The sequence below is a fragment of the Atta colombica genome, unplaced genomic scaffold (genome assembly GCF_001594045.1).
Source record: "Atta colombica isolate Treedump-2 unplaced genomic scaffold, Acol1.0 scaffold112, whole genome shotgun sequence".
Lineage (NCBI taxonomy): Eukaryota > Metazoa > Arthropoda > Insecta > Hymenoptera > Formicidae > Atta > Atta colombica.
Genome location: NW_017259198.1, coordinates 1,408,534 through 1,467,908, shown reverse-complemented (window position 1 = coordinate 1,467,908; position 59,375 = coordinate 1,408,534). Strand labels below are relative to the sequence as shown.

Here is a 59,375-nt window from a genome sequence, read left to right as displayed (position 1 = left end):
ATAATATATAATTATAATTATTATTTTATCATGCAATTATATATAATCGCAAATATCAAATTTTTTTTTTTTCAATCTAAAGTGGGAAGCAACCGAATAGAAAAAGGCAAATAACTATCCAAAAATAATATTATCGTTAACGAGAAACAGAATAATTATAAGTAGTAAATAAAGAAATTAATAATTTAATATTTTGTAACTTAAGATTTTTTCTTTATTTTTTTTCATCTTCGACGCGATACATATACTAATATTGATGCAACATCAGCGATTCACGCTCACCGATTAAAGAAAGAAATATCGCGTCATGAAGCTAATAATCTCGTCGGATAACAGCATCTTACGATATCCAAAAATGATTATTCACTGCTTCCTGATTGATGGATGTCGAAAGCTACAATTTTCTAACATCTCCGCGTATAACCATTCTGCCACCATCGGTGGCACGCGACCTCGTTGCCTTAATCTAACGTATCTTCAGTCGCACGCAGAAAAAAATGTTTGGAACATGTGATTATAATTACATAGTAAACTAATTGTGGTTAGAAGCTCCATTTTTGTGATTATTACTACTAAATAATGTTAGTAATAATAATTATATATGTAATTCTCTCATACAATATGAAAAAATTGTACTACAAATTGTAATAATTTTAAATGTTAATAAAGTAAAATATCAAGATATAAATGGTAAATAAAATAAACTTTTTTATTCAGTAAATAACAGTTGCAATTACAGTGAATACAAATTTCTTAAATTCACTTATATTTGTGGCAATAATAACTAAAAAATATGTTAAGAAAAAAATTAAAGATTTTTAAGCAATGCATGTGTGACTATTATTAATTGACTATATTAACTATATGATTAAAACAATCATAAATGTAGTTGTCCCCCAAAAATAACTATAGCTAAATATAGTAATTACAATAATTTTTTTCTCAGTGTACTTTTCTAATAATGTCCCTGATCATATGTACATGTCGCGTCTTTGTCGGCATTATCTCGAATGATTGATCTTTTCGGCGTAGGATACGATGTGTCTATTATATGTCGCGCTATTACATAACATTTTCCCCGCATTAATCTTGGTGTGTATGCGCTGCTGGTATTCTGGGTGATAAACAAGCAACGCGGAAATATGTATACAGCGACACGCAATACATATTTTACATATACTTTCTCCTTTATGATTTGAAAAAATTGATATTTAAATATATTATTTTACGCTGTTATAAACGCGCATTTTGCACATAAATATTCTCTTTTTTTTACGGTCCCCATCGGTCAAAATGACGCAGATAAAATTACGGATTTTTGTGAACGACTTTTCGAACTATTGGTCGTCGAATTTGTACTTCAAATATACAATTCCACGGGACAATCAAATTTTACGTTGTAACAAAGTATACATATACTGCCACGATATTCTCTGTAAAATTTCCCACATGTATCCCGGGATATCCCTGAGGCGTTGAATATACATCCCGCTATCTATATATTGACAGTTTCAACAGAATCAACGTGCATACGTTGTTGCTGCTGAAGATTCGCCCGTACGATCGCCGATTTCATATCCGCAAATATTGTGTCATGTTAAAAATAGCAGCTTGACTTTCCACTCCTTTACGGAGGGCAATAATCATTATATGCTCGCGACTTTCTACGTAATTCAGCACCTCTCACCGTGACTCCACCCTTCCGCCGTATCATCATTATTTCCGATCATGTTTCTGATATTCTTAATTGCTCTAGACACGTATTATGGAACTGTTTAGTATGGATTCCTATTCTGTTTCTCCTAGAAAACACAATAGAAAGGACTGGTAAATTTTGAAGCTAAGATATTAAAGATTCTAATGATCGAAGCCTCGAATGTTCGAACCTTCGAAACTTCAATGCTTCGCTCTTCAAAGAATAAAAAGTATACAATTATTAATTTAATATAGTTAATATATTTTATTAAATATATTTTTATTAAAAAAGTATAAAAATATATCACAAATATATTCTCATTTTTTTCTATTTGCGCAAATATATTTTTCGAAGATTCAAAATTTAACTTGAACTTCGAAGCTTCAAAGGATCTGAATTTCGATAGTTAATTAATTCAAAATCTTCGAAATTGTCAAATGTAACAGTTCTAATAAAAATTTAGAGAATAATCAAATAATTCGAATCGGAATCCATTCCAAATATTCCAGATAATATGTTATTTTCACTGAATGGTGCTAAATACGCGATGAATATTAATTTATCACAAACTTGTTGGAAAAAAAATTATTGGGTTGTCCGGAAAGTTCGTGCCGACTAATCTATATATAATTTAATAAATGTATACTAAAATTTAAATTTTCTGCATTTAAATTTTCCTTCAACATCGGCACGAACTTTCCGGACAATCCAATAGATACATTGTCTTGACAAAAGGTGTTTGTCTTTCACGAGATAAACGAGATTTATTGAGCGACCTACGAATAACCGTTATGGATAAATTTTTTTATCAAATTGCTTATGTACGATTCGTTATATCACAGCAATACTACTATCACAGATGATAGATGTAACGAGTTATGTGAGTAAATATGCTAATCAGCTGATAATTATGTGGTCGCAATTTTCAACCTGTATTAATCTATTACTTAATGGTTCACACTAACTTTAGCTTGCGGTCATTAAAGCGATACATTTCTTCGTGGATCGTCGGATTTGCAGCAGTACTTGCACGCGTTCATTAATTAAGTGGGAAATAAACGAGCGAGAGTCACGGATAAGATTCAGCCAACTGGTTTAAGCTTGCCCGCCTTTTCCTTTTACAAAAACGAATTACGGCAGTTCTAGTTATTTATAGGGATACTTTTCACAATCGTAAATTTTTATTGATTAAGTTTCCTCGTGTAAGTGTTCTTTTTAAATTAAATAAGGGAGAAACAATGTGTCGTGCTCAAGAGAATTCAATGTTCTCGGACATACTTTGGACGTATTTGTAATTTCAAGTGAAAAACGATAAAAGAGTACAATTATTTAATTTATGCACATAATGTAATTGGAACGTTCAGCCGGAAAAGTTTTTAAGAGCCGAGTTTTTAAGATTTTCTCATGAATGCGCGATTCGTGTATGCACTTCCTGCGTAAACGGAGTCACGTTTCCCATCACACGGATGACTTCCTGACTCGATTTTTTTTTATCACGCTCGCCTCTCAGCTCCTTATAGTTTTCTAACAATCGTTTGTATTTGTCTTCCCGTAGACAAAGGTTAATTGCAATCGGAAGGACCGTGTTAATGATGTCTTCGTGCTCGCAAGAGTTTCACCATTTGTGATAATAAAATGTAAGGCCGGGCTAATGGTGCAAAATGCATTTGAGGTAAACGAGTTTTTGATTTAATCGAGCGATGATGATCGGCCGGAAATAGAAACGCTTTAACATTTGATATAAATACCCACAACGAGAGCTTCAAATAAAAAAAATATAAAAAAGAAATTGAAAAAACACATGAAAGATATAAAAAGCATAAAATGCACATTTTAAAGCACAAAATAAAATCGCGTTACATGCGATAAAATGTAAAGCTGTGCTCACTTTACTGTGCACTCATGACGAATATTTCAAAAATAAAATTTGACATTTTTTTCTCGGTTTTCAAAGCTACCTGCGAATAATCTACAACATCGAATTAATTCTGTGTACAATCATATAACTTTTACATGAAATTTTTTATCGAGACACCACGTATTCCGCAATTCTTCAATATATGTATCTACTGTTCCGAGATGCAATATAGCAACAATAAAATTTATCTGTTGAGGAACCCGCGATTAAATGCTAGATCAAGATGCTTAAATCGTTTCAGTCCTAAGTTCGTCTTTAGGGAGCGGAGAGTACTCAGAGCAACGGAAATTGCTTTAGGGTTCACGTACAATTAATACCTATTTTCTATGGTCTAACGTAAACGCGCGATACGTAGAATCACCTATGGGGACGTGTGCGAGCGTGTGCATACGCGAATGTGTGCACGCAAACGGCAAAGGTGGCGAAGAACGCAGATTGCTAAAGGCGCTGTTCCGGTGACCTACTCCGCGATTATCACTCACTGTGGCCGATCGCCGATGCAAGTGCGTGAGCGTTAACTAGTGTTGCCAGCTACACCGTGCGCCATGGGAAAAGGAGGACGCCACGCGGGGACGTAATCGCGTAAATGTCGTCACGAGTTGTCTCGTGTCGAGCCCTTTCCTGGCGCGATCACAGCAGGTGCATTGAACCGATGTTTCTGTATGTCCGGATCGCGATTTGTTTCTATCTATGACCTTACCGTGACTTCGTGTCACAAGCTGCAATTAATTTCTTAGTTAGCACTAACGTGTGACATACATAACATGTCGTCGTGACAACTGTTATGAAAAATGAAATAAATAATATAAAGTAATCCTGTAATAAGATTAATTAATGTTGCCTAATAAAATGTTTCGAAAGTGGTAATTAATTTACTCTTTCTCTGATGATTTATCACTTTATTCTCAGTTCCATATGATGCAATAAATTATTTCAGTTTTATATTTTGAAAATCGCTTTACCTTAGAAATTTTTATCTGCAGAACAATTTTGTTGAAGTATTTATTTAGCTGGAAACAAAATTTAACTGGATACAGATCTGAAAACAATTTTGGATCATCAAAATAATTACATAGAAATTTTTGACTTTATGAACAATGCAAAAAGTGATTTTAGCAATTAGCTCGAGTGTCTTAAATAATTTTGTATTTAGCTTTTAGAGAATTTTTTCCTATCTAATTTTTAAATTTCAACAAGCGTTCTTTCCGTGTATTCACAAATAATAACATAATTTCATTAAAATATATAATTTCTTGTGTGTGAAAATATAAAGTTAATTTCGTGATATATACACAATATTTTTTAAAATCGCATTGATATCCTTTCGGCTTTCAAATATATGATAAATTTGTTGATGACAAATTTATCGAATCGTACGAATTATGGTACATTTGAATTAAGTCGACAGGAAAAAAAATCGTTGTACCTCTCGTTATATCTTTTATTTCTTGTTATTAAGCGAATGATGAATTCGGATCGCTGGTCGATAACCAGTTACCGCTGATTTCTGGCAAGTGCCCGCAGAGAAAGTATGGTTGATCGAACGATGTTGCGATCGATCCAGGCGGCGAAGCATGACCGATCCGCGAATCAAATGTATTCCTTGATCGCGAAACGTTTTTTGCTTGTCTCACATTTTAGCCTATTATCCGCGCGTTTACCGTAATCGTTGATTTCTTATTTTTTTTTCAACACAGCTGTTACAAAGTATGTGTGTTAGCTCTCTTAAACTCTCCACGCTATATTTATGTATCTTTTAACAAGCTGCATCTTAAAGCTTCAGAGACCATCAAATGTTAAGATATTAGCTGATGAATTGAAAACTCATAAATTAACTAATTCATTGTGAGAGTTTGATGACGAAACAAAAAATAACTTTGATATACCAATAATTAAATTCAGATTCTAATAAATAAATTGATAAGATAAAATGCCTTTCAGAACCGTATAAGTTATTAACATATATATATGTTAACTACTCTGTTTTGGCTCCTCCTCAGTATACAAATTATATTTCATACCATCAAAATAGTTATTTTGACTTTCTTTTAATTTGGTTCGTTTCTTGGGTTAATTATAAAAAAATTGCATAAGAAATGGATAAGAATTTGATAAGAGTTTTATTCAGTGGCTGAAGAAGTTTTCCTGGTAAAAATAATAATATGCATTAATATTCCTAATTATTGTCTAGCATATTTTTATTATTATAATTAAAAGTATAGTCCATTTATTGCCTGTTTTTGTCAATTTCAGTAAATTTTTTTTATTTATATTTTTTTTTTATTTATATTTTGCGCATCTTTCATGAGCAATAATTATAAGTAAAAGTTCATATTTTGATCCTAGTTTTACTTCTAGTAGTTTTACTTCTCATTGTCAGTTATTAAACAGAGCTAATATAACTGTTTGGTTAATTGCTCAAAAAATGCATGAAATTTCATGAACCAAGAAAATATGACATACTTTTGTCGAATTCGGCAAAGAGGACATTGTTTGGAGGCTACTTAACATATATTTTCAAGTTGTTTGCACAATCATAGTCGCGACTTTCTTATCGTGACGTCATACGTTTATCGCGAAACAGCGTGTGAGGAATTGAGCCTTCCAGTGTGTTTTGTTGCCTGCTTCCTTGTTCGCCACCCTTGCAGGTTGTGGTGTACGTTATCTTGCATAGTTTAAAGCTTGTCGTGCAGGTTTGACGTCGTCCGAGACAAGCGCATGCGGAATGATTGATCTCAACGGAGGCATAGATAGCGAAGAGACAACTCGGTACAATGATTCCTTAACGTTAGTTGCACGCGGCAAAATATACGGCGAGAAAATAGCACGGTATTTATCAAGCCAAACAAACTTGCAACAAAGCAGGCAAGGCAACCTGCAATTAACCATCTCCTCTCCAGCAGGAGAAGCAGACATGGTAGAATATACAATAGACTGCAAGGAAGTTGCCCTTCCTGTCTAAGTGGAAATTCTTATTACACATTACTTTAACTGATCTTGCTTTACTTCTCAAATAATGTACAAACTTTACGTTGTATATAAACTGCGATATTTTTTGAAAATTTCTCGTGATGCTTATCAATTGCAAAAAATCTTGGAAGTCTGTTAGAAAAGTTAAAAGAAGCTTTTTTTAAAATAAATTTAAAAGATTAATATTAAAACTGTCTTAATAGTGTCTTCCTAGAAAGTGCCAATTTTTTTTTATCGTTAAAATTGTTTATGTTTACATATTTTTAATATTCTATAACAATTATAATATAAACAAATTAAAATGCTAGTAGAACCAAAATGATACCCGTTAAACGTTTTTTGAAAAGGTAGAAATAAACGGTATTTTGTCGTTTGAAGATGTTACGAGTGTGTAAATTGTAATTCGGGTATAATGAACGTGCTAACACATGGAGACGCGGAGCCGAGGAATTCTTTACGAACGTTTGCCAAGTTGAAAAATAACCTTGACCCAGTCTTGTAAATGCCTGCCTGGTCGTCGTATCTGGAAATAGTAATTTTACGATCAGCTCGCTCTCGGGACAATTCATTTTTGCACGTTCAAACCGCAACTGATACAATAGAAACGCATCAACGCGCAAACGTAAGATGTTTAGTCACAGATTTCATTGACTGAAGCAATTGTCACGTTTTGTTTCTTACACGATATGAGGCAACAGTTAATGGTTGGGAAAACTTTAGCTTTTCAAATGAGCAGTATAAGATAGCTTACAATTGTACTTTTTTCAATATGAACAATCGATCGTAATTCTAAATTTAATGATAAAGTATCAAATTTGTATAAATATAATTATAAATCTCTGAGTAATTATGTTATTATTAAATGATGAATGATGAAATTAAACAATCTAATATTAACAATCTAATATTAAACAATCTAATATTTGTAGCATTTGTGTTTATAATAATCTATTTCGATACAGATATCGAAAGAATTAATTTTCAATTAGAATAGAAATCTGTTTAATCACTTATTAAGCTCTTAAAACGGTTATCATATTATCGTCATTTTATTATTGGTTATTAAGTTAGATTTTTTGGAAGACATTAAAAATTAAACAAGAAAATTGTAAAGCATGAAAACCGCGAAGAATATAACGTATGTTTTGAGCAAGATATTAAAGCAACTATCGAAATACCTTCTCTCGATTACACAGACGCGTTATTTATGCGGCTCATCGCTGTGGCGCAGTGCTATAATAAATAATTTCGATAAAAGGGCTCCGTTTATCACACAAATTCAATGGCAGCGCTTGCCCCGGCTCATGACCGTGGCTCCAATTTGTTTCAATTAAAATCGTAATAGAATACATTATCACCCCCGCACCGAGGCATAAATTCTCCTATATAATCCGAGATATTTGAAAATATTTCTTTCGATTACACGAGCGAGCATTTGCGACTGCAAAAGTGGCGAATATGATTTTCGATTTAAGTACCTGAATACTCAGGCTGATGTTTATTGCCATTTTACGGAGATTAAGTCGGAAGTGAAATATTCATTATAAGATAGAGTTCCTAGAGTTCAAGTTAAGTGGAAACTTTTGGGGATAAAATGTTCGAGCTTATTTACACGCAAGAGGCGCGAGGTTTACAATGAGGAACCGTTCTGTGATCGAGGCTCGGAAATTTCCGCCAAGGGAAAGTCGGCTGGACGTTCGTTAAAGAATACGCTTCTGCTACTGATTTCCACCTTTTCTGGGCCACCCTGCGAAGAATATCGAGACTGTGGAAGTCTGTCCGCATACCATACCGCCGGATGATCGCGGCGATATACGTACCGCGCGTACAAGTTCGCACGCACGTACACATACTCAGTGTGTAGGCCGGAGAAGGAACGAGACACTACAAAGTGGCGTGCCACGGGAGTATGGACCTTGCGAACGGTCAAAGTCGTGGCCTACTTCACTTCCTGGCTTCAAGAAACTTTCTCCTCGTGCCGCTCGTGCGTTCACGCGAGAACCGAGAGCGGCGGGGCTCTCGATCGGATATACCGATTGTGATTCCCTATACTCTTCGTCTCTTTAGAGTGGATGAAATCCTAAAGACGAGCGCCGGTTATATAGCACAACCTAGTTAGCACAACTGATCTATTTGAACTAGAAAAGAATTCATCTTCTTGAATTCTTTATGAATTAATTTGATCTTAAGAATTTAAAAATATATACAAATATATTTATATGCATATTTGTATATGTTACCTGTAATAAAAGTAATATTTAATTTAATTATGTAAATCAAAGTATGATTTATTCTTATAAAAAATTAAAAAATAGAAAAACAGAAAAAATTTATCGTTTGAATCCGAAAAAGAGCTTACAATTGATAAAAAAAGTGAAATCTTTTGTGACTCTCAAAAACTTTTAGAACAGAAATAGGACGAAACGAATTCATTTCGTAAATCGGGAATAAAAAAAGAATTCTTTTTGAACTATCTGGGTTTCATATTTATTAAATATGATTCGTTAATTAAAGATACTTATCTCCGAAACAAGAAGAGACATTTAATACAGAATGGATGCTTTACAAATAAATATTTTACGTAAAAGTAAATTGATTCATTAGTATAGCAGTGGGATGAGTTCAAGATATAAACTCTCATCATGTCGTATGTAATTAATTCACGCTTTATATTTTGGGTTAATATCGTCTAGAAAAATTTATGAATAAATTAAAATTTAGCTTTACCATATAGGAAAATATTTTATTTATATATTACATAAATTTTAATATTATATTCTTCATATAATATTTTATATAATATTATATGAATAAATTCATATAATTAATATAATATTTATAATTTCATATAATATTTTTATATCTATCTGGAAACTGTTTCACTTTTATTGTCCGATATTTTGGTATTTCCGACATCTTCATTTGTTCTTATTTATAAAATTAGGATCTCATCTAGTTAACACAGAAATAAATCCAAGAGATCCAATAAGTTAATCTATGAGCTGAAATAGATATATCTCGACTATTGTTTTTGGAAAATGGATCAAATCGATAGCTCCTAATTTAGTTTGGCCGATTCACCACGCGGATGGCGATGTACCACTTGGAGAATGTATCATTTGATATCCCCATCCTATCGTTATCGGTCGGCTAAAAACGGTCTCGTCCTGATTTTTGTTTAATCGGCCAACGTACAACTAAAAGTATTATTCGGAACGTTCCATTGGCCGAGTATCCGCCGTGCATCCGAGTATGGGCCACGAGCCATAAACTGTGTGTACGAAGCGTGCACCATTCGCTCGCGCCAGCTCGATAATCCGCGGGCGACCGACAATAAAATATCCCTGCGAATATACGGACGAATACTTGAAGGAATTGGTACCTGAGACTCGTAAAGGTAGTCCTCGGCTCTCTTGACGCATTATCGTCAATTGTCGAGGGACTGGAGGCCGGCGAGTTTCACCGATTATTTCGCGTAACCTTCTCACGTCGATCGCGAGATATCGTCTCGATGTCCGATTTGATGCGTCCGTTAGTTCACCTCGGAAAATTACAGTCGACTGTTGGCCGACAGGTTTCGGACTCCCGATTGTAACTTGTTCAGGGCCAGAGAACGCCGCCGATCGCTATGTTCTGATTGCTTGAGGAATCAGAGCGTCCTCTTCGTGCTGGTCGGGCTGATTCAGATTTCGCGAGTCACCATGATCTAGACGATGTACCAACAGCAACAATGGTAATTAGCTACCGCTGTACGAGATACCACCTATCTCTATTGTTTTTCTCTTGAGGAAAGTTTGATGACGCGAATTAATGTACTTGTATCTTTCGATTCATTTTTCTAATTTGTGTTAATCGATCGTTTATTGTAAAATATAGCTTTTTCCTGTGTGCGTAGTTTTAAAATAATGTTTGCACACTACCTTGATAATACAGTGTGAAATATGAAATAAAAGTTAATGAAGATGAATTATATAATGATGCAATAATTAATCATATAATAAAGAATTAATTAATTCTTGTTATAAATCCACTGTATAATTGAATGTAAAAGGCAAAATGATAAAAGGTACAATTATTACGAGCATGTATTAGGTATATATAATGCGCTAATGTGCCAGATGGGAATTTGCGAGAGAGCGATTATGGATCGCTCAAATTGATAGATATATACATAGGACGAAACGAATCTAACCGTCAGTGAGCGATATTCTGTTTGCGAACGTCGGGTGAGCGTCAATCGATTCAGGATGCACTTTGCAAAAGCTGTGGGAGTGCTAGATGCGATTCTCCCCGCAGTATCGACGCGGCTCGAATTCCATTGCGAGAAAAGCCAACTGCCATTGTTGGTGAATGTACTGCTTCGATCGCATTACGGAACTTATAGTAAGAGTGTAAAAAGAAAGAGTTGCGACACGTACAGCAGTTGAAAGGCCAATCGAGAGAAATGAAATAGCACAAAAATTAAGTAATTGCAGATCGAGCTGCAGATTATAAGATGAAATAAGCGATAATATCGTGTAATTTCTTTAGACGTCGGCGAACACCTATGATAAAGAAATATATCTTTTTTCCTTAAGAGATTAAATTTTATAAGAAAAAGAGGAAGAGATACGCGATAAGGCAAGAAACAAATTATGTTTGGAAGAAAAATTATTATGTATGGGAGACAAATTTATCAAATTTATTTTCCAAACAATTTAATTTCTAAACAATTTAGCTTTTTTCATATTTTCAATACTTTCGTTGTAATGGTAACATTTTTCTCTGTAATTGTAACGTTTTCTCTACAATTAACATTTTCAAAGAGAAGAACCGCCCGAGCGTTTCATGTTTCACAAACGACACATTTCTTTGGAGATTGTAATGGTGATGTGTAAGCGATGCGTAGAAAAAGAGCTGCTTAAGTATGCTTAATTTTTGCACCATATTAGCGATTCATAAGCTCGTTCCCGTATAATGATCGGGGAGAAAATGCCGGTAATCATTGTAGTATAATGGCAGTCGTAACAGCGTAATGCTAAGAGTTTATCCGCCGTCACGGGAAGAATATAATTATTGCTGAAAGTTTCACTGTGTTGTAAACTCGGTAATGCGAGTAGAGATATCCTCGGTCCAGCCGAGAGGTAGAGGATCTTTCTTAAAATTTGTGGAAAAAGGAGAAAATTAAGCCTGCAGGAATTGTGAGATGCAGAAATGTATGTAGATATAAGTAATTATGTTTAATATATTCCCTTTCATTATGCAATTAAATTTACGTATACTTATGATACTAAACTAAAATTGCAGAATATTATTAGCGTTAATGTTTATCTAGTACTCATTTGACAAGAAGTCGTATGTCACAGTGTGGTACGTAAAATGCGACTGCATTCGATTATTCGTGACATAAACGACAACGGCAAGATTAATAGTCCACTTCCTCGTCTAGCGCTGCTCTGTAATAAGATGACGGCACAAGATGACTGCTTGGCAACTATTCCTTTGCACCGTAATCTGAAGAGCGGTAAGTATAACGCGACTGAAAAGGCAGAAGAATTTAATAATCCGGACGCAATCTCCATTCGTTCTCGGGTATTTCTTCTTATAAAGGAGCGAGCTCCACTTAATGTGTTCCTGAATGAAAGACGTCGAAGAAGAAGAAGAAGAAGAAGCGTATCGTCTCTGTTATCCTATTTACCTGTACAATCTCGACCATTCCGGATGTGTAAGATGCAGCCGGTGAAAGTGAGTTCAGGGGCGTAGTCGAAAGCCCGTTGTCGGAGAGATTCGATCGGCTCGAAGAAAAAAAAAGCGATGCGGCGCTTCTTGATCTTGGGAGAAAAGTAACATAATTGTTGACTGACAAGCATTTCGAACACGAAGAAGATGCCAGCAGCAATTTCATCAGAGACTCACTCCGGGCTTTGCAACAAAAATTGTGAATAGAAGGTTTATTATCCGCACATTCATACATTTTTGTCACGGAATATCAGCACCAAGCAATTTAAGTTCTAAGAGCAAGAACGTTGCATAGCTTATCGATTATATTAATTCATAGTTGCGTGACGTAAATTCGACGAAGGCCTGCGTCGCGGGACTTTCGAGAAATAATTTCGTAACCATAACTTTCATTGACGTCATTCTATATCCGGACATCCGGCGGTCGCGTGTCGTCGACATGCAAGAGGCGAAGCGATAAAAGTGAAAAGTGAAAGTAAGCGAAGCTCTGCTTATAGATATTGTCATGCGAAAGACGATATGAAAATAACAATGAATTATCTTTCCTTTCACTCGTTCATGCTTGGATTAAAAATATATATCGAAAGTATTACAATGTGCCATGTATTTTACTTTGGTAAACGAGGTATTTAACATACACGATTTCTTCGTGATGAATATTCGGAGAGAATTACGGTATAGTCTTCTTTTGAATTAAAAAGAAGCAAGAAATAAAGGGTCTTTTGCTAATTAAACCTCCGAAAGAATGGGACAGACCATAAAAGGATTAACTTTGTCTCACAATAATTTTTGATGAGAAACGACATGACCTGGATTTAAGTTTCCTTGGTTTTTTAGCGTTGTTGATCTTTATGGCAAACGGGAAACGGATGATACAGGAATACGAAATGAAATATTCATCGAGCAAGAACGGGGTTGTGACGGTGAATCATTGTCACGCAAATGCGTGACGATAGGTGACCAGCAGATACAGAAACTTGACGCGTGGGTGGTGAAAGTGAGCGTGTCGACTGGCTTAACGACGTCGTCATCATTCCGATATTAGAAAAGTGAAAATGGAGCGCTTTTTAGTGACGTCAATGTAATCCGGAATGATAATCGGGCACTGAATTGTTTTTACATTTATAACCATCAGTGAATAATCCATCGCATTTCTTTGAGAGAAAGTAGAAAGTTTTTTTAGTCCACATAAAATAGTTTGAGGATTGAATGAACAATTGTCTATAATGACTAATTTTTTTTTGAGAATTTTTGGTTTCGAGCTATCGGTTGTTGCATCTACTTTCTATAGGTTAAAGCTACAACACATAAGAAAAACATAAGTAGTAAGCTGAAAGCAAATCAACGTTTTTTTCATTAAGAGAAATAAACTTATTTTCGGTCAAAGCGGACCTTAGAGTTTAAATATTTTATAATAAATTGATGAACAATTTAATAAATTTTTAATGCATTTTAGAAAGATATTAATAATTTGATGCTAATCTAAGCATCTTAAGAACTGTATATAATTTAATTTATTAATGGTTAATGAACATTTTTTATTTGTTGCTGCTTATGTTATATTGTTTCTACGGTGATTGGCCGATTTATTACGATTGGCTTATTACTTACATTTTTCTGTGTCCAAAGAAACGCATTAAAGTCAACAAAAAATCGAAATGATTTTGTTTTGATTCTTAATGTCAATAAACAGTCAAATTTTGTAACAAAGAAATCATCATTTTGATTTTCATTTTTTAAAATAAAGTCCTTTTGACTTTCTCTTGACTTGGTGTGTTCTTTGGGAAATTCATATACATCGATACGAATAGAAATAATCAATTAAGTTAATTTGAAATCACTCAGAAGTTGTTATAAGAAAAGGAGAAATCGGTGAATATTGATTGTATATCACGCTTTTTGTTACTTAAAATGAAATCGGATTCCTTGCGAAAGTCAAAGAGTCATTGCGAAAAGAAAGGGGTTTTCGATTAATACGGATTAACGGGATGACACGACGAAACGCGGCGGTATTGTGCAACCTGCGAGAATTACAATTCACGGCGCGATAAGAGTACTTCTAACATTTCACCGGCGAGCCGTGAGATGCATACGCCAGGCAGACATAGATACCTACTTTGCTAAATACCATCCTGCACCGTGGATTTGTGAACTGAGCTACGGTCTGGGTTCACTAATCCTGGGTTAGGGGCTCGCTATCCCTTTTTAAATTACAGACCTACATGCAGCGTGTCGCGGAGAGATGGAGAAAATTTAGTTAAACGGCGCTAGAGCGATACTAGTGCATCCGGTCCTTAGTCATATTACCGCGTGAATGCTGCGTGAAATGGTACCATTCCGCGGGGATGGCTAATTTTAGTGAAAAGTAGTTTAAACCGAAACGAAAGAGAGCAGCTGTTCTCGCGAGTCTCGCGCTTACTATTACTATTTTACAAGACGACGTCCACTTCTTTCAGTGTATTTTTTTCGTATTATTGCGCTATAAAATGTTCAAGTAAAGCCGGTTTATTTTACGACCGACCGAGACGATGTCTATGTGTGTTTTTCGGTTATAATACGTATCGTGAATACGATTTGGGGCAAGATTAAATTTTTATGATGTCCAGGGTGGTAAAATGACTGACGGAACGTCATGATAAATGCTTTCAGATTACCATGTTTCCATATTTATGAACCGCTTTTTTGACAACTGCTAGGACGTAGCTAATTGGATGTAATTTTTCGACACGACAACGCTCGACAGCCGACGCTGGAAGGCAAATTTTTGCCGAGTCTCTTCTACTTTCGCGATCATTTCGCGATTGCACGTTACTGCGAAGCGTACGCAACGCAGAGACGTGAATACTTATGAGACTACTTTCTACCGTCGCGCGAAGAAGAGCTTAACGTGACGTACGATCATGTATCAAGGGATTTGATGTATATCACAATTTACATACGATTTACGTACGTACATATGCGTGAGTTAGACGCGTATGATAGCGTGCATGTGCACGTTAAGCCATATTACAACGTTAAGCTTCTCATCGCCAGACGATTAGCATATAGACACACTGACACACTAAGATCCCGAATCTACGGATCGTCCCAGAAATCTATGATTCTCTTTCAAACCATAAATATTAGAAGTTAAAAATGAGTGACCATTGATAGAGTCTTATTAGCATTTCTTCGCTATTTTCATTAATGGAGATAAGAGAACGAACATTTTTACAGGAGATCGAGACAAGAGTGATAGAAATGTTCTTAAAAACAAATTAGAAACTTTCCTGCAACTTGTGCCCGAATCTACGAAAATCTTGGTGTATTTTGCCTCTCTTTCTTTTCTCTCTCTTTTACCTTTTTTTCGTAAAGTTTATTACAGAACGTAGAAACGTGCTTCCCAGAATCTTTCTGTAGTACTCAGAGTGCTGTGAGAATCTTGTATTTTATACCAATATGTGCAAACTTTTTATGCTATCCCTTTTCTTAGACAGAAATTTGACGTGAAATATTACATTTTTTTTATCATTCGTATAAATAGAGGATAATATAAGAATAATGTTTAAAAAATTAACCGTTAATTAAGTATACATAAAAAAATAAAAGTTTTTAATATTTTAATATATTTAATACAATTAATAAATTAAAGTAAATAGTATATTAATACATATTAAAAGCGAAAGAACAAATAAAATTTGATGCAAACAAATAAATTTTTAATTTCGATTAATGGCATACAAATATACTTCCATGGAACCAATTCATTTTATATTTGAAACAATATTGAAGATAGTCAGTAAATTGTCTGTTCGTGAGCGTAAAGTGAAATATCAGAATTACTTAAAAATGTTTCCTTAATAACTTTTACGCGATTTTAAGAAATTGCACAGTTTGTGCATTATTGTTCTACTTGATTAAACTTTGCTTATCCGGTAAAAGTCATCAAGTTCTTATTCTACGATCTATGAGTAAAAATTGCGTTGGGTGCACGCGTCTTGTCGTGCTATAATCGCACTCGTAACGCTTCTTGAGTGAATGTCACTCGGAGAATACGACAAAGATTTATCCCGCACTCACCGTAATTACCGGCCGGCTCTTTTCGTCAAGGCTTGGCGAATGCGACTCTACGCCGCGTGTTCCTGTTCCCTCGCGTCGTGCCCGGGCGATGAAACGACGGAAGAAAGTCAGTGATTCAGTGACCCAAAATTACAGGCGCGTATAGGTAGACACACCGAATCGGCACGCTCCGCGGTGCCTATAATAAACGCCCACGAAGCGATTGTCTTCGAGGAATCATCGAGAGATCTTCTCTCGCGCACGGATAATCACCCAGATGCACCGGATCGATGTGTGTAGTACCTATTTCCAACGATCTCTCTGCTCGTCTCGCTACACGGAGAATCCAAAACGTTCGCGTGTACTTTTCTCACACGAAAGATGTTTATCGATTTTATTAGCATACGATATCGTGTGAGATGCCGGATAAACCATTTATCTTTTGAATTGATTTACATCAGGCAATTTCTTCAATTAATCCTTCGATGCTACTCTCATTGTTAGTATGATATATTCAAATTTTCTTTTACTTTATATGTCAGCTTTTTTATTAAAGATAGATAGATAAAGCATTCATTATTAATATTCTATGGGAAGCTCTCTAAGAATGTTCAGGCAAGAAATGCGATACAACGAAAAAATAATGAATGTAAGAAAATAAAATAAAAAGTAAATAATACAAGAAAAATAGAGAGACCCAGAGAAAATACAAAAAAAGAAAAATAAAAAGCAAATAAATAATAATGAAATTGTAATAATAATAAAGAAGGAAAAAAATTTATGAAAGAATTCAGATGTACGTAAAGATTTGTTTGTTATATTACTTAATCTGGCGTTTTAATAATTTGTTATAACATGTTCCCTTTTAAACGATATTTTTACACAATACCAATGTGTTGCAAACGTGATATGTGGCATTGAAGGATCAATAAACATTTATTTTGTCAATGCTCGTCATTTTATTTCATATGAGATCCCGAGATTGAATACTTTTATATGTAAAACACTTTACGAAATTTCGTAGATCCAGCTACAAGCTACGACTTTCAATTTGTATTAATCAGTCTCTATCTCTATCATAGTCATCGCGACCTTGAGACACTCGCATCGAGAAACTCAGAATGTACCACTTTTTTAGTCGCGATTTCTAGATGGTCCACATGATCATTCATATCAATATGTGGGTTAATCTATTTTTTTGCAGAATACTGAACGTATAATGATTAATCCAAGTGCTTATTGTCTGTCGCGAATTGCGATTATTTGTGTCACCGATTTTACCTCGTCACATTGATGCATCCGACAATTTATAATGTTAATCTCGTGGGTGCGGTACGCGAAGAGCTTCACAGTCTCGTGATCCGAAAGTGTGTCACGACTAAATCTTCCGTTCGACTTAGCCAGACGGACGCGCGATTGAACAGCAATGCGATCGAAATCGATGTGGTCTGTCCTTTCGATACATCGTCGAATTCTTATGTTTTGGTGTTACCGGATAAGAAATCGGTCAAACCTGCGGCTGCATACCTGCGCGTATCTACTCCTGGCGCCTCGAAAAGTGTCAATCTACTCACGCGTTCATTATACCAATTTGCTGGCGAGATTTCTTTAATTTCCGGAGATCGCATTAATGAAGCTAGGGGAGAATATTCTTCATTGAACTCTCTGTGTAATTATTAAACAGATCCTATTTAATTCATAAGAGATGTAATCTGTTCATAATACGCTATATTGTTTGAATGAAAGTCGAAATGACTTTACTATACACTGTTAGATATCGAAGGAGAAATAGTTCTTTCGATTTTTTGAGTTAAATAATATTTTGTTATTTTTAATTTCCATATGTGTCAAAATGTAAATCAATACATTTCTTTAGATTAATTACTTTGTTTCAAAATAAATAACGTACATATTATGCATTTAATAAATGAGAAACTAAACTTGATCAACTCCATTCACTGAGAGAAAGGATTTTCTTAATTTAACAAGTCACTGTATCTTTAACAATTTGTAGTTTGTGGATATATATAACAACAAATTATACTGTTGTGATTGAAGCTAATCTGTTATTCCAATTATTAGAATAATAGAAGTAATTATGTAAAAACTAACCTATTTTTTAATAGTCTTTTATTTGCAATACTAATTATTTTAATTTGTATTGTAAATTGTGTACTATTTGTTACATTAATAACGAATAATGAGAAATTATTCGCAATAGTAACTGATCGATTCGTTTTCCTATTAAATCATCATATTTGCTATTCCTTTTTTTGTTCTTACAACAAATTCATTTCTCTCAGTGTTATTTTAGTTCAATTAACGACACGAATAGAAGCAGTAGTGACGTAACATATAGAAATAATTAAATGTTACTTAAATCAAGTACAGTTTAATGTTATGAATATAATAGATAATAAGCGCCTAACTGGAAAAAGAGTCTGGTTGTATTAATGTGATTAAAAATGGATATCAAACAAATCAGAATTTTCTGATTGAATCAATTATATTATAATTCTAGAGATAGAATTGAAATAATAATCAGATAATTCTGGTTGATCAGAATTTTCTTTTTCGTTCATTTTGAATCAGAAATTTTTCTCAGACTCATCAATTTTATTGTAAAGAAGAGAATTGCAAAAATCGTAAGCTTCTTCGTCCGCAGAAAGGATCGAGGATTTTTCGCTCGCATTCTGCTGCATGCATGTGTAACGTATTGTTCAATACGGATATAAATACATTCCTCGAACAAGAGAGATGAAAAAGAGGTAGAGATACAATTCGGGCGCAATATGCATCGGCTGCGCACATGTCTCGTAAGTCTGCGTATCCGTTTTGCGTTCCGCAGTAATTCAAAGACGAGTTTCAGCCGCGCGGGATATCCGAGAGATTAGAGCTTTAATCACAAGAGTCTAATTGCTCTCCTGAGGCTACGGTAACTGTTCCAGACTGGTACGTTGTATGCCAAGAATACCGGATCTTCGTACACACATACCATTCGCGCGCGCACAGCTCGGGAGAAAGTCCTCCGAACGTGCGATATCCAACGTTACCGTTTTGCAAAAAAAAAAAAAAACCGTTTTCCAAGTCGTATATCCGCGATGGGCAGCCGTCACGCATCGGCTACGACGGGTAATGACATTCACGCGGTAATGTTAGATTTGCATTGGAAGTTGACGTATCCACTTAAGCTTGATCGGTGGGAGCACCGTGACCAAAATAAATGTAAAATACTTTGATAAAGTATGGCCATTTCGATGCTAGACAGGATATATCTTTGGCATGCGTTTCAGTATTGGTTTACGAGATATCAGATTCTATCTAACGTATAAGCCGATCGAAACGTTCCAAGGAATTACTTTCGACACGAAGCAATTATCGAGCTAATATTTTTTCTTGGTCGATAAATTTACGACACTGCCAGCATTGTTTATGATATGATTGCTTTTAATTACACATTTTAAGCTCCAAATGCGGTGTACACTGAAAAATATACTGTAAAGATATGACATTTATAAATGAAAACTTTGGTAAATTTGTTCATTAATTGACATCCAATATTGGTGCCGCATGTGTTCAACTTCCCATACGGGTTGTTCTTTTAGTTGCAGTTTATTGATTTTCGGGCTTGGCTTATTTCTGTTTCCGAGGTCTGCAGTTAACCGCAATTTTGTCACTCTTTTTTCCGGCTGACAAAAGCTTGTGCCATTTTGCCTTGATATCAGCTACCGTAAAAGAATGTACAGAGTGTTCTAAAAACATTGGTTTTTAATTAATGAAATATTAAATATTTTATATATCTATCAAAAATTAGAAATTAATTTAATAAAATACATTTCTAACAATTTCATAAGAGACTTTATCATTTCTCAAAATTTGGAATTAGGACGTTATATATGTTAAGTGGCCTCATATTTTCCTTGAATTTACAACAAGACTTAGCTTGAAATTCTAATCCACTTTCTATTATTTATTTGATACTTTTTATACTCATTCTTCAAAAAAAACTCTTTAATCTTCAATAAATTCGCAATGAGATCAATCTCGACATTGAAATAAATGCTAAGTAGTTTTTCAGTTCAGAAGACATAATTACCCAATGTAAAAGGTAAACAGGACGAAATTTATTTGTTATCGTGATCTTTCCTTTCTTTGATCAAGCTCTTGCAATGAGTCTCTACTTATGTAGGTATCTAGACAACAAAGCAAGATCCGTGTGAAAGCTGCGCCGAGCTCTCCTGAATGGTCGCTGACGTCAGAGCGCGAGGAAAAATTGCGCAATTTCACCATTCCGGCTGACGCGGAATTTGTTCGCGCAGCTTTCTTCCGGAATTGAATCTGCTCGAGGAGACGGAACGAGAGAGAGAGAGAGAGAGAGAGAGAGAGAGAGAGAGAGAGAGAGAGAGAGAGAGAGAGAGCGGATGGAATGTCAATGATTCGTTTCATAAAACATGCGATACCTATAAGGATTTCAATTAACATATATTAGCCCATTGTTTGATCCATAACATCGTATGTCAATATATTAATTAGCATAATTACTACTGTGAGAAAATCTACATACAAGGAATACACGATATTCCATTTATAATTGTTAATTCATAAGTTTTTTTTAATAAAAAAGTCACGTGGATTCGTCGAAGAAAATAGTAATGAGTTCTGTCACTCAATACATACATAATAAAAACTGTGTATCGTCTTCTTATTGACTTACATTGACAATAACGTCAAATTTTATCGGATTATGCTAATCACAATGATCAGTGTTGGTAAATATATGTAGAATATTTAGATATCATCTTGCTATTATTGAAGACGATGCTTCTCCGCTTTCAGACGAGTAAATTAGAGAGTTTCCTTGACCCGAATAATCAGGATTCGCGTAGCTGTGCTTAACTTACTATTATAACAGCTGTTACACACGTAATTCTTCCCTGTATATGTATGAGCGCGTGAACGAATTGCAGCTGCGGATCAAGAGAAAAAAACTAAACACTTAATAATATCTGATGATCTTCACCTAGGTATCTCCACGACGATCGTTATCGACGAGTGTTACTTTTCTTCCGGTATCCGTTTCTCGGAAATATTTCTCGGATTCCTATCGTTGCCCTCGAATCCTTTTCCATCTTTATGCGAGATGAAATCTCCTAAACTCTGTTCTTTAATCCTACGCCGAAAGATAAGAATCAATTTGAAACTTTGCCCTAAGGTAACTCTTGCTCTAAATCTCATAGTTACTTTAAGAAAGAATTTGTTGAACTTCTTTATATCTCAATCTTAATTTCATTTCCATAACAATTGAAGTAAGTAGTAAGGATCATTAAAGGATTTTAGAATATTAAAGCATAGATCTCTGAAGTGCTTTGAATAAAGACCTAGGTGAAGAAATATGGTTATCTATTCGATACTCTTTTTTATGCACTTGGTGTATTTTTTCTTTTTTAAAGAGGTACAGATTTTTTTAGGTATCAAATATATTATATAAACCAATTGAAATACGTGAAAACATAGAAAAATTGTGAAGATATCCCTCATTTACTGGAACAATGACATAATTAAAAAAAACCAAGTTTTTTTTAGAATATGAGTGAATATTTTTAATCGTTAAAATTTTGTAAATATCATTTTTAAATATGAATTTATTTATAACAATTGATTGTACGGGAATAAAAGTATCGTTAATTCATTATTCAGAATATTAAATTCTTATCATTTAGAAAAACAAACATTAAAAACAACTCTCTTTGATTTATAATACTTTTGCTGTAAAAAATTCTGTTCAATTAAAAATTATTTAGTAATATAATGTTCTTATAAAAAACAAATTTAATTATTAATTATTTTATTCTATTATTTGAGATTATGTCATTATTGTAGATTTTTAACGTTGCAGAAAAAAATCAGAAAAAAAATATTTTTTGAAATGAAATAATGAAAGGATATAGAAAAAATATCAAAATAAATTATTGCAAAAAATTTTATCATAATATATTCATATGAAAAATAAATTGCACCTTATTAATGAATAATAAAAATTTATAAAAGTAGTTCATACAGTAGTACCGCATAAAAATAATATAACTTTAAAAGTATAAATTGAATTGTTTTTATGAAAGAGCTTGAATAATACAAGAATTATGAAAAATAAATTCTTAGTTCAAATAAAATAGTAAGAAAATGAATTGCAACTTATTGTATATAAATTGTATAAAAACTAAAGATATCTTTATGAATGAGCTCAAATAATATGACATAAAATATGTTTACAGTTGTAAAACGTTAAATAATTCTTCCAAAACTATAAAAACTCATAGAAACTGGAAGTAGTCATAGAAGATATAACGTTCTGTGTGAAAACGAAATAAGCTCTTTCAATATATACGACTGCTCAGCAACCAAGATAAAAAACTGTTGAATCAAAACAATTAACAAAATAATGCAATATTGATACAACTGCTCTCTCTTGTGATAAGTTTTAGCAATTCAGTTACGTCAATTTACTAGAATTAAGGACGTCAAATGATCGTTCTATTTTTGTAAACAATTAAAAAAATGACAATTTTTTAATTATGTTGTTGTTCTGGCAAATAAGCAATATGCAACAAAGGATTAATAGTAACGTTCCGAAATTTAAATTTATTCAATAACCTATCATTCATGCAAGCAAAGAAAAATCATAAAAGCTTTTTATGAATAACAAACTTAATTTAACTCATCAACATACATATCTTATTCTTGTGCAAAATTAAATCGTGATAATTAATGTTACAGAACTGTATGCATCAATATTTTAATAATTTAATTATTACAATAATAATGTCAGTAAAGTGCAAGTATAATAAAAGAGCGTTCCTGAGATCGGCCGCTGCCGTGGCCCTGAACGTGGACAACTGAGAACTTTCGCTGGCATCCGGCTTGCGCTCGACTTCCGCCGTCGCGCCGATGCAACCGAGATAGAATGGGTTGTACCGAACTCCAAGCTTATGATTCAGCCTCGGCTGTGTTGCAACTCCTTCCGATGAGGTGATGCTTAACAAAAAAGAAAGCGATGGAGTGACGCACGTAAAGGGTTTTCCAACTATTTATTCATGTCAAAACGAGACGGATTAAAGAGTGAACCGGTTTCTTTTTTTTTGTAAAAAGAATCGAGAGGGCGAAATGAATGACACATAGAATTTCGATTTTTCCACTAGGCGACCAGCACGTTGGAGCAGCTGAGATGGTTTTTGGTGAAAGCCAACGACTTCGAGAGGGGAGAGTATATAGGCCGCAGGTTGTTTCAGGTGTGCTCACAACTAACGCACTCGCCCAAGTCACCGGTGTCTTTCGACCGAATCGAGTATCTGATAATCTATACTGAATATCGACGCTCTAACCGCATAAAAAAAAAGACGAAGAAAATTTTTCCCTCGAGCGTTTCGGCCAGTCCCAAGGTGGGAGAGCCGCCAACAAAGAAGAGGAACCTCTATAAGGGAGGATACACGACAGAAAGAAGTCACAAGTGCCAAGTGTGTGTGCCAATAGGATTATATTGAGCTTCCCACTGAATCACAAAGAGGAAAAGAGGTTTGTGGTTATTTGATATGTGCTAATTGATATGTGATCAGTGATACGGTTGTCTAAACTGTGGTACGATATGCATACGTTTCGTTGGACACAACGTTTGCTGCGCCCTTTCTTGACGGTGAAAGTAAAAAGGGTACACGGATGAAAGATGAGACAGTGCCTATAATTATGTAATCATCTAAAATCAGCTGTAATATATTCCCATTCTTCCATCCCTGATAGCATACTTTATTCGGGATACAAAAATATCCTGAGGATATTTTTAGGATGTTCAAAAGATATGGACGTTCTAAGGATGTCTTCTTCTGAAGGTCTGTGCTGTCAGGTATATTGCTTTTTTTCATTATGATAAGAGAAAGAAAATATAAGGCAGTAGGTACAAATACAATAGGTATTTATTTCTACCTGCACTAAAAAAAATAATGTTATACCAACAGCATTGTTTTAATTAAAAATTTTGTTTATTCAAGCATTACTAATGAAGCAAATATGTTATGCTCTTGTTTTTATAAAACTTTATTTGTTTCATTAATACTGCTGTAAATGAACAAGATCATTTTCAATTAAAATATTGTTAGTGATATATCTTTTTTTCAATATGCCTTATATTTCCTTTTTTCTGTCGCAATGAAAAAAATTTTTCATACACAGCACATTTTATCTGAGGACACCCTTAGGATGTAGAGACGTCCTTTGGAGATCTTTAGGATATTTCTTGGAGGTCTATGTGTAGTGTCTATTAAACAATTAATTTTTTGCTGGACTTTATCGAGGATATTATATTATATTTTTTTCTTGGCTATGAAATTTGCGTTATTTAATTATTATTTAACTTTGTCACTCGAAGTTTCTGTTCGAGGTTAATTTTTTCGGAGTAAATACGTTTCGCGCCAAAAATTCTTTTTCGACATTCACGAAACGTGACGGACATCGGCGGCTTCTTCAAGAGATATATCAAGTCAAGAGAAAGTTAAAATAACTTATTTTGACATCATGAAAGTCAAATTGATGATTCTTTTTACAAAATTTGACTGCTTATTGATGTTGAGAATCAATCATTTTGATTTTTTATTGATTTTTATATGTTCTTTGGATTCTCGTCTGGAGAGAAGACCGGCAAATACCTCCTCTTCGACTATCTCCCTCTGCTCGTTTTCCCCACTCGCGCGGTTTCGTGCGAGCACACGTCGAAAAGGCAAAAGGGTATGTGGGGTAGCGAGTCAGTGTGTCAGCGTTCTGGCGTCTCTCCTCGCGGAGAGGCGCGTCCTTCCTTCTCCGGCTCTATGTCAGGAATAAGGTCGCGCGTAGGTAGAGGGAGACCATCTGCTGTACGGCGATTCGTAAAGAGGCGAGAGAAGATGAGACCGCACATCTAATTCCATGATGAGAAATATCATGGTCAAACACATCCGCGATGTGATCGTACTCAAACGAAATCGATACACACTCGATTAATCCGATAACAGTGTTAGATAGATGACGCTCACGTAATTGTTAATATTAATGAAGTTAATTAACTGAGGGAAAGGAAACAAGATAGATGATGAATTTTGAAGGATAGCATGAGGCGATTGAACTTTATTCTCTGATCCCCTTAACCGCACAGCAGTCCGTTATGCTTTCTATCAGGTTTCCAAAGTTCCTTTTGTCGCGGCATGATTTTCCGCTTTTCTGGGCATGATTATGTGATCGCAGCGGGGCTCGTTAGCCGTTGAAATTCAACATGATAGTTCCTATGCTCTTAGAAAGGCTACCGAGTGGCAATTTCATATATTCAACAAAATCTAGAAACCACTCGTTGATCAGCGTATATACGATGGAGATATCGTGAGTTTTGACAAGTTCTGTTCAAATCTAATCTGATTTTGAATGGGAGAAAGAGTAATAGGATTCTAATTATGATAAAATTATTACAAATTGTTATGATTAAGTTTAATTCATTTAATTTTTCCAATTCCATTGTTACTACATAATTATTATAAGTATAATTCTAACACAGACATTCTTAAATTACGAAAGAAATCATTCTTTTATACATAATATATTTTTTACCGTTCTCAAAAGCAAGAAGTAAAATAAATAATTGATATCTTTAAGCAAATTATTTAATTTTTTTCAATTATTGCAATTAATTATTAGAAATATATAATTCTAACACAGACATTTCTAAATTACGAAAAAGATAATTCTTTTATTATTTCAAACATAATTATATTTTTTACCATTCTCTCAGGCAAGCAATGAAATGTATAATAGATTTTCAAGCAAACTTAACGTAAATTGCAATTTACTTGTTAGGCTGAGATTATCATCACAGCAATTAGTATGCTATCCGAATTTAATCATAGTAATAAAGAAGTGAATGATGTTTCGGACGTATATTGCTTTCTCAGCTTCTCCGCAGAGATCCGAAGGAACGATTCGTGAATTATGATGTATGCAGAAAAATCTAGTACCGCTATAAATATCTCGATCGCGAGAAGCCTTCTCATTCGAGTCACTTTCACGGGAACGCTGAATTTGGCGCACGGCGGTCTCATGGTGTTCTGTGTCGCGTTACATTCTTATAGGGTTTCACCTGGCGTATATGTCCCGTGCATATAACGGTACTGCTGTTACGTCACGAGCACACACCTGTCACATATGTAGCGAACAAAGGGTTGCACCACATAGCCCGATAAAATAATAATGCAGAAGGAGCGACTGTGCGCGCATCGCTAGATATCTGATTTCAGTAACGAGGAAACTTGGACAGTGTAAGACGAGTTTTTTTCATCAAAATCGTGTAAAACATTTCTGTTTTTTTTTTAAATATTTTAAATATTATTTTTATTGTATGAGCAAATTAAAAATCAACTCATAAAGGTCAGTATTTATAGTCAGTTCTTATATTCAAGTTCTTGAGGTTGTCACAAATCAGAGCATCGCATTAGCGTCTTAAGACATTACTTAAATCTTGAAATAAGAACCGATTATAAATACTGGCCTAAATCAGTTTTGATCAAAATCGATTTTACTCTTCTATTGAAACTTCTAAGCACTTTTTTTAGATTAATAGGTATTTAATTATAATTTTGAAAAGTATTTAAATTGTGTTTAGAAAATTAATAGAAATGGTAAAATTTCCATTGCATGGAAAGAACAATTTTTTTGAAGTATTTAAAAATTCAACTAGATACAGATATGAAAATAATTTTGTCGATCCATCAAAATAATTGTGCAAGAATCTCAAGCCTGAAAGTAATACTGCAAAAAATTTTGACATTCTGGCAATCAGTTTGAGCATCTCACATAATTATTTTGGTAGTCCAACAAAATTATTTTCAGATCTATGGCCGGTATTCATAGCTGATTCTTACATTTGAGACGATTTGAAGTTACAGTAAGAGTCTAAGAGCCAATTAGAGGGCTGAATTAGATTATCATAACACGTTATTTAAGACAGTCTTAAAATAAGAACGGATTAAGAATACTGTTCTCTCTGTGTCTAACTAAATTTTTAAATTAAACTTCAGCAAAATTAAATTAAACTAAACTTCAGCAAAATTTATGTGATATAAAAGATATAAAAGAAATTAATTCGAATTATGTAACATTTTGTTAAATGTGCATGCAGAGTAACAATGAATTTCTCACACAAAAATACCGTATTATTGATGGAATTTAACTATTAAGTGTGCAAACCGCAAAATATGCAATGTTTGCGGAAGTCTTTTTCTTCACTTGGCTAGGCGTGATTACGTAATCAATTTTCTGATTAGCAAAAGGAAATTAACAGTAATTATGCGTCGTTGATAAGAAATGAGGTCGCACGATTGCTTTCTCGTGCTTTTCGTGTTATTTCGATCTACATTTATATAACTCGTTGCATATTTTTCTTTTTTTGTTTTTTCTGTCACTTTGCTCATATCCTCGTATCTTATGATGAAATTATTACATGTAATCGGATTAACGATATATATATATACTATATTTATGCGTTTAGCTTATAACGTAATATGATATTACCAGTTAAATAAAATAAAAAGAATATATTTCCGATTTATTATGATACTGTGCTATGTACTTTACTTATCAACTCTCGGGTTATCAGGAAATTGCTTTTTAAAATTAAAAACTAGTTCGTATCTGGATTCCACGTCGGTAAATCGTCATCTTTACGTACTTGAAAACAGGATCCTTTTCCTCGCATACGTTTAGATTCTACATGTCATTCTTCTTCTTTTTCTTCTTCTTCTTCTTCTTCTTCTTCTTCTCTCTCTCTCTCTCTCTCTCTCTCTCTGCCTCTCTGCCTTCCTCCTCTCTCTCTCTTAGATATCAGTCTCTTCATTTAGCTATTTCTCGGACTGTCAGATTGTACAGTTTCACGAGAGTTACGGACGCTTATATGTATGTGCATATGTAAATGCCGAAGTACACGTAAATACCGGATTTTACAGCGCACGTAAGTAGGTAGTTCTCTTCTTTTCTCTGTCAACAAGATCCTCGTCAGTTGGCGATTTAGGTCTCCGAAACGAGATGCTTGAAGTTTGGCCTGTTTGGAATAGATCGTCTGGCTTGGACTCATGATTTCCGCGATAGGGCACCACGATGCCGACGATGATTAATTTTCGAGGCCGCTTTCTCTTAATAGCCCGCCTTTCTATCGATGTACTTTTTTGGGACACCAGCAAGTCTGTCCAAAATTTCATTTCGTTACTTACGTGTGTCGAACCCGACTTTCTTCTGATACATTATTTGAAATATGATATCTGATATTAAGAGAAATGTACTCGTAGGAAATACAAAATCTGTTTTTTTTTAAATAATAAAAACATCTCGATTATTGAGGAAAATTTATTTTTATAACATTTTGAATATTAAAATCGTTTTTAACAATCGAATAAATGCATAAATAAATATTTTCCTAAATGAATATTGCGTGTTTTTTGTGTAGATATTAAATTATCATTAGGAACAGAATAATTTTAATCTGGAAAATCAATATTTCAAAATGCAGCTCTCTGTGATCAAATCGTCTCTATGATCGTCGTTAATCATTTAGGATTAAAACTACAAAAACTACAAAAATATGTCCCACTATAATCATGTAAATATCCGGATTAGTTCGGTCGACTATGAAATGTCGCGTCTCTGATTGAATTTTTCAGTTGTGGAAATTCAAGTAGAAGAATATAATTGGTTGATCGAATTTAGCCTGAATCGTGTGCAACATAAGGAACCCGACGGGATAACTACTGCCCACAAACAGATGATGGAAATTTAGCAGAGCATCGACTAAACTTGTACAAGCTCGTGATAGCACGACATCGTCCGACGAACGAGTCATCCAGACTAAATAGTCAATGAAGCAAAGCGACATTTCATAGTAACTGATTGGAAACTGTCCGTGAATTCTCTTTTTTTTTCAAACGTCTCATGACATGTTTCCTCGACACTTTTAATTCGATGTATTCGGTATAGCTACTCACGACACGTCGATCGAATGCATAAGGGACATCTCTCTGATGGAGATAAAAGGCCAATCGGGTGGTTAAAAATAAGAAGAAAAGAAAAATCCGAGGAAAAATCAAAGTGAAAAAATTCGATGAACGAAAGTAATTCGTCGGGTCTCTTTTTCTGGGGACTAAAAAAATGAAGAGAGGAAACAATCTATATCTTCCAAGGAATTTTAGAATATTGGCATAAGTTTTCGAGTGGAACTACTTATACGATTCAATGTCAAATAACATCATTCGATTATATATTTCATCTTATTTAATTCTGATGATCTTTATTCAAATATGGAGTTATGCCAATAAGAGCACCTTTCGAAGGTGCTCTTATCTAAATCTAATATTAGAGTGAGTTAGATAATATTAATTTTGATAATATTAATCTATTCGATAATACAATGCTTAATGTGTTATTACTTAGAAATTTAATACATTTTTAAAATTTAATATGACGTTTGATAAATTGCGATATTACAAAATAAAAAAATACTTTTTCATTGGAAGAGTCACAGACCAGAAGTACTCAGACTGCAGGATGAAAATACCCGAGGAGATCTGTCTACCGGAAATATTCGAGGCACACCATAATCTTCGCGCTCAGGAAATCAAACGTTGAGAAAAAGAAAAAAAGAAGCGTATGCGAAAGAGAACGCGTTCACTCGCACTTTCGCGTATTATCTACCGTATCGTTATTCCTCGGTGTACGCCAGCTACTATAAGCCATTTCCGGATGGACGAGTTAGCACCCATGCGGGTGAGAAATCTAGGTCAGACATCCATTGCTGCCGGTTAGCTTTCGAGTCCCGTTCTTATCGGTCGTGGCATTACGCAAATGCAGGTGAACGCAGTGCTCTCTCTCTCTCTCTCTCTCTCTCTCTCTCTCTCTCTCTCTCTCTTTCTCTCGCGAAGATTTGAGAAATGAAAATGAAAGTGTCAAATAATTCGAGTGAGTAAAAGTTCACAAAATAAACGTAATATTTACATGAACATTGGACGATTAGTCATAAATAATCAGTTATTTATTGAACCTGCTCTGTTCGATCATCTATAAAAAGAACAGTTTTGCTAGAGTAAAATTTTAGATAAAGAAAAATCTGAAAATAATTTTCTTGGACTTGTTAACAAAATTGCCATAAAATATGAAAATCAAATAAATCAGGGAAATGCCAGCCAGAGAAATTGAAAATAGTCAGAAAAATCAAGAAAATTAAAAAATTTTTATCAATAGAAAATTAAAATTCTTGACTTTAAAGAAGTTTAATATGCGTACATCACATTTATGCAGTTTTGAAATATTATCAACTTAAAAATTAATACAAGCAATGCACTCAGCAATATTAATAGTAATTGCTCGCTCAACAAAATATTTGACAGTTTCCAAATCAAAAAGTTTCCGGAATAAAAATATAAAAAATATTATTGAAAGTATCAGGGAAAATTATGAAAATTTTAGGATGAGAAATTTGTCATCAAATAATTATATAGGAAGTTGAAATATAATGAGTGATGCAAAAAATTTTGATATTCTAGCAATCAGTTTGGACGTCCTATATAATTATTTTGATAATCCAACAAAATTATTTTTCAGATCCGTATCTAACTGAATTTTTAAATACTTTAGCAAATTCGTTTCTTCCTTGATTTTAACGATCCTTGATTTTATCGGATCTTTCGCCAATATTTTTAAAGATGATGTTAGAAATCGCGTAGAGTATTCCACAAACTACACGAATTAAGATAAATAAAGCCTTTACAAGGAAAAATCCGTTTTTGCAGAAGTAGCGGTAAACGCGGCGCAAGTCGCTTCCGTATTCCGCGCGAGTATTACGAAATCTTGTGCATTGCTCACGCGGTCGTTTACTTCCGACGTCGGGATATATGACGGCTGTCCGGAAGACGATTCGCGAAATTGGACTTAGGAAAGATCAGCAATCGTCTGTGTGTCGTGACTCAATTTTCAAGCGGAAAGGCGTCCCGGTTTCAACTGGGGGACTTGTGCGATTTCCTCCGCGCGATTTTTTGAAATTGGAGCCAGTTCGGCGTTTGCAGTACGGTGTATGAGACACCGCTTCTGGTTTCCATCGAGATCTCGCAACGTGCACCACGATACCGTGTTATTCGAGTCACGAGTCAAGTATCCCAGACGAACAGCTTCGTCTTCTTTTGTCCCCATCTCTTCTCGATTTCTTCGTTCCCCGTTGCGACCTTACGACAGACGATTCGCGTCCTGAGATTCCGCTGTCTCGAAAAAAAAAATAATGAGGAAATTTTCGATCTCCTACTGCGACGTCGATCGACGGTTCCATCGCAGCATCGGTCGTTTGCGTTAAACGAATTTCGAGTCTCCTCGCGGCACGGACGCTCCAAAATTTCACGCGTAATCTTCGCAGCTTTCATGTTCCAGTTACGGTTTACATATGACTGTAGGTTGCTGTAAAACTCGTTATTGCGAGATTCGGAGTGGAAGTGCGTTGTACACTGCAACGAGCATCACTTATGTCACTTTCTCGTTACGACATTTCTAATTTTAACCTTTTCATTGAAAATCTCTTTTTTTTTTAAATGAAAACTTCAATTGAGACGAGTGACGCGGATATCTCATCGTGTGTGTGTGTGTGTGTGTGTGTGTGTGTGTGTGTGTGTGTGAGTCTTTCACCTGTGCCGTGGTCCCTACCGCTCTTCTGCAGAAGAAGAGGGAGGAACGCGAGCGAAAAAAAGAGCAGAAACGATCGGGTGCAATGGTGGGAGTAATGCCGGCGATGGTGGGCCTGTTTGGGCCTTACGTCGTGCTGATGAGGGAGGGCGAGAGGGGCGAATGCGATCGAGATCTTCAGTAGGTCACTGGGACGTGGCTCGTGGCCGAGACGAGTGTGGCTCGCACCTTCAGTCGGTCCCCGTCGGCCAAGAAAATCACCTCTGGGTCCGTCGAATTCTTTGCGATCGCACACGGTAAAAAATAAAAGAAAACAGAAAAAAAAATAAGAAAGGACTCGGAGGAAAGCAAAACACGCATGGGATGAGGACCAACTGACGCGAGTTATTGGAGTCTTCCCGTTGCAGTTGGTGTATTCGTGGGTTCGTAAAGGGGGAAAAGCAGGTGCTTTTCCTCGGGGGGATCGTCCAAGTGATCGCGGGTTTCTTCGATAGAACGAGGCACTCAGAAACCGGAAGAGCACGCAACGAGGTGCATCGATTAATGTTCTTCTTCCGCAAGACTGGTCTCGAATGCGTTCCGCATTCCGAAGGGAGCTGTCGTAGTCGCGCGTGCTTTCGTATGTTCGCGAGAGATATTATCTGAGGAGTACTTACCCAATATTGTTGTACTTGTAAATTCTTCAATATTAATTTCAATAAGCAGAGGAGTAATGTGAACATCGAGGCTGTTTCCGTGAAATTAAATTAATTGCCTTTCGTTGTCACCGACTGTGATTATATCATTAATCTTGCAAAATGTCTACAATTGTATCATACATGCACGTGATTCTCTTAAATAATTTTAAAAGAATGCAAGGTCTAGAATATGTGTGGTGACTTCACGCAGTGTTTCATGAGTGTAGATTTATTTTTAGGCTTAAATAGCTTTTTCCGATTATACGTTTCGTGAGATTATACGTTTCTGAGATGTGAGTTAAATGTTTATTGCGTAACGTGCAGCCATTGACAAACATACACACACACACACACACACACACACACACACACACACACACACACGCATGCACGCACGCATGCACGCACGCACGCACGCACGCATGCACGCACGCACGCATCCCCCCCCCCACACACACACACACACACACACACACACTCATTCAACCTATGATAAAATTAACGGTTATGCTTTAATTATGTCGTTACTTTGGCATTCTTAATTGAATTAAAGTCTTATTTGATCAATATTATATTGCACATTATTAAATTTATCTATTTTAATGAATAACGTCATATCATTGTGAACTCATGTTATCGACGATCAAAAGTTATTTAAAAATTTATTCTTTTTGGATAGATGGATTATGTAAGACTCACGATAATGTAACTATCAATTCTTCAGGTTTTTTTTGTATTATTACAGAGAGGACACGCACATGATGGAGAGGACGTGGCGGAATATACGGAAGACGGCCTTTCTTTTATTGCTGCCCTTACTATTGGACGTGAGTGAAGTTACTTTCTCAAAAATTAATAAATCATAGAATTAAATTGCTTTCTTGTATATTAATAATAATTACAATTAATTGGGCATGAAGCAATATTTTTATAAATCTTACAAAAATTTCGACAGTTTGAAACTCAGCTTATTTTTCATAAAAAAATAAATGAAAAAGCTTTCAAACTTTTAATAATGAATGACTTATTGATTAATAATTAATTATGATTTATTTGTCTTTACTTTATTTATTTAATTATCTTCCTTTTTTTCTAAATAAATAAGTAGATATATTAGATTACTTGATAATACTCACGAATATCTCTTATTTATTTAATTATTTTAAAATAAAGGAAGATAAATAAAATTATTATTATATTTCATTAATTAACAATTGTTAAGAGTTTGAAAGCTTTTTCATTTCCTTATAGGCATAATAGAGTTTGATAGACGTTTCGCGAAATTGTTCCGCAAATAAATCGAACGAATCAATCTGACAAATACACCATCAATTTTCTAATTCCGCAAGAGACCGATTATATACTGTATTCCCTATTGCGTCGCGCAATAAGTCCGTTCATAATACCCCATGGTAAATTTGCCACGACGATCGACATTGTAATTTCACTGCGCAATAATTCTCAGTTGAACAACGAAGATTACTACTCGCGGTTAGAACGCATTCTCTCCCCCTTTTGAAGTGACAGACAGGTTGTTAATACGATAACCGTTATGCCGCGACGCGTAAAATGGGTGAAGTTATTTACGCACCTGTAGTGTGTACATTGTATCTTTACGTTTTGTGACGTTTTGTGAATTATACATGTTTAGAAATAGAATTACCGGCGCGACGCGACGTCCAACGTCCCATAATTATAGCCTGCAACAATGTCGGCATCGTATGCTTTCAATATTGATTAAATCTGTCAAGTGGAAGCACGTATATCATAGAGACAATATAATGAATTTTGCTGATGGTAGCAATTACAAGAATTTTTATGCGATGCTTATTTTCTGAATAATCGACACTCCTCGGAGAGTCTAAAACTGAAAAAACTAACAAACATTCCCGGTATTTATCGGACTTGCAGAGCATTCTTCTTTTTATTGAAAACTTCGCTCAGATCCAAGCGTTCTCGAATCCTCGAATCTACTTATCGTGTTAAAAAAACCATCATCCCACGCATAAAAATTAATTCGCAAGGAATCGCCGAACTTGAGTTGTTCGCAATTGACGAGACGATCGACGTATGTTTCAATGACCATTAAAAAAACTGATGTAACCGTTAAAAAATTCATTCGATCCCTCGCAAAAAGTGATACTTCATTGATGTTTGGCGTATCTCCGGAACCGCTATGCGATGTGTGCACGTGTTGCTGGCCGAGAATCAACACAACGTTAAGTTAATGCTTAAGAGGAATCACCGTAGCCGCGAGCTGTGCCTGTGCCACATATAATCCGCGACGCTGATGCTTTCTGAGGCAAAAGTCTGAATGAAGTGGCTTGACTGCGTCGTTTAATCGGTAAATACGGATACGTTGCGGGGACGCTTGTTAACGAATGATCGTCTTGTGGATTATTCCCACTCTTCACTTGTGTAAGAATTCATTTCTCCGCGTGGAAACTGAATTAATTATTTTTGAGAGGGTATCGTCGATAGGGCAATTACATCGTATAATTTTATATAGAGAGGAACGATTTTAATTTAACATAATTTAGAGATTTAATATCTGATAGATTAAATATCTAAATTGTTGGATAGATTAAATTTTGATGGAATAAATTTTTATATATCTAACAAATTAAATATCTAACGAATTAAATATAGATCTGAAAATAATTTTGTTGGACCATCAAAATAATTATCTAGGGAATTTAAGCATAACGAGCAATGCTATAAAAAGTTTTGAGCAATCTTTCCATAGGAGTTTTCCATATAATTATTTTGATAAACTAATAAAATTTATTGTCGTATCTATATCTATTTAATTTTTTAGATACTTCAAAATCGTTCGCGTGTACATTTTCATACTATATTTTCTCACGTAGACCGCAGTGGTTAAAAGTTAAAAAGAAAATATAAACGAAAAAGAATAACGCAGAAAGACGATTTGATTTTGAGAAGATTAATATTCTTTAAACTGTTCCATTCTTATAGCCTTTTTTATTTCATGTGCGGTTTTCATTTATAGAAGTTTTTTTATGTGTACTGCTCCGCTGAATGAGAAATCGATTTTACAGCATCAGTATAACATTGCTTTAATAATTCAATTAATCAAGACAATTTATGTTAGTATTTCTGCAAATGATAAATAAATAAATAAATAATGTCTGATGAGTTTCGCGCTAAATAGCATAACATAATTAATTTTTAAAAAGTAAAAAAAGGTCTCTGCATTTGCTTTATTTCCTAGCCACGAAGATCAAATCTCTGTGCTCGTTTCGTTTACTTGCATTATTTATCTGATTATATGCAGTCGTTCTCTACAACAAAACACCGTAAAGAGGGAGAGACGTTGAGCGTAACAACGTTTAACATAATAACTGATGGGAGAAAACACAGTGAGAATCAAATGAGAGTCGCGCTGCGAGAAACTAGCGCGTACAGCCGTCCAATTTATAATTGGCTTCAATATTTCGAGATTTATCGAAGAAACGAGCAAACAGAGGCGATGAGCCGCATCAGATGCAGGAGGGTGTATACACTAATTTACGTGTTTCCTTTCTGCGCAGCAGCGTGACAGTAGTATACACCGATATAATAACGCCGAATGCAACCGTCGTACATACAACGGCGGAAGATAAAGTAGGAGGAAATACGCGGCCGGCGCATCCACATTTACGCCTCTTGTGTATGTACCTGTCATACCTCTGTCGTGCGTGCTCTTCTGTGTATACACTACATACTCTAACCGCTGACTATATAGCCGAGCCGTCGAACCGAAGATAGTAGGTCACTGCGCCGGACGCAATGCCCTCTTTCAACTATATTCTCTAGACGGTACTCTCTCTTCTTCTGTTTCCCGCTATCTTCACTTCTTCTTTCTCTCTCTTCATCGTTCATCAGCTACCTTCTTTCGTCCTCCCGCTTCTCTCTCCGCTTCTCATGCTTTTTCTCTTTTTCTTCCATCATCTCTCTTGTCTCTATCTTTCCCTAATATCTATTTTTTTGTTTCTCTTCCTTTCTCTATCCCAAATAATGTGCTTTAGTACATATGTTTTATATCAAACGATCAATAATATTATTATTAGCTTCTTTAAGAGCTTGGCAAGAATATTTATTGGGGTGCATTGCATATTGCATATTTAATTTGAGTTGATTTCTATATATTAATTAAATTTATTATTAATTTATGAATTATTAATTCATACGAAGCAAATTTGAAACATGTAATCGCAACGGTATAATTCTTCTTAATTAATTAGTTAGTTTTTCTAATTAAAAAATAGACAAGTTTTATATAATTGATATAAGAGTAATTAAAATATTTTAGAATTCTATTTGTTAAAATAAAACATTAATGAACAGTTACGAAAGTAAATGTTTGGATAGTGCATCATTATATCGATGATTTCTTCAGGCTGTTCTTTAAACTATGTTGACAATATTTCACAATTAATTGTACAAATACAAATATAAATTATTAATGCTGTAATGCGTAAATGTAAAATTAAAATTATTAGCAATAAATTATTTGAAGAATTGTCCTTGATATATCTATTTTATTTATTCGCGTTTTATATTTTTTAAATATCTACAAGAATTTCATAGTAATAACTAAACTAGATTAAAAATATGCGATTGAAAAACAGTGGAATAGAAATAACAGGAGGGAAGTGATTGTTCCATCTTTTAAAGAGTTAATATATGTGATTTAGCATTGAAAGTTTTCTTAGACGTTGTTAGACCGCCATTGACAAGTTGTAATGAATGAGAATGAAGTGTTCCCTGTATTTGCGACTCTAAACAACAGTGCAATCTTGTGGATGACCACAGAGCGTTTCCCATTGCACTCGTTCCGGTAGTCAGCTTAGTGATCTTGTAATTTGAAATTGTTAGTGGTCTCTCCCATGTCATTCCAACTAACCATCGATGATGATTCTACAATTGAAATACCGCTTTAATTGGACTATATAATTTTAATTGCATTTTATTTGTCCGACAGGATGCATTTGCATTTACGCATTCTTTGAGAATAAATGCGATTGAGAAGATAGTGTTGTCAGTTTTTCAAAGAAAGATTTTCTGCAGATAATGCGATATGTATTATTTTCCTTTTATAAAAATACTGTAAACAAATACAATATAATAAAGTTTTAATTTTTGTCGTACCTTATATTTATAAGACACTTATATTTATTATTTTTCTGACGGATTTATGTTCTCACAGATTCCTAGATTTTTAAATTTAAGTTTAAGCCATTCTAAAGCTGCAAGATATATTGTAACGTCTCTTACGTTTCTATTTAATCATAGAATACACATATAATGTGTTATAGTAATAATGTCTGTTGAATTTCTTAAAATTCTATCTCATAAACTGTATCGTATTAATATTATTATTGATTTTTCTGTTTTTTTTTAATTTTTTTAACTTTATAATTCCTACAGACGGCAGCATTTCAAAGACTTTGGCGATGCTTAAAATAATTTTTGTTTTCGAGAACAGATTTTAATTGCACACTAATTTGTCTACCGGAATTAATTTTTCTTTAATTCTTACTTTCCTCTGCATAGCATTTTGCCTTTATATGAACGCAGAGCTTTTTCATATTAAAGTGCTCCATTTCAAATTTATTGCTTGCATTCAGGAATTGAACAAATGTTAATATAAAATATTTTTGAGAAACGAGCCTCAATAAAGGAATTGCAAAAAATGGAGCAATTTTAATTGGATTACATCGAAAAAATTGTAGTTAAAGATAAAGAACGTTGCATTGTACCGTATATTATTCGCTAAAATTCCACCTTGAAAATTGCATTTTGGAAATTACACTTGTGTACACTTTCTTTACGCGGGAAAGAATTATTATTTTTTATTGTTGATGTATATAAAAATTAGTATATTATTCCTCTGCCGACAATATGAATTTTAACTTTCTCGTTAGCAATAGGGATCTTTGACAAACAAAGCAAACTTTTTATTGTTCCGGTTTATAGAAAAAGTTCTAAAAAAATTTCGATATACTTGTTAAAGCTTTAACGAGTTTTATATACCATCATAATAGTCGGACAACATTTTACTTATTTTTTATAGATTTAAATTTATCTATTAATATTCACAATGAAAATATCGATGATGTCTTTAAAGATTCCAATTGCCGGCGAACAATTATATATAAATAAATTTTTCATATTAATTATTTTCATATTAATTATTTGATTATGATATGTTCTTGCCAAGATTTGTGAAAAATTTCTACAATCAACCTATCATTTTATCATCGTATTCCCATACAGTTGTACAAGATTAAATTTCATCAGTGTCTACGGAATGAAATTTTAATCACGCGAAGAGTTATCGACATGCGAATGAATGTTGTAAGGCTTAACCGTAGATAAAAGTTAACACAGGAGTTGCGAGATTGCTCGTCGCCAAATTTGCAGTCGTGATGTTTCGCGCACTTGATGCATCATCGTTTCATAGTGCCGACGCGCAGCGGTATTCCTCTTTAATTAAAATCCCAGCCGACGAGTTTTATTCCGCGAAAGTGCACGCCCGCTACAGTTCTCAGCCTGGTTCGCACGCGTACTTTGTACACCATGTATTGCTGTGGCATTAATCGCCCGCTCTTAATTAGATCGCGCGATTCATCATCGTTTTCCCGCGCTCGCGATACCTCGAAAAAACGTTAACAATTTAGGTTTGAGGATTACCCAAAGTGGCTAATCTGTAAGTTAAATCTGCGTAGAGCGTCGGAACTTATCCCACTCTATGTAGACCGCTCATTTCTATAAAATACCGTTACCGTAAAAATGGATAAAGAATAAAGCCGCAACATGTTACTGTTTTCAATTCTTGTTGAAATGTTTTTATTTTCGTTCCGAGTGCTAATTTTTTAATTTTTGGCAAGATTTTCTTTATTAAAAGTAAATTTTCGATTCATCAGATATGAGGAATAATTCGTAGAAATAATTTATAAGCTGCAGAGTTATAAATCGTCGACTGTTAATGTAGATAATATTAGCACCTTGAACTAGAACGATCAATGTCTTTCATTTTACTTGGATAAAGATAAGCGCTCCATATAATATTTTAATACCCTCATTACTTTCTGACACAATTACTTCATTCTTTATATTATCAATACGTACCACTGCTACAAATACATATATCATATGATTATTTATTAACACTCAATTTTACACAATTATATTGTTAAATCTGTCAAATTTAATTTTATTTAAGTCGCCACTCCTACTCAATATATCGTTGTTTTTAACTAAAACATTTAATAACTATATAGTGTCAAATTTAACCATTGTTTTAGTATAAAATAACGATATATTGAGTAGAAGTAGTGATAACTTAAATAAAGTTAAATTCGACGTTAAAGATTTAACAGTGTAAAAGCAATGATGCCCAACTTGAATTAAATAATATTTTGTTATTATTAAATTCCATGTGTATCAAAATATAAATTAATCCATTTTTAAGATTATTTTCAAAGTAAACGACGTCTACATTAATGTATGCACTTAATAAATAATAAGCTGAATTTGAGTCAAATTTATTCTGCTGTTTTTAGTTAAATTAACGATATATTGGATAAGAGTAATGACCTAATAGATATGATTAAGAATAATTCAAATTGAGTAGAATTTGACATAGGCATTAATTTGTAACTCACGGTTATTAGTAACTCAAATTCATAAAAGTCATGGTTAATGGGAATTGGTTTGTTAATTTATGCTTAGAATGTAATTAGATCTTGTTTCATAAATGCGCAACTGACGAATCGTGATGTGATCAAATGAAAACACGATTATATCATTTTGCGGAACGTGAGTCAATGTCGCTGAATTTTTCGCGATTACTGCACGTCAATGTCCGACATCGAATGTTCCGCATAATAGCCTTATCGAAACGTATGCGACATGTAGGTACCGCCGTCCACACGTTGACTGACCCGGCCTACTTTTTCATCACCATATACAGGCGAAGAGACATCGCTTGTGTTACAACTTGGAAGTTTCTCCCTGTGAAAATTTGTTATCTCGCTTTTGATACCGGGCTGTGTCGAAAGTACACTACCTGGACCCGCAGAAATTCCATGCTTTCTAAACGGGAGAAAGTCCGAATTTGTATGCGAATATACGTACCGCTCATGAATTAAATTTCCATAATTAAAATATCTTCCGAACAGAAATGATAGTCATTGTATTTTCGCACCATATCGATCACCATTGATCACATCTTTTGAAAAAATTTTGTTTTCTTTCAGAGAAAGAAAGTTTTATATTTCTATATTTATATAAAATATTATATTTATATAAAATATATAAAATATATATTTATATAAAATACTATCAAATTGTTTAATACATAAATTTTAATCTTATGCTTGGCTCATTGTGCCCATATTGATACTCATCTGAATTTTTAATTTTAGATACTTTGTTATTTTCCTTAAAATGTTATATGTAAAGTATAAACTAATATATTAAGTGTATTAAGAAAATGTTAAAATTAAGATGTATAAAGTAGTTTCTAGATGATCGATATTATTGTACAATATAACTAATCGCTTGAAGATTACTATATATTGAGCCTTCAAACTGTTTGTTTTTAATTGTTTAAATAATATTCTACAAAATAATTATACAATGATATCGAGTTTCGATCTAGAAGCTCGATCTAGAATGCTTAATGTTATCTTCAAATATAGGTATATAGTAATATATATTAATAAAAAGTATAAAATCAATACTCGAATTTATAAAAAGCATCCAACATTTTCGTCTCAAAAGTTGATGTTAGCCAGCGCTTTCGTGCATGCAATGTAAAGAAGGTAAAAATACCGTCAAAGTAAAATATCGAATACTAGTAGTCCGCCGTAGCACTCAACCTATTAAATGGCAGTCAATACCGGTATTGTGCAAAATGCGCGTGCAGATTAAAGCGGAACCACTGAAATTGGCATGGACGAATGCCAAGGCGTCATCCGTAACAATTAAGATGCTCGTTCTGCACACGTGATTCGGTGAAAGTACGTTGTCCAATTGCGAATAATTTGTCGTCTGGTGACAATGGAAAAGTGAAACCAGTTTCTCGTCTTCTGCTACGATAACATGTTCTTCGACCGTTGTTGGCGTGTCTCGTTTAAGGAAAAAAAAGGAAGATAAGATTTTTAAATTAATTCGAATGTCTTTGAAACTGCATAAAATTGGAATATTCAAATTATTTGGAGATTGCAAAGTATTTGAATTGCGCTTTCCTTACGTTCTTAATTTTGTATAATAAAATGAAACTAGGAGATTTTGCATTTATATTAAGATATTTTAAAATTAAGATAAGTAACTTTAAAATAATCTTTCATATCATTTTTTATACATGGAAAAAATAATCGAAAATTGAAGTATCTAAAAATTTAGATCTGAAAATAATTTTGTTGGATTATTAAATGATGTAGAAATTCAAGTATGATAAGCAATGCTGTAAAAAAGTTTTGACATTCTAGCAAACGGCTTGAGCACTCTACACAAGTAATTATTTTCATGGTTCAACAAATTATTTTTAGATTTGCATCTAGTTAAAATTTTAGATACTTCAGCAAAATTGTTTTCTTTTAGTGTACTTTTAAGTTAAACGATATTATTCATTGGCTTTAAATAGATTGTTTTCAAGTATGAAAACCAATATGAAGATATATTTCTTCTTAAGATTAATGGTCTATCATGGTATTATGATAACCGGGTTTAATATTAAGGTTAATGATTCCTTGTGAAAGTTATTTTTTTAATATTAGAAACATTACATTTCACGATTCCTGAAAATTGTAATCGTATTTTGAATTCATTTAGAAACTCGAGAAGATTAATAGAGTGACACAAGAAAATGTAATAGAGTGAAATTAAATAAAATTTCAATAAAGTAAGAACCATAACATTAGAGATAGCAAGTACAGATATTTTTATTCATGAAGATATTCACGGACTAATTGGCTCCCAACATATGCTTGATTAAGACACATTCGTGCTGGAAATTCGGCGGACCGGCAGAAAGAGAAGATCGCGCTCACTTAACTTCATACGATCGTAGCGGATCGTGATTTCGATTATACCGACCGGTTCCGCGCCGTTCTTTTCTATTCAGAAAGTCCATGAACCTGATCAGGCGCAGGTGCAAGTAGAACAAGAAAGCGGACAAGTATGCGTATACCATCGACCTGCCCAGCTTACAAACCGCTGTAAAGTGATGAATCACTACTGTCATTTGTCTGTCACGGTATCGTTCAACGATTAACGCACGACGTGATGCCTTCTGTTTACAGTGATGCCTTCCCTTTCAGCGTTCTCCAAATAGTATGCGAGTAACTGCCTCGGTTTTTTTCAGAAAATCATGACCGTATTATCGAGATAAGTAACAAAGAGAGATTATGAAGAAAATTGAATTTTTCCATTTCGAGATTGAATGCTTCAAATAATTTAATAGCGATTTCTTCAGGTTTAAGAGTATAAGAGTATATAAGCTTCAGGACAATATATTCTTGTATATAGAACACGCAAAAAAATATTTTGCTGCTCCAGTTAGAATTATTGTTGTTTTTTGTATCTGATAGAAAATTATATATCATACGTATAGAATTTATAGCATAAATCTAAGTCTCTATCTCTGTCATGTATACATATTCAATATCGTAATACTTGCTAGAAATTTGTATATTTTAGCTAATTTTTCGTACTTAGATAATTTTCGCTATAATTGCAAGATCACTTTTTTTAGGTAAAGCTCTGCAATTTTCCGTCTTAAATATTTTTTAAACTGTGATATATTATTTATAAGAAATGTAGATATTCGATTTATCATTAATATTAATTAATTTATGTTAATAACATCTATTTATGTTAATAATTAATATTAACTATTAATAAATATATAAATTAATAATCAATTAATTTATGTTAATAACAGATACAAATCAATAGTGTTTAGAAATTAACGACTGCATTACTGCTATAAGATTTATGTGACCTAATTTATGATTATGTATGCATAAACGTGAACATTTGGTTTCCGTAATTACTTCATAATGGAAATTGTTGCAATTGGTATATGACGAGGTCTAATTTTAATACAATTGTCTCTAAATATACTGCAGTTTCCGCGTAATTCTTTATTTTCTTCTTATTTTTTTCTTCAATAAAACATGATATCTTGTTAGCACGCAAATGAGATATGCTTATGAATTTACAATTGTTGTTTTTACATTACGTTAATTGCAATAAAAACGATAAGTGTACATCTACTCAATCATTCACACAAGATTCGTGTCACGGAATCAAATGTAAGTTGTACTCGATGTTAATATTAAGTTAATGATAAAGCAATGTGTTTAGAGTTGCGTGTCAAATTGGGGAAAGCATGGAAGGATACGATAGGTGCACTGTGCTGCAAGTAAAATTGTATTTAGAACGATCTCCTGGCGGAAGTGAAGACATTGGTCTCGGTACGCAGATTCGCGTAATTATCCTCCTGCAATTCTGCCAAATCAGAATACAAAATTGCTCGAGGGAGTCGGCTGGCTCGTCGTCCTACCTTCTGTGAGCTCGTATTCGATTCCTCTCGACGAATGTTTCTTTGGCGAACAATACACGCATTTTCAGTCACGTTTTTTTATCAGCATATTTTCAAGCATTATTAACATACGGTACTTGTCGCACAACGATTCATATTCCACGCGAAATAAATTAAATCAGCGTATTATAGCTTATTTTTAATAGAAAGATTTTATAGAATATGTTGGAAGAATTAACATCAATTGCACTGCGAATGTTACAAAATAAAATGTTATAAAATAAAATTAAGATATTCTAATCTTAAGTCTATGACTTGTCCATTCATAAATAAAAAATTTCTTTTCACTGATTTTTAATTTATAAATTAGCTTGGATCTTATTAAATAATATATGCTAAATCATAAAAGGACAAGCCGTAATTTAGAATATCTTAATTTTATATTACAATGTTTGCAGTGCGATTAATGTTAATTCTTTCAATATATTTTACAAAATAATCTTTTTATTAAAAGTTTGTTAGAATTTATCTTTACTCGTACTAGCTTAGCCTGTAAAAAAAAATGAACCTTATAAGAAAAAGGAAAGAAAAATGTGAAAAGTTCATTTTTTTCTCAAATGTTCTTTTGATACGGTGAACTTTAAGGAGGTAGAATTCGGAAGCGCTTTTCTCAATGAAGTTCCTCCACAAGATTCTATCGGAATTTCAACAGTTGTAAATTGTGTTCGATTGGCATTATGTGAAAGATTGCGACAATCGGCGACATTCATGAAATTTTTAATACTGCTTCACACTTTTATATTTACATGGAAAGAGCAATTTTGCTAAAGCAATTTTATCTAAAAATTTAGTAGCTAGATACGGATCAGAAAATAATTATTTAGACTATCAAAATAATGATGTAGGATGTTCAAGTATAATAAGCAATATTACAAAAAGCTTTGATATTCTAGTAACTAGCAGCTTAAGCATTCTACATAATTATTTGATATAATCCAACAAAATTATTTTCACATGTATAACTTTTTAGATACTTTAGCAAAAACGTTATTTCCGTAATTTTATTTTATAATGTTCGCTGCGCGATTAAATTTTATTGTAATTCATTTATTGTAATTCCAGAAAGACCGAAATATATCCAGCAAAAGTATTTGTTGGAATGTCGAAAGAAAGGAGTCGAAATGACGAAGAAAGACGGTGAATTATTACTTTTTGTCACGATCATGTATTGCACGATTCGGTTAAAACTTTAATGGAATCTCCATTATAAGAACAAGACAGTTTCGAAACGTGTACGTGCAAAATCTTGAAAAGGGTAACGATGTAAATCACCGTTCCGTCATTGTATTGCAACTGAAAAGTCTTCAAAGTTGTGACACATTATATTTATGCAACGTTGTACTTAATACGCAAATTGAAAAAGTTTCATTCAAGTAGCCATATTTGTATCTTAGTGTAAAGTTTACCAAGAAGATAATTCTTCTTCATGTTTTATTATTAATCGCATCGTTCTCATATTTTTACTTTTTATATTTACACTTACTTACTTTTTTATATTTATATATAGTTTTTATTTGCTTCTGTTATATTAGAGTGTACGAAGTGAAGCACCGTTGGTTGACAGCAGTGCGTTGCCTCTGGAACACAGATCCGTCTATGGGGCTCCAGCTCAATATGGTCCACCAGTCGCCCACGAAGAAAATTGGCCGCTGGCGTCACCTGATACTCCACAGATCAAGCATCTGCAGGTGCAATGCGAGAAAACGCACATGCGAGTAAACATCGAGTTCGATCGGCCGTTCTACGGTATGATCTTCAGTAAAGGCTTCTATTCGGATCCGCACTGTGTTCACTTGAAGCCTGGTACTGGCCACTTGAGTGCAACCTTCGAGATCTTCCTCAATTCATGCGGCATGAGCTCGTCGGCGAATCACAACGTCGCTGCTTATGGCGCCCCAACGCCATCCGGTAGCTACGTGGAGAATACAATTATCGTACAATATGATCCGTACGTGCAGGAAGTGTGGGATCAAGCGAGGAAGCTGCGTTGTACTTGGTACGACTTCTACGAGAAGGCGGTCACCTTCAGGCCATTCCAGGTTGATATGCTACACGCCGTTACCGCCAACTTCCTCGGCGACAACCTGCAGTGTTGGATGCAGATACAGGTCGGTAAAGGTCCTTGGGCTAGCGAAGTCTCCGGTATCGTTAAAATCGGTCAAACCATGACGATGGTACTGGCTATCAAGGATGATGAGAACAAGTTCGACATGCTAGTGAGAAATTGCGTCGCTCATGATGGCAAGAGGGCACCGATTCAATTGGTCGATCAGTACGGTTGCGTAGTCAGGCCGAAGATCATGTCCAGGTGAGTCCTAATATTATAATGATATATTATATCGTTAACAATCATTTATATTCTTTAAAGGAGAAGAATACGAAATTACATTTCTTCCACAGGTTCCAGAAGATCAAGAACTTCGGCCCGAGTGCGTCAGTCGTTAGCTTCGCCTATTTCCAAGCTTTCAAATTCCCCGACAGCATGAACGTCCACTTCCAGTGCGTAATTCAAGTCTGCCGGTACAATTGCCCTGAGCCCAAGTGTGGACATCCTGGTCTCGAGTACGGCGCACCTGCCGGCGGTATTACTCACGAATATGGCGCACCGGTCTCGCAAGGTCTTTCTTCGGAGTACGGAACCCCACCTGTGCCCGAATACGGCGTACCGCCGGCAGCATATCCTGATCCGCGACATCCCAGCGGACCGGCCGGGTCGTACAGGTGAGAAAGCGGATGAACATTAACGTGTAGTTATTGAAGAAAGCTTTTCTATGAAACGGTCATTAAAATCTCGCGAAAAAAGAAATCAGTTGGATCTATTAAAATTTCTCTTGATGGAAGTTACAATATTCCTCTAAAAAGGATATCTTATTTTATTTGAAGATATATAATTTAAAATATTCTCAGAATTTTCTTCATAACTTCCATCTTTTATTGAAATATTTTCTGAATATCTTCTGCAAGAATACTGAAAGTAATACATTCATTATAAGGATTAACGGATATGAATCGTTACTTAAAAATGTATGATTCAATATATTGTTAGGATTTTCTTTGACTTCCATGCATTTTTCACTAGATATTTTCTAAATGTCTTCTACGAGAGTATAGATTCAGAGAATATATTTATTAAATGGGATAGTAAGACTACGAATTGTTGTAAAATATAAATTAATTTCTGTTTCTAGTGAGCCGAATCCGGACATCGTTCCGGCACCGCAAGCGCAGACTTCGTCCTCTTCACCCAGCTCGACGCCGGGTGACGCTACGGCGAGCAGCTCACCCCAAAGTCCCCAGGATAATATTCACCTCCCTCCGCCTCCTCTGCCCGGTCATCCAGCGCCATATCAAACAGTATCAAAGCGAAAAGGAACCGTTGGCACAGATGAGCTTGAAGGTAATCTAGTCATCCTTGGAGGTCGGCCAAGGTCGGTTGAAGGTTTCCCGGCTGAGCTCAGAGGCGCTAGGAGGCGAAGGCATGACGAGCTGCACGAAGATGATGAAAGCGTAAGTGTTCTAATCTCTATTTTCTATATTATATAATTATATTTTCTACATTATATAATATGTAATAATGAAAACGATTTAAAGGACGTGAAGAATTTATTTTAAAAATAGCATTTATGTGAGTAAATTAATAAGAGTTGAAAGATGCTTTAAAAAATATACACAACATCGATTGCTTTCCAAGACAAGAGACATTTGCCAAGTTATTAACATAAACTATCATCTTTCTTTTTCAATTTATGCAATGTAGCTCGCAAATACATTATCAATAACGCGTTTTACGGTACCATTCGGTATCCTATTATGACGCGAATTCTTCTATGTTACAACGAGGTTATCCTCGATTTTCAGAATATCTATCACACGGTGACCCTATTTTCCACCCATGTATACAAACGAGCAGCACAGGAGATGACGGATGTGAACACTTCGAGGGTCATCCAAGTGGTCGCACCGGGTGACGTCAACTTTGCGCTGGGCACTACGAACTCTAGCAATGACACCACCGTGGTCATACAGAACGCTGCGTCCACCGATCCAGAGACGATCTGCATGAGCCTGCCGGGTTTCGTGGGCGGCTTGGTAATGTTGCTGCTGGTCGTTGTGGTGGCTTCTCTCGTCGCAGCCTTCCTCTTTGTCAGAGTGCGCGCTGTGGACCGCAAAAACGCTGCGATAGGTGGGAATGGCTTCGTCCATCCGGCGTACGCAACTGAGAATTGTAGCATGCCGAACCCGGAGTTCGTGAAAGTCGCTAACTGAAGAGGCGCAAAATATACGGTGCGCAAAATCAAAAAACTTGCCGCAGAAGAGAAAGAAGAGATCCCCCTCCGGAGGATCGTCGACCTCGACGACGGGCAATGCTTCGGGACCATATTTCATCCAAAATGGAACTCAAGACACGTGACCAAATGTTAGAGATTCTCCTCGTCGAAAATTGCAACCGCGTTTCTCTTCTCTCTCTTTCTCCTTTTCCATCTAGGTAACCGATAGTTTCGCGTCTAATCTAGTCGCGTCAAACCGCGCTCGTCGAATCGAGGGAGACAATAACTAGATCGGTGTTGAAAGGGCATGAATTCGATTGAACGAGGAAGACGAGAGGGATCTTCGAGTAGATGTAAATAAGAGACCCGGAAGCATGAGCGATTTGACGAGGAAATAGCGAAATGGAGAGGAGAGGAAGGTAAACGGGAAAGAGGAGTCACTGACGCATGTTCTACCGATCGTGTTTTACGATCGTTCGCGATCGGAATCAGCTTTTCTACCAATCATCGCGATCGATGGAGCGCGCGTCACACGAATACCGATGAATATCGCTTCGCGATCACCGCGGCGTCACCGAGTAGCAATCAACGTAATTTCCACGTCTCTCGACGATTATTCGACGGTCTGCCCGACGGCAGCTCGGTATCAGGGAGCGAGAGATCGATCGCGCAATTGCCAGAGTAGTCTCTAAGGAGGGCATTGTAAATAAGCGCAGATAGTCAGACGGCCCTTCAGGATCCGCTTTTAGATCTCGCGTCTCTCCGATCACCGTGTGTACACGCTATTATTTATACACGCATCGTATACTTCAACGAATGTTTCTTCTTCTTATCGTCTTTGTTGTACCTCATCGTGTTTTTTGTTGTGCCCCATGCTGGCTTCCGTGGAGAACCGCGCGCGAGCTCGCGTCGCGACGCTCGACGTCATACGCCGACGTCGACGACGGTGCTCAGTGGTATCATTATTTCGCGTTCTTAAATTCTTCTCAAGCAGTTCACCGAGCGCTCCTGGTAAATATGTTTGTTTCGAAATTGGGCTGCAGAATCATCGAAACACAACGCTCGTTCTCTGAAAATTTAATTTAGGATGGAGAATCATCGCTCTTGGAATGAGGAATGCGCTCGCTAAGCTGCTTAAGATACAATGAGAAGATTCTATTTATTATATCTCTCTTTCTATCCTTTTTCTAACTCTACACTCTGATCGATCTAACTTAATTTATTGATCAAAATTGTACGACATTACCCTTTCGTTACTTTACTTCGTTTAGTACTTAAGGTATTCGTCGAGGAATATTCCCGGAATTTGGGAATATGTTTTACGTATGTGTTTTAAGCACACACACATACACGTACAACATACACTAATACATACATACACACACTACGCATACATAAATACATTCATACATACCAACATATAAAATCACATAATGCGCGAAATGTTGTATATGTTATTATACTAGCGCGAAAAATGTATCCACAAAACATTCGTTACAATTAATTGTTTGAGAATTATTTTAATTACATGATCATTTTTATTTATATAAATCTACGCCTTTTCTTAACCATCATTCCTATAGATTAAAAAAAAAATAATGTAGCTAAAGAATTAGTACTAGAATACTTTGTATTTCTTTCTTCAATCGCAAAACTCAAAATATTCAACACAATTTTTAGATATTTTTAGATATTTTTAAAATTTTACACTATCAGTTAAGGATGCGGCTGAAAAAGATTTGTATTTGATGATCATAACTTTGTGTTCCTTCGTAAATCTCTTTATTTTCTTATACTTCTTAATCGTATAGACTTTTGGATTCCAATTTCTTAGGTAATTCTTCTTGAAATCTGTACGAAGTAGATAATTATTGCATTTTATCAAAAATATTTAATGCGAATTAATTATTAACATAAAAAAATTTGTAACATTGAGTTTAATATCTTTGTTTTCACTCATCGACTTTACAATTTTTAATTGCAAGGCTAAAAATTGAAAAGTACATTGTAATTAAATTTTTTTATTAATTTTTTCAAAAATATATATTTTTTAAATCAAAAAAAACAATTTCACTTTTGTTTAATTACTTTTTTTCAATTTAAATCCATAGCAAAAGAAAAAGTCTTTTTTAATTAAAAATATCGCTGTAAATATTATTTTTTCTTTATTAAGAATATTAGAATTTAAAAAGTTTTAATCGTATGTTCCTAAAAAGAGATTAAATTCTTATAAATTATCATTTATTTGTATAAAAGTTATTTGCAATGAACCATAAACATCTGTTTCGTAAATTATGTAGCAGATTTAAATAATTAGGCAAGTACCAATTTTACATGCTGAATAAATCTTGCAAATACAATATTACGGTAGATAGAATTATTTCGCTACCTCATAAATTATATAAACACTGCGATTTACGCAAGCAACTATCTCTTTAGTTATTTTTATTTATGCTCGCTAATTCACGAAAGAGATAGCATTTTTCGCACGATGCTTTTCGCATTGCATAAAATATCTTGTAATATTGCAGAACTGCCGGCGCATATTCAGACAAAGACTCTCCTAAATCTCGTGAGTAATTTTATTCGCGAATGGGGGGAGAAAGACCATGTGAAACACGATCCCATTTAAAAATCTGCAAATTCTGCGACAGTATTATCAACGATGAAACTCGGCAATACGCGGTATAAAATACGTGTTATTAACATAATACCCTAACGAGAAAGATTTAATAATTTTGTATATCCTTTTCAAAAGCAAGAATGATACTCATTTCATTACAATTTATTTTAGAAAAAAATATTGTTGTGGCGAAACCAAATATTGACTATTAAAGAAACGGTTTTTGTTACATTTAATTTCCGATTAAATTACACATTTTGCAGGTAGATTTACTTTGCAATTGCAGTGATTTATTAATTATTTTTTCGTAGGATATATTAAAGTTGAAAATTCTGTCGTTTTCACTGATGTTGAACACGAAGTTTATTATTCCAGAGTTATTATGCAAGAGTGCTCTGCAAGAAATGAACTTTATAGAAATTCACAATTGTAATGATACAGAGTTATGATTAATTACAAATAGTCAAGATGATACACATAATTTTCAAGAATCGTTACAAGAGTCACATTACTATTCAGATGAAGATAAACCCGAATACTTCGATAAAAGCATACGACAAGCGTTAACGTAATGTCCCAGATACTTTAAGAGAAGTCGATTCGAAAAGAATCGAACGCCCGATTGGATCCAGTATCGAAACTATACGCTTGACGGAATCATCGCTGAAGATCTATCGGAAGCGAATGGAAGTAGTCGTTCACTTTGGCGCGGAAAAACAGAAATGTCGGCAGGTGGAGCACGTAGTGACGATGGTACAAGAAATACCGACAAGGTGGCAGAAAGAATACGCGAGAAACGTGACAATAATCCGCATCAGCGCGAAGTCGGCGAGGTCGAAGATAAGAACCAGCAAGATCGCTGCTCGGCTCAACGTGATGTGCAAGAAGAAACGAACAGATCGTAGATCGCGGCTAAAAAAGAAGAAGAAGCAGAGATACGGAGAACGTGATGACAGAGGAGGATGAGGAGAAGGAGAAAAGTGCACAGAAATCCTGGAAAGAATCCTTATCAACATCGTCGTGGGGAAGAACGCGAGATGCGATCGCCGGATAACAGTGCAGAAAAGATCAATCGATTGGATCGAGTCGAAGAGAAGAACGTTACGATAGAGATATCGAGCAAACTGGCCAAAAGACTTGAGCGAGATGAACATGATCGCTTCGACATGAAAACGAGGAAAATCTGGTTGCTCATGAAGATAGAAAGGAAGAGGAAGGAGATAGGCTGAGATAGATACGGCGTTTCTAAGACTAAGGGGTCAGGAAGTAAGAAAACTGCGTTGGCTAGTGATGCAGAAAAGGGGCACCCCTCCCTTAATGAAGAAAGAAAACTTCCGACGATGGAAAGCGCAAAAGTGCGTCAACTGATGAAAACGATCTTGGAGAGGCGAAAAAACGGACAGCTAGTAAGTGTACAGTCTACTAAAAGACAACAGATTATGAAAAAAAATTGTTATATCATTTCGTAGTCCAAAAATAAAGTTTTTGGTATGTTTGATATGCAACGACATTGATAAAATGTAAACGCTTTGTTTACAATTAGAGTTAATTGAGATCACTTCTAGCTCGTCTCTGCTATTGCATATCATTGCATATTACGGAACAATGCGATCGATTCTCGTTACCAGACTTTGATTATAGGAAGATTCCTGTTTCGTTTGAAGACCCTTCAAATCCGATCGAATACCAAATTATCGAACGCGCACTTTGTGAAGCTCGGCTTAAATCGATTACCAAAATTATGAGAAAAATCGTGCGATATGAAACCAGACTGATGAAGCCCAGCCTAAAATGATATTTAGATGTGAAAAATGATATAGGTGCAAAAATCGGTGAAGCCGGCTAGATTAATAGATGATTGGTGATATATAGATACGAAAAATGATACAAATATATATGTTCATGCTTCCCTTACAGCACAGAAACGTACAATAACATTGCTGTAATATTATATTACTGGAACGTTGTAATATTGTAATATTGCTGACATAATCTGTTATATAGGTTCACACATAATAATAAACTTGTTATTTGCTTACCGTGGGAAAGTTTATATTTGTTGCAGTCTGTACACACACACACACACACACACACACATTATACATTAATTTGTTAAAGATAGATTAATTTGGGCACTTTAGGCAATAACAATTATCGTTGAGGTAAATTAATAAGTCGTTAGCGGAATTAAAGCTATTTAGAAATAAGCGGCCTAAATAGCGAACTAAATAGCAGGCTGAATAAATTATGTTATAACCAACCTTGCACATGATTAGTTACTAACAAGTAAACAATTAAGCTGATGAACGAAGTTAATAGGACGATATCACAAACAAGCATGCATTTTAATTTACTAAAATAAAAGATATATGATATTGAATAATTAATCGATAAACGATGCAGTAATTTGTTTGAACATTAGATTAAAAAAATACAGGAACAGAGGCACGAGATATTACGATGGATTAACGTTATTTTCGAAATTCCATCCCGATGGGGAGTCGTTTTATCCCAACGGTATACCTACTGGCTATTAAAGTCTACAGACCATAAAACTGGAAATGTAACTGAATTGTTTATATAACGCGATTTATACAGTATTCAATTACTATGATATTTTCACAATCTTTATATTGTAGATTCCTGTATAAGTTTATCAATCGTCTTTTAAAAAACATAGAATGAGTTGCTCATTATCCTGATTTATGTATTAATTATGTGATACTTTAAACACTTTAAATTGTGTCATTATTATTAAAATAAACCAAAGATTTTCTTATAATTAGAATAAAATAAACAGATTTTAATTTTTAATATTATACAAATTTTCAAAAAGTTTAGTTTCAAAATATTGAAATTTAAAACACAACCTATTTCTTTATCATCTATTATCTAAATAATATCTGATAATATTGGACTGTTCTATTTATATATATTTGTAACACGCAATATAAATAATCATTGGCTATCAAAAAGTTGAAGACAAATCGAGAATACTCTCAGGTCGTTAAATTCGTCAAGATATATTGATTATAACGCTAACAATTCTTTGACTAAAGCATTCCGATATGCGACGATCGCATTCGTAAATACCAATCGGTCTCAAACCATCTTTCGGACTGACTTAAAAAAATCACTGCTATCGATTTCAAGAAGATATATATACTATGTTCGCCAGGAGGCAAAGACGCATTGGCGATTGAGAGAGAGTCTCAGATCTCGATATTCGACATCAGAGATGGTCATTTTTGACGGCACTGCATTCAGAAAAAGAATTTACAAAGAATGTTTAATTACTGTCGAGATAGTTTTCTCGCTCGCCAATTCAGGACTCCAATTACTTCTGCAGGCTGTCCTACAACCAGATCGGAGGAATTTTTACGGACAATTCCGCCGGTCTGCCCCTCGTTTGGGCTTGAAACGTGAATCCGAGGGAGTCGATTCTCGAGACCGGGTACATGTGTGCGAATGATGTTTATCGGAGTTTTTCTCACTTCTTTCAGTATAGATTTTCAATCAATCATGAGTACGCGAATGGAGCTAAAACCTTTCATCTACTTTAACTTTTCCAATGGATTACGGACTACGAATTGAAAAAATATAAAAACAACTTTTACGTTGTTTCTAAAGGTTGTAAATAGAATAACAAATTTTGACAGTTAAAAAAATTAGTATAAAGGGAATAACGCGGGAATAAGCGCAGATAGAGATATATTTTATCTATACAAGATTTAATATCTTATATGAGATTATTGATAAATTGCGTAAAATTAACTAAACAAACGATTTTTTAACTATAGAAAAATTTAATCGATTAATTAAAGTATTGGAATTTTTCTTTCCCATTGATAAATTGGCAGAAAGGTGAAATAGACTTTCGAAGACTTGTGTGCGTATATGTATAGAGCAGTGATGTTCACATACATCATGTTCCGATTACGTTTGATTGGCTTTGCAGTTCCGGAAATGTTAAGACACCGATCTAACTCGAGAAATAAGGAAAAGAAGGTCATCAAGGTGCAGAAACCTGTTGTTGACAAACGACAAGAAGAAGTCGGGAGCAAGTATGTCAAGTAAAAAAGTAGAACGAATTCTATCCAAACAAGCATTCTAATTACACCATATATTACCGTCCTGGAAATAAATTACAGCAATCGTATAGTTTGTTAAGCGCATCTCTCTCATTCAGGAATATTGTCCTACTTAAAATAATGTTTTACGTATAAATAATACCTATATTATCATGATTTGAAAATTAGAGCATTAAGGAATTAAATATGAAAATTAAATGTGTACATGTTTTGTGTTCTATAATTAATTTACCAATTGATAATGTGTTTGCATAATTATAAATAATAATCAATTTTTAAAACAAATTTAATCAAAATTGTCCTAAAAAAATTATCTACCATATAAAAGGAATTTGTATTATGAAACTAAATAAATAATTCTTTAACTTGTAAATCATTCAGCGAAAGACTCAATTTATGAGATTCTACTAAAAACAACAGCATGTATTATACAATAGAAATGTTCGGAATGGATTCCGATCGAAATTTCGTTTTCCCTAGAAAATATAATAGAAATCTAAAGAATAATTGAAACAATTCTGATTTATTCCAAACAATTCTATAATAAGTTCTCAGATTTCGCTATCATTTTAACCGACGTATACAATTAAAAACTTATCAGTTATAAAATCAACACAAAAAAAATAAATAATTTAGATTAAAAAAAAAATTTCATCGTTATATCAGTTATTATATCAGTTATATTAAAATTAAATCAACCTTTAATGTTATCGCATTTCTTTTTTTATTGAAAGCATTGACATTTAGCAAGCTTCATTGCATCATTCATCAATGGATCATCTTTCATGTTAGCTTTGAATTTTATATGAGATCAGTTAGAATTTCGCACAACGTAGGTTATTACAGGCTTCATGGCGAATCTTTCTAGCGAATCAGTCTGCCGTTATACCATTTGTTTCGCTGATACTAATCTTGGTCGTAAATTGTCGGCTTCTCGTGACACTTTTTATCGATAAAGCGAGCTTCCGACAAGCGACAACTGACATTCGTTACATCAAGTGAGATAACCACGTTTGTTTCAATTTTCGCGATAACCCACAGCCACTTTAATGTTTACAGTGCCATTTGCAACTAATATAAAATATACAGGCTACTTCAAATTAAAAAAAATAATCAATAGCATGGTAATTTCTTGCTTTGTCAAACAAGCAAGAATAATATTGACGCACTTGTAAATTTCTTTCGTTTTATTGAATTATTGAAGCTTAGGTAAAAGAACATACATGTTTGATATCTTATCGTGCATATAAAGTACTGATTAACGCAAATGGAAAGCCCTTTTATCAATCATCCTGATTGCTAAGAAGAACAAGAAAATGGGGTGCAAGTGTTCGCGTTGGTGTGCTTAAAAGTTTTTTATGATGCTAGATATAATTTATTGGCCACTCCAAACAAGTCCCCGCACTTTTATATGCGAGCGTACTCCTACGAAACTGCAATATTCATTTGAATACGACCGAAAAAGGGAAGAGAAACGACGAGAGAAATAGCGTTACTGAAATCAACATATCCTACGCGTTTTCGTGTACAGTTTCGAGCACGTAAAATAAAAGTTTATATGGAAGCTATGTGCGTGCGATTGCTTACGAGGCAGAACGCAATAAAAATTTCATCTATATATGTATTGTAAAACATGTGATAAAAATGATTAAAATGTGTTAGAATAGAAGCATAGTAATGGATGAAGATTAAAGGTTAAAGTAAAATTTCAATTATGAATTAATTTTCTAGGAAACGGAAGTTGTTAAGCTTATAATCTCTTGAATTATGTATCCGTTTTCCTATGACTTAGATAATTAGATAAATGTAAATATTCCTTCATCATGCATCTACTTGTAGTTATGCAAAGTAAATTAATGACGCATGTGTGTATATATATATATGTGTGTGTGTGTGTGTGTGTGTGTGTGTGTGTGTGTGTGTGTGTGTGTGTGTGTGTGTGTGTGTGTGTATATGTAGCTTTTTTTAATGAGAATGTTAAGATGACTCGACGTTATGAAAAATAACAGTCGTTCATATATAACGGTCGGTATATCTGGCCACCGATTATCCTGGTATTTATGAACCTTCATACGAATCGAATTTCCATTTAAACGACATAAATTCCAGGAATACGAAATCGCTATCGTAATATAAGAGTAATCGTATATTTCAAACGATCTCGCGCATGGCGTTGTTACAAAACGGGAAAGGTTCACGTAGAATTTTTACGAGTTTTCCAGAACTATCTCGATGGCCTTCCGTCCCACGAGAGTCGTATATGTGCCGGCGCATATATACTCTAGATTAATATAATATCGCGAGGCGCAATGTTAATATCGTCACGTGAGTGCAGCGGCATTGGTATGCGTCATATGAGAAGGAGTCTCCTTGCCCTTTGCAATAACCGTGAGAGGTAACGAGGCTTGTTCTAACACGCGGAATGTGTGGAATAGCTTCCTACAATAGAGAAATTTAAATACCGCGTTTCCTCGGCAGTTTTAAAGATGTCTATGCCGCGTATTCGAGGAAAGAGTCTGAATTTCGACGATATCATGGCGAGTGCGAGAATGTTCGGAGGATTCCTAAATAGCCATCAGCAGCCGCGAATGGCACCGAAGTTGGCAAATTAACTTTAAATGCTTCGTGAAAGCACTCGTGTCATCTTAACATCCTTAATAAGTAATCCTTGGGGTTGTTAAATAAATTCCAAAACTCTAGATTTTTAATATTCTACAGTTTTTAAATAAATTTCTTCGGTATATAGTCACATGTACATGATTACTTTCAACAAACTTCATGTCACCTTAAAGATTAAGTTTTTCGTGTTACGAATTTTTTTTACGAATTTTTAATACGTTGGACATTTTGAATTATTGGATAATTTAATAAAAATACAATGAATTAACTTGATAATAATTTTTAGTTGAAATTATATAGGGGAATGCGTATGTATTATAATGGTCCGCTGAATACATTCGCATGTGCGGCGGATGACAACGAGTTGGCAGTTTTATAGGGATTGAACACGCAGTCGCATAAAAATTACAAGCTTGATGGATTTGAACCGAATTGGTGCTCACAAATATTACGGAAATATGGATGAGAGAATATTTGTTCGTGCGTTTTATTCATATTTCAAACTTAAATCATTAATCTCCATTTACTTAATCTTTGTTAATTTTGCAAAATTACTGTTTGGCTAAAAGATGCAAAAGACGTCCATGAATATACTATAGAACGCGTTAAATTTGATTATATTACTTTTTGATTACAATTATTTTAAGTCGACCTAGTAATTTTGTAGCATTCTTATCTAGCACAGTGTTATGTGATTGCCTAATATAGTATCGACACGATATTTAAATATAATCCAAAGTATGTGCAATGTACGTTCCCATAAAGATGGATGGCTAATCGATACGAGTTACCTATATTGGGAGTTGGATAAGTTTACGTTATGTTGCAACGGTTGCGTGTAGTTCTCTAATTGCATACGAATCTGATTTTCATCAAATATCGACATTGATGGGTTTGCACGATTGATGGGTATATACAGAATTAATGAACGTGAATTGCACTGTCGAGCGATGCATATTACATATTCGATTAGAGAAATTATCGGAAAAATACGATTAACTTTACAATTTTAAATGATGAAGAGTTATCTAGAAAAATTATGTGATATTTTCCGATAATATAAACATATCATAAATCAATGTGTTCTACAAAAGTTACATAATTACATTTTAGTCTGGAAAATATTAATTTTTAGATATAATTGAAAAAAGCTGTAACATTTAATTTCACGAAAAATAGGATATTAAAAAAAAAATAGAAAAAATAATAAAGTAACGTGTTAAGAGATATAAAACCAATTATCAGCCGCGAGGATTAACGCCTACAATTAATCGTGGACTTTAATGAGGGAGATACGTATTTTTTTTGCTAACTATATGTTGCAGAGGTCTGAACAAAGGCAATTCACTTAAAATTTTTGCATGAGCATTAAGTGTCTTATCACGTTACTCTCGGAAAGAGAGAAAGAGAGAGAGAGAGA

The 59,375-nt window shown here is 34.4% G+C and overlaps 1 protein-coding gene and 1 pseudogene across 3 annotated transcripts; both read left to right on the top strand.

Annotated features, from left to right (window-relative positions):
• The first annotated feature begins 23,650 nt into the window (after nt 1–23,650).
• Nucleotides 23,651–49,416, top strand: LOC108694030. Of its 3 annotated transcripts, none has more exons than XM_018203276.1 (6): nt 23,651–23,909; nt 33,480–33,561; nt 45,887–46,662; nt 46,755–47,075; nt 47,543–47,861; nt 48,213–49,416. In XM_018203276.1, the coding sequence occupies exons 2-6, from the start codon at nt 33,493–33,495 to the stop codon at nt 48,618–48,620; spliced, it is 1,893 nt and encodes a 630-aa protein (XP_018058765.1). In that variant the 5' UTR covers nt 23,651–23,909; nt 33,480–33,492; the 3' UTR covers nt 48,621–49,416. The 3 variants fall into 3 exon arrangements, with proteins under 3 accessions (XP_018058765.1, XP_018058767.1, XP_018058766.1); XM_018203278.1 differs by lacking the exon at nt 23,651–23,909 and adding an exon at nt 32,569–32,588; XM_018203277.1 differs by lacking the exon at nt 23,651–23,909 and adding an exon at nt 32,962–33,027.
• LOC108694007 lies at nt 49,025–54,538 on the top strand (annotated as a pseudogene).
• Nucleotides 54,539–59,375: the final 4,837 nt, after the last annotated feature.

What these genes read in the sequence shown, in the direction of transcription:
- LOC108694030 (XM_018203276.1), top strand. Translation starts at nt 33,493, where the DNA reads ATGATGGAGAGGACGTGGCGGAATATACGGAAGACGGCCTTTCTTTTA. An exon ending in TGCTGCCCTTACTATTGGAC is followed by an intron (nt 33,562 to 45,886) that starts GTGAGTGAAGTT and finishes CTGTTATATTAG; the next exon opens with AGTGTACGAAGTGAAGCACC. An exon ending in GGACCGGCCGGGTCGTACAG is followed by an intron (nt 47,076 to 47,542) that starts GTGAGAAAGCGG and finishes TTCTGTTTCTAG; the next exon opens with TGAGCCGAATCCGGACATCG.